Below are 71,079 nucleotides of genomic sequence, written 5' to 3'. Positions count from 1 at the left end.
AGAGAAACAGGAGGAGCCCAGGGAATCAGCCCTTTCCTCTGATCTGCTCTGAAATTCCTGGGGGGATTGTGCTCTCAGTCACTCCCTACATCACCCCAAGGATTTGCGTAGCAGGGAAGGGCCGAGGGTTCAGTCTTCTTTCTGGTGAACTGTTCAGGAATCAGGAGTTCTGGGAGGATGGGACCAGCCCTGACCCCGAACATTGTCCCAATCTAGAGAGACGCTGAGAAGTTGTGACCTGAAGAGTACAAGCTGCGTCCTGGGGGAAAGAATCCCCTTCTAAAGCTCTGCCATCAATGACTCAGCTATTCCCCCACGCGCAGAATGTCTCAGGCCCCTGGGGCTGGGGGCATGGGGCTCATTTGCAAAGCAGGTGCAGCTGGCCACTGAGTCTGACCTGCCTCCTTTCCCCACAGCATGTCAACCTCTGGGTCGTGTCCAGGGTGTCCCAGGAGCGAGCCAGGCCTATCAGGAGCAGCACAGCCCTGCTGAGATACACAGTCACCCTCCCTGAGTTTGACGTAAGTGAGCTCCGAGCCCAGCTTGCTGGCTCCAGGGGGAGGTGGGCTGGCTCCAGTGGGCTGCAGGATCTGCTGCTGCTGCTGCCGGGGCTGTGGCTTAGGAGGGTTCTTCATGGGGAGGCAGAGTCAGAGCAGGACTGAGCTAGGCTTGAGTCAAGTTCTTCTTGTCCTGGTTCAGTGTTGTCCCTGGGCCTTTAAGGGGACCATGCTCCAGCCCCTGCTTGGCATCCCAAAGCAGGTGCGGGCTCCCTTGGCAGCAGAGCAAATGAAGGGTTGATCTCAAGCTCCTCTCCCCCAGCATCTCCTGCAGAGGGGCTAAGAGGAAGGAGCCCTCTGGCCCAGGGGGGACAGGGAGCTGAGAAGAAAATGCTGATGGAGTCCCCTCTGCTCTCCCTTCCATTAGATCTCAGCCGAGTTCCCTCGGATGGGTCACCATGTGGCCCAGCTGGCTCTATTTGTCAGCGATCCAGACAAGGACATCAGCCGGCAGGCCAGGGAGGGGACTTACCGGCTCTACCAGCTGCTGCTCCAACAGAGGGGTAAGGAACCCAGCTGGGAGACGGAACCCAATAGGGGACTAAGAGTGACCACAGGTTGATAATGGGACCCCAGACCATTTCTCTCAGACTGACCCCAGCCGGAGGACAAGTCTCTCTCTGCCTCTGTTCTTCTCCACTCCACTGTGCAGCCACCAATGGGATTGGAAGGACACAGAAACTGCAACCAGAATGAGGAGAAAAGTCTCTCTCTCTCTCTCTCTCTTCCAGGCCTGACCATACATGAGGCGGAAGATCTCTGGTGCTATGACTGGCACCAGGACAGGAGGCTCTTGGGCTACAAGAACACAGCCAGAGTGGGGGAGGTAAGGGCACTGTGCCAGGGCATGACACAGCTCAGGGAGTGTGGCTGGCTGGGTTCCCTGTAGTGGATGCCTCCTGGAGACAGGAAAAGAGCCCACTCCTTATTTCCAGCTCAGAGTTCCTCATCCAGCAACCAGTGGGACAGGCTGGTGCTAAAGGTCCCACATTGGAACCTCGCTAGTTGCCGTGAGTTGAGGAGAATCCCCCGTGGGTGAGTTAAGATAGGATTATGGCTTTGGGTGTCTCTCTGCTCCTTGTCCCCCTGGCTGATCCCCAAGTGTCTGAGAGGAGAGCACTGGGTCAGCCAGTCACGATTGCTTGATCAGACCCTTGTTGAATTCCCTGCACCCTGTAGAAGCAGAGAAAGGAGGTGGGGTTTGCCCAATTCCATTGCCGGTCAGGAAGCAGAATGCCCCAACCTGGGAACTGGGTAGGGGACATAGTGAGCTCCAGAGCCAATATGGACCACATGGGCCCCCCTCATGTCTCCAGACCTGGCCAGGGAATGGCAGAGTATCTGGACCTCAGCCACTGTTCCAAAGAAGCACATTGTCACTGAGCCAAGTTGCGGCTCCTTGCTGCACAAGTAGAAAATCAAAGACACCCACCCACCCCCGTCTCACAACTGCGGTGAGAATATCCAAACCTTCGAACACACCGGAACACAGTGCCCCCAGCCTGGAGTCAAAGGTGAAATGGGTGATTTCCACAACATCACAGAGGAGGCCTTGGAATGGCTCCTGGATCGACAAGGGCATCTACAGAACGCTCCTCCACAAACGCCCCGTGAGAGAGACTGTGTGAGCTTGTCCCGCCTCCCACAAGCTGAATTGCTGCCGCGGAAGAAAAGTCTCCAAGGAGCATCTGGGAGGGGGACTGGGCCATGAGTCTCCTTGTCCTTGTCAGGCTGCAGGTTGGATTCCCCTTGAAGAAACCAGGGAGCTGCAGAGGCCATAGCCAGCAACTAGAGAAATTACTTTGCTGGGGGAAGAGACCTCTGGTCTGTCAGCTCCAACCCCCTCCCCCCCACAACAGCACACACAAACTCCTCTAGCCGCTGAGGTGCAGGAGATCTCTCTGCTGGAAGCAAGACAGGGTCCCCTGTCGTCTCTGTGCCCTGCACAGCAGAGTGGGCCTGCTCACACACATTAGAGATCCATTTCCAGCCCATCCTGCCCCCTGCCAGAAATTGCCTTCCCGAAAGAGCCACTGGAGGCTTTGGTCCCTCAGCATCTGCGACCTTTTAATAAAGTGGCTTCCCTGAGCCCTGGGACCCTGAAAGCCTCCTGGGGAATGAAGTGCCTTGGCCACAGCAGCTCTCTTCCCCGCCCTTTGGGGCACGAGACACCATTGTACTACCAGGACTTGGAGGCTGGCTCTGGGCAATGTGCTTGATCCTCGTGTCCTCTTGGTTTTAGGTCTTTGGAAAATTTTTCTCCGTCGAGCAGAAAAGATCCTTCCTGCGGACAGCAGTGCTGGCCATCCACGACCCTCTGCTGCGTGTCAGCCAGGCTGGGCTGGTGCTTGTCTACTCCCTCCTGGGGGAAGCCCAGCAACTGATGGGGGACACAGTAAGCAGCTGCAATCGACTGAGGAGCTTGGGGTGGGGCCCAGGGCCCCATTCCCATCCTATCGGCATTCGCTGGCCTGGTAGCAAGGAGCCTAGTGGGGACTTCTGGACTTCATGGACTTCTCTTCTTAGGATGTGGTGCTCTGCTATCACTCCTGGGAAGGACAGGAGAGTCCCCTAAGTGCCCTCTGTGAACCTTTCCTGCCCCACAGAGCTGCACCCATTTCCCCATGGCCTAGTGTCCATGTCACCCAAGCCACCATTGAGAGTTGCTCCCTTCCCTGGCAGCCTGGGAGGCCAAGGACTGACTGGTGATGGCGACTGAGCAGGAAGGGCTGAGGCACATGGGCGTGGGAAGCTGGTCTTGCTGCTGGTAGGGCTGGACCCGCTCTCAAGAGATTGGGAGGATTCAGTCAGCAGGGGTTGCTGACCTGCCCCGTTCACCAGGGCTGCCATCAGCTTTTGTCACTGGGGTGACTTGGGGAAAGGTCTCAAGCTCTCCCCATCCCACTTCACTGCTGCCAGAATCCCTCCCGCCCCCCGCCACCCTTCTAGAGCCCCCTCTCTGCCCTACCTGGGTGGGGATGGAGGTGGGGGTGGAGGAGAGGGTACTCCGAATTTGAGCGGTGTCCCCAAGTGGGTTGGAGGTGGAACAGCTGTCAGGGGCACTGATGGGGAGGTGGCAGGAGCTCACCCAACAAGGACGGGGGTTGGCACTGGAGGTCACTAGAGAGGACAGCAAGCCTCCATCCTGGGAGTCAGGAGGGTGAATCCACCACTCAGACATGAGCAGCTGCTGGGTGGAAATGATGGGGCTGGTTCCAGGTGCCCTTCATCCTCCCTGATTCCTGGGGAGTGTCTCAGTCTCTGACATGTTCTCGTTCCCCTGCAGCACGAGGATGTCACAGCCAAGGTCATGGGCCAGCTTCACATCATCCGGCACTTGCACCAGATGCCCGAGGCGCTGCAAGGGCTGTGGCTCATCTGATGCTCTTAAAGGTTCCTCTCCCTGTTCAGCAAGTCCCGCTCCCTGCTGCAGGTACTGCTGTGTCTCACTATAAATGGGGGCTAGTGGAAGCAGAAATGGAGGCCCCTGGCACTCACAGAAACTCTCTCCTCTCTGTGGAGCTGGGTCCTTCCCTCGGCCCCCCAAATTCCTTCATCTGGGGCAGGAGCTCTTTCCCTCACACCCACATCCCTCCCCTCTTTCCTTGATCTCACCCCCATCCCATTCCCCGTGCTCCCAGGCAGAGATCTTCCTGCCCCATATGGCGCAGAATGACCTTTGTGTCAGGGCGACAGACTGTCTGCCAAACTGAAGCTCAGGAAGCTCAACATTTGAGGAGGTGAGGATGGGACAGAGGCTCCGGGCTAGCTTCATCTCCTGCCCTTTATTCTTCCTTTGGCCCTTCTCTGGGCTCTCAGAGTCTGACATGAAGAGGAGCCTCCTCCCCCCGTATCTTCTAGGCCCCGGGGTGTGTGACAGCCTCCCAGATGGCTGCAGTCAGAAGCTGAACCACCTCAGGGAGCAGTGGGGACAGGTCCCTTGTCCTAGGAAACCAAGCAGTGGAAGTTCTCAAAGAGGCTGAGAGGGAAGAGCCCGCTCCCTCATGGAGGTAAGAGCCATTGACTTCTTTGGGCCTATGGGTTTCTTGGGGGAGAAATGGGATCCCTGCTGCATAGCCTGGCTGGGAGCTTCCCCCATCCCTGGGACAGAGACATCTCCATCAGTGTGCCACCCTTGTTTTTTTCCTAGCAAGAGGCTCCTCAGAGAGCTCCTCAAACCTGTTCTCCTGGGAGCGTTTCTGGGAGGAGGCTCCCGTCCCTCAGTCTTCAACTCCATCATGCAGTCTCTTTCACCTAACATCTCCGCTCTCCAGCTCCACTTCCCGCAGCGGGAGAAACGGACCTTCAGCTCCCAAAGAACAGACTCTGACCTCCTTCTGATCAGCAATGGGGTTTCACCATCCCTTCAGCCAACCTGTCAGCTGGGCTGGACCGGATTTGAAGGAGGAGGGTATCTAACAGGGTGGCTTGGCCTATGGCTGCCTAGCCTGGGGCTAGGCCAAATTGATGACCAAGTGAGCCCCACCTGAGGGGACACAAGTGAAAACATCAGCAAAAGTACAGAAGCAAAGCGAGCTGTTCAGTAGACGGCCTTGGTCCAAACCCTGGAGTCCAGGGTAGGACTGGCTTCTCTCACCGTCCCTAAGGAAGGGGACATAGAAGACCCTAGAAACCCAAGAAGGGCAGGCCGAAGCAAAATCAGGCTGAGGAAGAACTCCCCACGAGGGTGGAAGGCCTTGTTTCTGTTCAAGATATTTTTGGACTTTGTTTGCAAGAAGCACGACCCAGGAAGGAGTGGAGTAAAGGACAGTCACCTGGTTGGAGGGCTGAGTTCCCAGCCAACAAACTGCAAGAGTGAGTATCAACGGGGTTGCTAGCCCAGCGAGAGAGCAGTGACACGAGGCCTGGTCAGCATCTAGCGGTGAGTGAACTCTGGTACACACCCAAAGTGGCTGTGTCTGGAGCCCTGGTAGCCTCTTCTGTGGGAAGTTCCCATGGGTCAGTGGGGCCGGAATCTCTCCTGCCTCTTTGGTCTCTTTGGGCTTCACACGAGATGTCTGGTGAACTGCCCTTGGACTCTGGGCCCAGCACCGCTCAGAAATTATTCGCTACCTTCAGAGAGACAGGGCACAGCTCAGCTTGTTGGGTAGGCTGGAGACTCACACTTCACTGGAACACACAACACTGAGGTGGTTTGGGAAGCATAGTGACAAAAAGAGATTTAAGTGATACTAAGCAAGAGAAAGAGACAAATTTCAAAGAGAGAAACAAAACACAACACACTTTGTAGTGACTAAAACTGAATCTTAACAAGTCACAACCTTTGCCTTAGCAGTTTCCAGACTAACATCTCAGCTTTCCTAACAGACCTTCTTTGATGTCCCTGTAGGGTAGAAAACTTCTCTGTCGAATCCGCGGATCTGATTGCTTCGTCTTCTGGTTTCAGACCCTCTGTTCTCCTTCTGGGGTGCCTGGACCCTGATTGTAACATCTCTCTGGCCCAGCCTCTTACACAGATGTGTGCTGCAGCCAGCCCAGTGCAGGGAGCAGTGGGGACAGATGATCTCCTCCTGTCAGACGAAGCAACATGAGTCCCATTGAGGCTTAGATGGAAGATCCCAGGCATGTCCTGGAGGTAAGAACCGTCCACTCTTCTGGGCACTTGGGGCTGTTGCAAGAAAGAGGGGGCTCCTGTTCCATAGCCTATTTGTCCTCATGTCTGTGTTTTTTTCTTCTCAGAGGATGCATCCGGGACCCTGGAGACTGTTTCGTGCAGGAGGTTTGAGCTGGGAGAGATCACTCACTGTCCTGACCCATGGGTCATTAACCCGGGTCTGCAGGGTTCCTGGGAGCAGCCACCCTCCAGCATGCCACCTGGAAGCCTACGAAAAACTGCTTAAGCTCGGACTGACGAAGTCCAGACCCAGTTTGAGGCTCCTATTGGCAGAGTCCCAGGGCAGCTAAATGGCCCCCGGGACCTCATTAAACCAGCAGCAGGAACAAGAAGCTGTCTGAACAGCCGCGCTCCTCCCCAGCTCTGGACCGTTTGTTGGCTGTTCCTGCTCCCACTCCCCAGGCTTGATTTCCTGGCATCCGGACTCGGGTTGACTCATCTGATTTGAGGTTCTGAACACAATTTGGTTTTTTGCTTCTGCTCTTCCCGTGTCCTGACCCAGCTGACTCTCGACTCCTGTCTTGGGAGTGTGGACTCTGCCTCTGACCACTAGGTCTGGGTGCCCATGACCCAGCCATGACACTGACTTTTCTTCAATTCCTCCAATGCCCTTTTCTGCTCTCCAGCTCTGCTCTCCCAGCAAGACACACCGATCCCTTGGCTCCCAGAGTCCTGCTTGCCTGCTAGTCAAGGGCTCAGGGGGAGTGTTTGTCTTGCTTCCTCCCCCACCACAGCTTCTCTTCCTCGGGGACTCTCCCTAGCGCAGAGGAGAATCCGTCCTGGCAGCAATTCAGGAAGTCACAGAAGGGATGGTCTGCTCAGCTCCCTCTGCAATGCCACTGCCCGAGACCATTACGAGTGAGTGCCCAGTGACTGAGCCGGCAGCTCCTTGAGAGACTCCTGGGGGCAGCGTAGTCCTGTTTCACGGTGATGGCGTGGCATTGAAGAGACTCTCCTGCTGTCCCAAAGGGTTTCTGTTCTCCTGCACGGTCAGACCGTGGGGCCAGGTTGCAGAATGGGGAAGAGCTGTTTGGCGATGAGTCGGAGGATTCACCATACAGGTGGCTGCAGCTGCCGAACCTGGAGTCCCTGTGGTAGGGTTACCATGCATCCAGATTTTCCCGGACATATCCAGGCTTTTGGGGTTTTAAATTGCCCTCCGGGAGGAATTTGTCAAACTCTCCAAAGGTCCAGGATTTCCCTCCCAATGCAGCACTCTGGAGGCCGGGGGGGTAGCTGCACGCTCTGCGGGGGAGCGCTGAACTGTGTCTGGCTCCGCACCCCAGACACAGTGCTCTGAGCCGCAGGGTACGGGGGCTGGGGGGGCTGGAGAAGGGGCATGGGGTCCCAAGGGACAGCCAGGGAGCAGGGAGGGGTTGGATGGGTCAGGGGTTCTGGGGGGAGCCTGTCAGGGGGCGGGCATATGGAGAGGGGATGGGGGAGTCAAGGGACAGGGAGCAGGGGGGGTTGGATGGGGCGGAGGTTTGGGGGGAAGTCAGGGGCAGGGAGCATGGGGGATTAGATGGGTCAGGGGTTCTGCGGGGGCAGTCGGGGGACAGGGAGTGTTTGGATAGGTGTGGGAGAGCCGGGGGTCTGTCAGGGGGCGGGGGTGTGGATAGGGGGCAGGGCAGTCAGGGGACATGTAGGGGGTGGAGTTCTAGGGGGGCAGTTAGGGTGGAGGGGTCTCAGGAGGGGGCAGTTGGAGACAGGGAGAAGGAAGGCTTAGATAGAGGGCAGAGTCCTGGGAGGGGGTGATCAGGGGACAAGGAGCAGGCGGGGTTGGATGGGTTGGCGGTCCTGTGGTGGGCAGTCAGGGGGCAGGAAGTGGTAGGGAGGAGATAGGGGGCAGGGCTACCACTCCCTCCCCCCCCCGCCACCGGAGTGTCCTCTGTTTTGAAAGTTCAAATATGGTAACCCTACCCTATGGGCCCAGCCTCCACTCCTGAGAGTTCAGGCGAACCTCCCCCTGTTCTCAGGGAGTCTTTGGCTTTGGCGGCTGGGCCTGCCTGCCGAGACAGAGGACTCAGTGTTTCCATCGGGCTGCTCAGTTGCAAATGCAGCCATCCAAAGACGTGAAGAATGGAAGCGAAAGAGCAAAGCTGGACCATCCGCTGACCTCCTGCAATCAAGTGAGCCCAGCCTGGGACAGACCAGGGAAAGCTCCAAGGTGGCTGATGGGTGCAGGAATCCAGGGGAGGAGAAATAAATAGTTCATGATGAATCCTATGGGCTTTTTCTTGTGTGGTGAAGGGTTTAAAATGGGTCTAGTTACGATCACATTCAACTTTACAATCGCTATGTCTGATTGAAGGGCAGGTCTAGAAAGGTCAGAGGTCACTCGAGGAGCTTCAAGTCTCAGATTCTGTCCCTATTGTCTGCTTTGACCAGCTGACCTCAACCCAACACATCCCTCAGGTGGTAGCAGTGGTGAGCTCTTTCCCTCTTTTTCTGGATTAGCCACCAGCATGGGGACAGGATACATGTGGCTAAGGAAATGGAGAGGCGTGGGGGTCACGTGCAGAGGCATGCAGATAACTTGCAGAGTTGCCTGTTAATGCAGCTCCTACAGGGGAGCACGGTAGGGTACTGTGCACTCAGGGGCACCATTTCAAATTTTGGTGGTGACGGGGAGAATGTGATTTCACCATGATTCAAAGGGCTAGTTAGGCACCTGAAAACTCTAGTGTTTTGGCAGATAACCTAGCAATGAGCTGACAGGAACACTTGTCAGACTGCTTTCCGGGGAAGACAGCTATAAGAATGGATCCAGGGAATGGTTCTGTATCTCTGAGCTGTTTGGACACTTTCAGGGAACATTCCCGATGCAAGACAGAGATTCCCAAAGTTATCCTGGGGAACCCTGAGAGACTTATGGAAAACTAGCAGATCCCACATCTCTGCTGTCACTTTGCACGGACAAACTTGGACTGTCCCAACCTGTTCATGTATTTTACCTACTTTAACCTCTCAAGAACTTTCACATATGAAAGAAAGAAAATTAAATAAATGACGTAGTTACACTGATATAGGGCTGTAGCGTAAACCCGGCCTCAGAGTTGTCCCATTGAAATGGAAGTATTCACAGCAGTAATTAAAGTGAAACATGCACGTAAGTGTTTCCAGGGCCAAGATTAAGGCCACAGCTTATGAGAGGTGCAGACGCAAGAAGAGAAGAGCTGTGCAAAAACTGAAATGCCACTCGGAACTTGGCCCAAACAATGCATCACGAAAAATAAACTCATCCTGTTATACAGTAATAGAGCTGGTTCAAAAGGGTTTTACACTGACAATGCAACCTTTGAACTAAAAATGCCACTTTGGATTACATTGACCATTTGAACAAAGTTCCCTTTTTAAAAAAAACATTTTGGATTTCTCTGCCCACTTGAGAGAGAACGTGGAGTTTTTCCCACCAAAACTAAACAAAACTTTGATCATTAAAAACATTTGCAAATAAGTTTGAAGACTATGTGGGGGGGGGGGGGGCAGGGGGGCGAGTGGTTTCTTCTTCAATTTTCATGAACCTCTCCACCCTTGCTATTTTTGACCAGTTCTAATTATGAATAAATGTCTGTATGTACATGAATAATAAATATGTCTGCTACTGAAACATTTACAAACAACGGCTCTGTCAAGGTTCCTCCCCCACTCTGAACTCTAGGGTACAGATGTGGGGACCTGCATGAAAAAAACCTCCTAAGCTTATCTTTACCAGCTTAGGTCAAAACTTCCCCAAAGTACAAAATATTCCCCCCGTTGTCCTTGGACTGGCCGCTACCACCACCAAACTAATACTGGTTACTGGGGAAGAGCTGTTTGGACGCGTCTTTCCCCCCAAAATACTTCCCAAAACCCTGCACCCCACTTCCTGGACAAGGTTTGGTAAAAAGCCTCACCAATTTGCCTAGGTGACTACAGACCCAGACCCTTGGATCTTAAGAACAATGAACAATCCTCCCAACACTTGCACCCCCCCTTTCCTGGGAAATGTTGGATAAAAAGCCTCACCAATTTGCATAGGTGACCACAGACCCAAACCCTTGGATCTGAGAACAATGAAAAAGCATTCAGTTTTTTACAAGAAGACTTTTAATAAAAAATAGAAGTAAATAGAAATAAAGAAATCCCCCCTGTAAAATCAGGATGGTAGATATCTTACAGGGTAATTAGATTCAAAAACATAGAGAACCCCTCTAGGCAAAACCTTAAGTTACAAAAAAGATACACAGGCAGAAATAGTTATTCTATTCAGCACAATGCTTTTCTCAGCCATTTAAAGAAATCATAATCTAACACATACCTAGCTAGATTACTTACTAAAAGTTCTAAGACTCCATTCCTGGTCTATCCCCGGCCAAGACGACTACAGACAGACACAGACCCTTTGTTTCTCTCCCTCCTCCCAGCTTTTGAAAGTATCTTGTCTCCTCATTGGTCATTTTGGTCAGGTGCCAGCGAGGTTACCTTTAGCTTCTTAACCCTTTACAGGTGAGAGGAGCTTTCCCCTGGCCAGGAGGGATTTCAAAGGGGTTTACCCTTCCCTTTATTTTTATGACAGGCTCTCATCAGGAGCACTGAGGTCACATTACGCAGAGAAACACCCAGGCCTGCAGGGTTCATATTCTCAAAGACATAAACTGCCCCAGGACGGGAATGTAACACACAACACAGCCTGACTGGCACGGGTTGGTTAGGTGCATGTTTTGCTGTTGCTGGCAAATTGTGCTTTTTTGAGGTGGGGGGAGTTATATTTGAAAGGAGTTCTTCATCCTCTCCCACTCACATCCAGGTGTGCCACTCTCATCCACTCTCATCCAGAGGGGAGACCAGGGCCCACCACTTTTTACTGGCCATAAGTGTGAGCGACTGGATGAGTGGGGAGAGAAGGGAACGGGGGGACGGGGGGTTGTTTGGGGGCAAGGGACGGTGTGAAGTGGGAGCTCAGAGAGAAAGGCTGCGTGAGGGGGGGCCCCAGGGAAAGGGGCAGTTTGAGGGGGCAGGACCTCGAGGAGAAGGGGTGGCAGAGGGGCTGGGCCACAGTTTGGGTGCCAGCAACCCCCCACACTTTTAAGAAGCTTTTGCCCATCCTGCCCTCATCCCAAATTAATTTATTACAGTAAGAAAACTTTGAGCAACAAGGAGACTCAGAGACCCACAATATAACTGCCAAAATCCTCACCCGCCCCTGGAGCTGGGCAAACAGAATTTTTTGGTCGCTGGCAATTCCAAAAAAAGAGATGGAAAAAAACTGGTTTCAGGCTGAACAAAACTAACATTTTTCCAAATTTTTGATGAACCAAAAAGTTTAAAAAAAAAAACAACACCCAGGAACATTTCAAGGGTTGTAACTTTTTGAATTTTTAAAATAAAACTGAAAGACATTTTTAAACAAAAAATTATTTCAAGCTGAAAAATCAAAATGGTTTGTTTGGAAAGTGTCTAAACGGAATGCTTTGACGTGTGAAGAACGGGGGGGAGGGTCTGGATGTGAACAATTCAGCAGACGGGATACGAATTCGCAAACTGCTGAATCTGCATTTTTCACCTCAAATAGGTTTAGATGAAAAGTTTCACCCAGTCTAGTCCCCACCATTGAGGGGCATTGTAGGAGGGATCAGCTCTTCTCGCTGGTTCCCGAGCCCAAGTCTGTCTCCATTTAATGGGTCCCTCCCCCCACTCCGGTTTAGGGTTGCCAATTTTAATTGGACGTATTCCTGAAGATTTTATCACATGACATAATCTTTCATTCAAAATTAATCTTTAATTCCTGCAGACTCCCGGTCACCCTGGAGGATTGGCAACGCTGCTCCAGTTTCCTGGGCCACACCCATGTCCCCACCTAATGGATCCCTTCCTCTGGGTTCCTGGGGGAAGCGTCTGTCCTCCATTAGCAGGTCTCCTTCCCCATTCTCCAGGGCTGGGTCTTGATTCCTGTTTCTGGTTCCCTGGGCCTGGTCCCCGTCCCTGTCACACACTGCGGGGAGCTCAGATTCCTGGGAATCGTGCCGACTTCCAGGCTGCGGGGAGGGATGAGTCAGCAGCTTCCTGAAGACGAGTTGCGAGTAGGCAAACACTTTTCCTCTACCTTTCCAAAACCCACATCGGTACAGTAAGACTAGCACCCTCACCACTGCCACCAGTCCACGCACCAGGAGACGATTCCAGGATGCTGGCTCCGAAACAAAAGCGAGAGAGAGGCCCCATGACTAAGGGACTCCGTTAAACCATCCCACTGCTCCCATGAGGATCCCAGAAGATGAAGACGTTCCTGGGATACAGGAAGAGCTGAGCTGGGTCGTGTGCACATGGGCAGCACTCAGAGCAGTGGGAATGAGATCTCCAGGCTCATTATCCCCATCGGCCAACCTGACGGAGGGAGAAAGGTGAGCCCGGCAAAGCAGCCATTACCATCTACCAATGTGATATATGCCATCATGTGCCAGCAATGCCCCTCTGCCATGTACATTGGTCAAACTGGACAGTCTCTACGTAAAAGAAAAAATGGACACAAATCAGATGTCAAGAATTATAACATTCATAAACCAGTCGGAGAACACTTCAATCTCTCTGGTCACTCGATCTCAGACCCAAAGGTCGCAATATTCAAACAAAAAGACTTCAAAAACAGACTCCAACGAGAGACTGCTGAATTGGAATTAATTTGCAAACTGGATACAATTAACTGAGGCTTGAATGGAGACTGGGAATGGATGGGTCATTACACAAAATAAAACTATTTCCCCATGTTTATTTCCTCCCCTCCACCCCCCACTGCTCCTCGGACGTTTCTGTTAACTGCTGGAAATGGCCCACCTTGATTATCACTTCAAAAGGTTTTCTCCTCCCCCGCCCCGACCCCCGCTCTCCTGCTGGTATTAGCTCATCTTAAGTGATCACTCTCCTTACAGTAAAAAGAAAAGGAGTACTTGTGGCACCGAATAGAAACACAAGTAAGGTGCTTTGCATGTTCTTGTCTTTGTTTAATTGTTGTTTCTTTTGCTTTTTTGGTTGCTTTTTTTTTGCTCGCGAGTAAGTCTGCTGCTGTGAAAAGTGATGTTTGTACGTTTGTTAATATCACGCCTCACAGCAGGAGACTTGCTAGCGAGCTGGGAGGCAGCGAAAAGTGATTCACAAACATACAAATATCACTTTGCACAGCAGCCTTCCTCAGACCCAGCAAGCTGGGGGACAAATTAAGCCCTGGATGGGAGGTGGTCAGGGTCCAGGGCTGGCCTGACCATGAGGCGAACTGAGGCGGCCGCCTCAGGTGCCAGACTGTGGGGAGGCACCACTAGGACCCAGAGCGTAGAAAACTGTGTCTGCTGCTGGGGCATCTGTATTCTCTGCTCGAGATGCCCAGAGATGGGGGAGTGCTGTGCTGGAGGAAGGAGGGCACAAGAGACCTAACAGGCAGGCAGGAGAAAAGGTGAGAGGGAATAGCAGAAAGCAGCAGGAGCTGCAGGGAGAAAGAGGAGGAGGAGCCTCTTATGTACCTCTCTAGCACCCCCAGGAGCCTGGACTGATTAACCCCAGCTTCTCAGGCAGCTTCCTGTTTCCTGCTGCTTCCCTGAACCCACCTGGGGAGAACAGGCAGTCAACTGAAACAGTAGGAGCCAGTTAGGCCCTTAAGACGCTGATATCTTCCCTCACTCAGGCCCTGTTACCAGCCTGCTTATTTGTCCCCTTCAACTGAGTGTTGAAGGCCACTATAGCTTGCACAGAACAGCAGTCATGAGTGAAAGAAGAAAACGCCCCTCTGGGGCAGCACTCAGAAAAAGAAAGAAAGTGAAGGAAGCTTTTCTATCTAAGCAGGAAGGAGCTCTCCTGAGATACACAGACACAAATGTTCACAGTGAGCCTTCCGGCCCCAGTGAGGAGGTGAGTGGTGAGGAGATGTCTGATCTTCCAGTTAGTCGGAGTGCAGGTGACCTGGCAGCTACTGCAGCATCCCTATCTCCATCTCAAATGGATGTAACCATGCACATTCCTGAAGAAAAGTGTAGATCAGAGAAGAGTGTGGTGGAGGCACAAGAAACAGCTGCTCCTGAGTTTAGTTCCTTAAGTCTAGATGATCCAGGATTGTGGACCCCCTTGAGCAGTAACCCGAGGGACTTCCTTGTACTGCATTGGCCTCAACAAGTGAAAAACTTCATGTTCCCCAAAGACAATGAAAAGAGAAGTTTCCATCCAACACTTTACTGGTGTGAAATCCCCAATGGTGACAAAGTGGAGAGGCCATGGCTTATGTACTCAAAAACCCAGAATGCTGCATACTGGTTTTGTTGCAAACTCTTCCCGTCTAATGTTCCAGCCACATTGGGTTCTGCAGAAACAAAGGACTGGAAAAATCTGGCTAGAAATCTGGCATGCCATGAGAAGGCAGCAAATCACCAGAGAGCATTCCATAGGTGGAAAGAGCATGAGATGAGACTAAGGTTAAAGGCCACCATAGATGATCAGCATCAAGAGAAGATTGCATCAGAGTCTCTTTACTGGCAAAATGTTGTGAAAAGGCTCATTGCCATTGTGAGAATGCTTGCTACCCAAAACCTAGCACTGCGTGGCACTTCAGATCAGCTGCATGTGCCAAACAATGGAAATTAACCTTAACTGATCTTAAAATTGTGGAGCTGATGGCTGAGTTTGATGCTGTATTCCAGGAGCAGCTAAGAAGTGTCACCACCCAAGAAACATGTACACACCACTACCTTTGAAAAACAATTCAACATGAGATCATACAGTTACTGGCAACAAAAGTCAAACAGAAGATGGTGGCAGATCTGAAGTCAGCAAGATATTACCCTGTTATTCTGGACTGCACACCTGACATCAGCCATACAGAACAAATGACTTTAATGGTGCGTTTTGTAACAACAACAGAACCTAGTGAAAATGTCCCTGCAATGGTGACTGTCAGAGAGCATTTTCTAGAATTTATTGACATTGATGATACCACAGGAGCTGGTATGACAGATGTGCTTCTTAAAAAGCTGGAAGATACGGGAATTGCGATAGCTGACATGAGAGGTCAGGGCTACGATAATGGTGCCAACATGAGAGGAAAGAACAGAGGAGTACAGACACGGATCTGAGAGTTAAACCCTCGAGCTTTTTTTGTCCCATGCAGTTCTTACTCATTGAACTTGGTGGTCAGTGATGCAGCATCAGCTTCTAGTGAGGCTGCTGAATTTTTTAATGTAATTCAAAGCATCTATGTATTTTTCTCAGCATCAACTCATCGATGGCAAATTTTGAAGCAACATCTGGCAACATCCTCTCTGATACTGAAACCACTGTGTGCCACTGTGACAAAGCGGGACGGTTCGTACTGTTCCCTCTGAATATTGTGGGGGTGCCTCAGTTTCCCCTAGTCAGTTCTTAAGTATCTAGGTGGTGGGATAAGGGCATATGATCGTTGCAGAGCCCTAGAGGGCAGGTATGTGCAGGGGTCTGGACACAGAGAATGGCCAACACCCTGTTTCCTGGCAACTGATGGCCTGGGCCCTTCCCCCCTGCAAGGTGAGAACTAAAGGATTGGAGAACAAAGGAATCAGGAGACCTCCTGGCCCGGAAAATGGACAAAGCCCAGAAGAGGAGGGGCTGGAGGGAGTTTCAGTTTTGAGGCTGGCTGGGGACATGGAGTGAAGTACAGACATGGTTGTCTGGCTCACTGCCCCCCAAAATGGACCCAGCTGAGGGGTCCTGCTCTCTGCACCTACAAGCTCTGTGTTAGACCGTGTTCCTGTCGTCTAATAAACCTCTGTTTTACTGGTGGGCTGAGAGTCACATCTGACTGCGGAGTTGGAGTGCAGGACCCTCTGGCTTCCCCAGGAGCCTGCCTGGGCGGACTCGCTGTGGGAAGCGCACGGAGTGGCAGAGGATGCTGAATGCTCTGAGGTCAGATCCAGGAAGGTGGAAGCTGTGTGAGCTGTGTGTCCTGCAGACAGTCTGTTCCCAGAAAGGAGACTTCCCCAGAGTCCTGACTGGCTTCGTAGGGAGCAGTTCCAGAGCATCACCCAGGGACTCCGTGACAGCCACACAATAGGAAAGTCGAGTGGAGGCGATAAAGCCTATCAAACACCAAATTGGGAAGATAGATAATGCCATAGTTGCTATTATGGAGGATAATGCTATGACAGGAACTGTTTGTGGGAGATCAGTGGCAGAGGGAAATGGAATCACCAGAAACATACATAACTTCAAATTTCTGTGTAGCTTAGTGTTGTGGCATGACATAATGTTTGAAATAAATGTTGTAAGCAAGAGACTCCAAGGTGTTGACCTTGACATATCTGGAGCAATGGAACAACTGGACAAAGCAAAGTCATACCTACAGTTTTACCGCTCAGATGAGGGATTTCAAAATGTTTGAAAAGTGCAGAGAAGTTGTTAGAGGAACTTGACACTGAAGCTATTTTCCCACCCATTCAAGGATACAAGAGTCACCGCAGAAGAAGACATTTTGATGACGAGGCATGGGATAATCCCATCAGAGACCCCAAACAACAATTCAAAGTTGAATTCTTTAACCAGGTGCTAGATTGTGCAATACAGTCAGCTGAAGAACATTTCATGCAGCTCAAGGAACACAGCAGTATGTTTGGGATGTTGTATGATATTCCAAAACTCCTCACTGTACCTGAAGAAGACCTACTCCAGCAATGCAGGGCACTAGAGACAGTGTTGACACATGATGACATGCGCGATATTGATGCGAGTGATTTAGGTGATTAACTGAAAGCCCTTTCAAGATACATTTCAGCAGGATCAACTCCAAAGGCTGTCCTGGAATATATGTGCACAAAGAAGATGACCCACCTCTTTCCAAATGCTTTTGTTGCTCCGCGCATACTTCTAACACTTCCTGTAGCAGTTTCCAGTGGAGAACGCACCTTCTCCAAGCTGCAGTTAATAAAAACACATCTGTGCTCCACAATGACACAGGAGAGGCTGGTCGGCCTTGCAACCATCTCAACAGAGCATGAGCTGGCCCAGACGGTGGACCTCCAGCAGGAAGCAGTTCAAATCTTTGCAGCCAAGAAGGCACGGAAAGCACCACTTTGATTATTCAAACAGACAAAAATGCCAGTGTTTACCCTGCAGACAAGAAAAGTTACATTTGCTGTTCAGGCATTTAAAAGTTAAATGTTACTTAAAATTTTGGAACAAGGCATTTGAAGTTGTTAGTTCAACACTACGAACTGCTGCCTGCACAATTTGCGACCTGTAGTTGCTACTGACATCTCTATTCTCCCTTTTACTGCCATGAAACAATTTGCTGCCTTTGCCTTTCCCCATCCTGCCGTCCAGAGGGAGCATTCCCATCGCAACTTGCTACCTGTCACCTTTCCCCATCCTCTACCTTTCCCCATCTCCTGGCCCAGGGGTAACAGAGCGCGATGATGGGGGTTCCGCTATCACAGTAGTGCTACCTCTCCCTTTCCTCATGCTCTGGTCCAGGGGCAGCGCGTTATGACAGACGGGGGCATTCCTGTCACCATTTGCTAGGAGTGTGACATTTGTATTTTAAATTTGGACACAAATAAAGTACCTCTGTGATTGGGAAATGTGTTCTACAGCATTAAACCTCAGGGCGAGTGTTTGTAAAGCCCAGAACGAAGGCGGTGTTATTTCTTTATTAGTCTCAGTCCATTACAGATTAGAACACAGAGTTTAATCTGATCAGGGTTTAAATTCTTGTAGTGTATTTCGCGCAGCCCCCCATGCCCTCCTCCAATATGCGATAAAAACTCCATCGGGGTTGAAAATATTTACCAGAGCTCCACTCCGGACAGCTCCAGCTGAATTTAAGCCCTGAATCTGAAAATCAACCCCCTGTTCGCCTGTCTCCCATTCTCATCCTCAGGGTTGGCTGCGGTGGCCCATGACTCCAACTCCTCCGGTAGCCATGTTGCTCGGGGGTGGCACGGCATCACCGCAGAGGACAGCGTGCAGCTCCTTGTCAAAGCAGCATGTCTGTGTAGCCGCATCAGAGCTACTGCTTCCCTCCCTCGCCTCCTGGTACGCCTGGCGCAGCTCCGTGGCTGTCACATGGCAGTGCTGCGGGACCCTCTTCTAGCCCTTCTCCCCCACGCTCCGAGCAATCTGCTCATAGACATCCACATTTCTACGCTGGATCGGAGCCGGGCCTGCACAGCCTCTTCTCCCCACAGACCCAGGAGCTCCACCACCCCCTGAGCGGTGCCGGCAGCAGAGCATTGGGAGCCTGGAGCCTGCTCAGCTGGGCAGTTGCTAGGTGAGCTCTCCATGCAGAGCAAAGAGGAAATGGAATTTCAAAAACTCCCAGTCCTTAAACAGGAGGGGCTTGATCCTGTGACCCTGGCTGATGGGCAGCGGAGTTCAAAACAGTGACCAGAGTGGGTCACAAGGGGGCATTGTGGGACACCTCCTGGAGGCCACTTAAGCTGATGTAGGCAACGCAGCGTATACACTGCCACTGCGTTGACCTAACTATGTCTACGTAAGCGCTGCACCTCTCTTGGAGGTGGAGCTATTCAGCCGATGTAGCAGGCGAGTTAGGTCAGTGGGAGGTACACTGTAGTATGGACGCTGACATTATTAGGTCGGCGTAAGCTGCCAGACTTCGACCTAACTCTGTAGTGTAGACCAGGCCTTAGTTGCTTAAGTCCCTTTGTGAATCTGAGTCTTTCTTTTAATGTTGCTCAAATCCTTTCTCTTTCCAGTTTAGTAACTTGGAGACTTGTGTAAACAGTAGGGAAAAAATGACACCCAATGAAATCCATTTATTGGCTTTCAGGGGCACAGTTTTAAGATATGATCTCGGAGGCTGAAGAAAAAAGAAAGGGAAGATTTTCTCAGTGAAAGAATAATTGAACATGAAGATTGGGGTCTTGTTTTCAGCATCGTAAAGTGCCACTCTCCCCGATAAACCCTGATCTTTGTGAGTCTTATGCTCAGAGTCACAGAGGTCCATGGGGGAGGTGAGAGCCTGGAATTGGTTCCAGCAGAACCTCAGAGCTCAGATGCCCTCTTCAGGTTTTACACAGAACCATCTCTTTCTCTTCACTGATGTTCTGGCCACATCAATGGTCCAGTTCTCCCCATTCCCCACCTCCCCCTCCCAGTGATAGAATCATAGAATCTCAGGGTTGGAAGAGACCTCAGGAGGTCATCTAGTCCAACCCCCTGCTCAAAGCAGGACCAATCCCCAATTTTTGCCCCAGATCCCTAAATGGCCCCCTCAAGGATTGAACTCACAACCCTGGGTTTAGCAGGCCAATGCTCAAACCACTGAGCTATCCCCCCCACAACTATCCCTGCTGGGAATCCTTCAGAGCCCAGTGCACACAGCAGAATTAAATCTCTCAGAATTGTTGGGCAGGTCCTGTCATGTGTGTTCATGTCTGACACTTTTCTGATCTGCAGACAGGTTAAGGTGCGGGTGAGCTGTTCCTGGATCCCATGCAACCTCTGCTGGGGACACAAACTCCGTATATAGTAAACACTGGGCTTTCCCCACACCCTGGAAGAGACTCACATTTGCTGAGCTGGAATCAGGCCATAGTTAAAGTTACAGCCCCTGCAGGCTAACTCTGTAGTGTAGACCAGGCCTTAGTTGCTTAAGTCCCTTTGTGAATCTGAGCCTTTCTTTTAATGTTGCTCATGGGGGGAGGGATAGCTCAGTGGTTTGAGCATTGGCCTGCTCAACCCAGGGTTGTGAGTTCAATCCTTGTGGGGGCCATTTGGGATCTGGGGCAAAAATTGGGGATTGGTCCTGCTTTGAGCAGGAGGTTGGACTAGATGACCTTCTGAGGTTCCTTCCAACCCTGATATTCTATGATTCTATGATAAATCCTTTCTCTTTCCAGTTTCGTAACTTGGAGACTTGTGTAAACAGTAGGGAAAAAATGACACCCAATGAAATCCATTTATTGGCTTTCCGGGACACAGTTTTAAGTTATGATCTCGGAGGCTGAAGAGAAAAGAAAGGGAAGATTTTCTCAGTGAAAGAATAATTGAACATGAAGATGGGGGTCTTGTTATCGGCATCGTAAAGTGCCACTTGCTCTGATAAACCCTGATCTTTGTGAGTCTTATGCTCAGAGTCACAGAAGTCTGTGGGTAGGTGAGAGCCTGGAATTGGTTCCAGCAGAATCTCAGAGCCCAGATGCCCTCTTCAGGTTTTACACAGAACCATCTCTTTCTCTTCACTGATGTTCTGGCCACATCAATGGTCCAGCTTTCCCTATTCCCCACCTCCACCTCCCAGTGATGTTTCCCTGCCAGGAATCCTTCAGAGCCCAGTGCACACAACAGAATTAAATCTCTCAGAATTGTTGGGCAGGTCCTGTCATGTGTGTTCATGTCTGACACTTTTCTGATCCGCAGACAGGTTAAGGTGAGGGTGAGCAGTTCCTGGATCCCATGCAACCTCTGCTGGGGACGCAAACTCCGTATGCAGTAGACACTGGGCTTTCCCTACACCCTGGAAGAGACTCACATTTGCTGAGCTGGAATCAGGCCATAGTTAAAGTTACAGCCCCTGCAGGCTATGGTAAGAATTGTAACCCAGCATGCCCTAGGAGTGCTGTGAAATTCACAGGGACAAGCTTGACTAAATGCTGGAGCTAATGTTGTCAATCTCTAGTGTCAGCTACAGCTCAGAAAATCCCCATTAGGATGCTAGCATTTTTAAAAGACAAACTCATTAGAAAGCTAGGGGAAAAGAGAGAACAGTTACACCAGTGAGGCCCTAGTGAGCACTGTGTGGGCAGATGCAAAATCATTAGTCCATCCATCTGCAGGGCAGCCTTAGAAAGACTAGGCAATAGTGAACAGCCATGGGGCAGCAAGACATAGCTCTGCAGGCCCAAACAAACATCTTAAGGCCAATCTGTAAACAGGAGTTTCCTGGGCTCATCTTCTTGGCCCCACTGCCCACCTCCCCTCTTTTCCCCTGCTCGACTTACATCTGACCTAGTTCTCTCTGGATTCCCTTCAGAGAGGCACCTGAGAAAGATTCAGCCATCCCCCAACCCCTTGTTCTGGGGAGAAACAAAGTGAGTGACAAAGCCTTGGGGTTGGGACCAAGTAAAGATGCTTCTTTCTGGCTGGTCTGTTTCAGTTTAATAACCCAAATCCTGCCCATGTGGCCAGTGGCTGAAAGTCCATTGGGGAGCTGTTCAGGGGGCTGCATGAAATGCGCTGGGATCTCAGCCTGGTTCCCGGGGTGTAGACGTCTCCATCACACGCCGAGGTAACCAGCAAACTCTCCACTGATCGTGCCCCTCTGTGCGAGGCTCAGCGGAGAGGTCAGGGACTCAATGGACTGTGCAAACAGAGCTCCTCTTTCCCCTTTAGAGAGAGATTCACCCCAGGTCAAGGCAGAGGACCAATGGCCCAGGAAAGTGTATGTGAGGGGAACTGGTACTGGGACCCCTGCATTGTACACGTAAGGGGTTACACAGAGTCTCCCAGCTCCCTTGTCTATTCCAGCTGCAGGAGGGGGCATCCTGGGACAGACTGAGGGGGCCTCGGAGAAGCAGCCACCTGGGCCTAGAACATGTAATGTAACCATGGTGGGAAACGGGCAGTGACTGGAGCACCGCTGGGGACCCGTCTGGTTCCAAGGATGGCTCTGCAGAGGGATACAATGTTGCAACAAGATGCAATTTCCCTTCCTCGCTACTCTGAGTGAAGGCCACAGGAAGATCATCCAAAATTCGTCTCGCCAAGCACAACCCTGCAGTGTCCTCCTTTCTGATGCACCCCACCGCGCCCTCCCCTCACTTCCCAACAGGGGGCGATTGTGAACGTGGAACCCCCGCCAGAGCCCTGTACAACACAAACTTATTTCTTGTCCTCCAAGCAAGCCAAACGAGGTTGCCCTGCCCTGGAAGAGCCCAGCTAGCTTACAGATGGGGAAACTGAGGTACAGAGTCTGTGTCATTCACTGAGCCTGCCCATTCTCATCAGCCACCCCAGTCTCAGCTGATTCTGTGTTATCAGCGCTGCATGTCTGCACCATGCACAGAGCGTGGCTGCTCCCACCCCACTTCCAGCACCGCGTGTCTCTGCCATGCACTAGGCATGACTGTTTGCAGCTCCCCCCGCCCCAGTCCGTGCTATGTCCATGTCATGCCCCAACTCTGCAGGTTCTCAGCGCTGTGTGTCTGCCATGCCCCAAGTTGGCCGGCTGTCGGCTCTCCCAGCCTGCTCGCACTGCTGTGTGCCTGGGACATGCACAGAGCCGACCTATTCTCAGCTACCTCCCCTGCCCCCAGCCCCCGGGCTGGGTGTCTAGGCCATGCTCCAAGCCTGAATCAACTGCACCCTTGTTTCAGTGTTGTGCAGCTGGGCCATGCACCACTGGCCTGTGGGGCTACTTGAGCTGGTAGGTTCATTTCCAAAGGCCGCGGGGTTCAGTGATTGAGGTGTGGGTCTGCTGTATTTGACGGAGACCTGGCACGAAGGTGTACGTTTCTAATGGTGAGAGTAATTAAGCACTGGAGCAATTTGCCAAGGGGCGTGGCAGAGTCTCTGTCACTAATAAGTTTTAAATCAAATTCAGAAAAAAAAAATCAAAACGATGCTCTAGGAATTATTTGGGGTAAGTGCCGTGGCCTGTGTGACACAGGAGACGAGAAAATTGGTCTAGAAGATCACAGTGGCCCCTTCCGGCCTCGGAATCCATGAAACATCGTCCCAGCTTTGTCTGAGTTCACCTTCTGCAGCCTCTTACCACATCTGCAAAGCACAGGTACCTCCCCCAAGGTGCGATGCCTCAGCCAAGACAAACTGCTGAGAAACCGCCGCAGAAGAGATTGAGTTCTTCTGCCTTCCAGCCCCGGGCCGGCTCCAGGGTGTGCTGGGAGTCTCCCTCACCCAGCCCTGGCCAGGATTCTGCTGGTATTCCAGCCTAGCTCAGTTTTGGAAACAGCTCGTGTTGGGAGGGGCTGCATCTCATGCACCCCTTAACCAAATGACTCCAGATTTGTACCCCTGACCCTTCCCTCTGCCCTCAGGTGGTGGATCAGGTTTCTAGCCCCTCAGACTGTGAATGTGAACTTAAAGAAAAAGGGATAATTTGGTTTGGGAAAGAAATGCTGCTGCAGCACCATGGTGCGGCCAGGTGCCAGCCCATAATATTACTGCAGTTGATAACGTGAGCTGGCTACTTTATTGCCAGTTTCCTTCTGTTCCTCGGCAGCTGGAAGTTGCCAACAGATTTCTTTCACAGCAAGGATGTTGTTGCTTCTTTTCTTGCCTGAGGAAAGCATCGCTTGATGCTTTGATTTTATTTACTCTTTCCTCAAGCTTTGCTTTTAGAGCTTTCGCTTAAAGTTACCCAGCTGCTTTTCTTCAAGCCCCTTCAAGGCATTTGCTGGTGGGTCTGTCTAGCCTTTCAGGGCAGAGCCGTACAGATCTAGTACCCTTGTGACAAAGTCCAAGACCAGAAGATTGAAATAAACTTTATTCTGTGAATTTACTCATCTGAATCTACAGCATCCAAATAACGAAACAGAGCAAAATAGGAGCATTGAGCTGGGGAATTGGAGGGAGAGGGAAACCCCACTATGATTTTTATATTCAGAAGTAAAGAGCAGAGGACTTTGATGGATGACCTGAAATGAGTCAGAACTTAGGCCAGGTCTACACTATAAACTTCCATGGGTAGAACCATATCGCTCAGGGCTGTGAAAAATCCACACCCCTCAGTGAACGCAGTCGTACCGACTGAACTCCTGGGGTAGACAGCGGTACGTTGATGGGAGAGCTTCTCCCCTGGACATAGCTACTGCCTCTCAGAGGTGGATTAACTACACTGATGGGAGAAGCTCTCCTGTTGGCATAGGAGCGTCTTCACTTAAGCATTACAGCGGCGGAGCAGCACCGGTGCATTTGTTCTGCTGCAGTATTTTAAGTGTAGACCTGCTCTACCAGAGGCAGGCTCTGCTGTGACCCTGAGAGTGGCTCCTGGTTGGCCAGTTTTTGTGTGCCTGGAGGATCACAGAGTTACAGAGACAGGCATGTAAGAGGGTCGGGAAACTCCTGTCACCAGTATAATGCTAAACAAGTAAGTCTTGTCCTCTCTCATCATTTTATTGTGAGTCTCGCAGCACTTGGTGTTTTTCTTAAAGTCCCAGCAGCTGGAGTAGGTAGATTGCAAGGCAACCTCAGATTATACTACAGATACATTTCCTGCCTTCACATTTGTGTAGCAAAGATTGAAAATCGGAAACAAGAACACCCCAAAAGCTGGGAAACCAGAAGGCAAAGAAAATGACACAATATTTAAAAAGATGTTTCTGCCAATCTCATGATTCTGGGGGGCCTGACACACTTTTTGAATGCTTCAGGCTGGCAAGACTGTGATTAGAATGGCAAAGTGTGATAGCTGTAATTTATATATTACCTATGTCTTTGCTCTACTTTAAATATCTCATATTGAGTGATCCCTACTCCTCTGTCACAGGGATTAACAATATGTCGGCCAGTGAACACATAACGGTATGCTTACCAGTGAACTCAAATTCTACACGCCGGCTCCCAAAGAAGGGGATGATCTTCCCAGGGAAAGAGGATGTGAAAGTAAAGATCGTCTCTCTGCCAGAAGATGTAACGTCATAAAATGTAACTTCCTCCCCTTCATAATCCAGATAAACCCCAATGTTACTGGGGCTATGAGGTAGGGCCAGAGCAGCCTCAGGGGAGGTGAGGGCCAAGTACTCATTCTCTGTACTCTGCAAAGCCCAGATCCTGTCCTCTGGTGTACGGCTTTTCGCTCCCTCATGTATCACAGACTCTTTGGCAATGCCCAAAACCCAATTACGTTTGTTCCCCACCTCCACTTGCCAGTAACACCTCCCTGAGGTGAAGCCCTTATAGCCCAGCACACAGGCAGCAGGGTAAAACCTGTTCTGTGTCACTAAATTTCCCGTGTCTTGGTATTTCTGTATCACACTCTCATCTGTGGACACGACGGAACAGGGAATCCCCAGGTCTGGATCCGGAGTGGCCTGCACTGCACGAGGGGAGAGAGAGGCAGGAGGAGAGTGTTAAGTACCCAAAGCACCTCCCACCCGCCGATCAGCTCCTCCCCCTCCCTCCCAGTGCCTTCCTCCTGCCACGGATCCATTGTTCAGCGGTGGGCAGGAGGTTCGGGGGGGGGGGGGAAGAGGGAGGAGTGGGGGCAGAAAGAGGCAGGGGAAGGGGGCAGAATGGAGCCGGGCAGGAAGAGATGGGGCAGGGGTGGGTGCTTGGCGGAAGGGGTGGAGTGGGGGTGGGGCCCGGGGCAGAGCAAGGGTCAAGCACCCCCTTGGGAACTGGGGAAGTCGGCACCTCTGTGCAGGCTAAACCACTCCAGTGCTGAGAGTGAGAGAGTCTGAGGCCAGAAGGGACCATCAGGTCATCTAATCTGACCCCCGTATATCACAGGCCACCAACTCCACCCAGCACCCACCTAACCCAACAACCAATATTAGCCCAAAGCCTGACAGCCTACAGCCGACCATGCTATGATGTGCCACAGGCAGAGAAGAGGAGGCACCGAGGGTCACCAGTGCCCGAGGCCCCCGCAATGCAGGGAAATGATTTGGTGAGATACCCCCAGATAATCCTGACACATCACCCGCAGCCACATGCTGCGGAGGAAGGTGAAAAGCCTCCCCCCGAATGCCACTGCCAGCTTGACCTGAGGGAAAATAGCCCTCCAGTGCCTTCCCCAATTCCCCCGTGAAAGACAGACCGGGTACCCCACGAATCACTGGGAAAGAAACTCAGAATAGCTGGTCAGCCAGGGGATGTGCTCCCAGAGTCCTAGAGCCACAGCAGCACCCGTGAGGACCCAGTAAGTGAGGTCAGGCTCAGCAGCATGGCTCCTTGCACCCAGCCCAGGCTAACTTGGGTGCTGAGCCCCAGGGTTCACTCTGCAGTGCAGACAGACCCTTACGGGCAGAGCTCAGCCCTGGGGGAGGCTAGGACCATTTCTCAGGCTCCCCAGTAGCCATGGGCTGGCTGGGGTGGGCCCTGAGTGTCAGTCCTGGGGAGCTGCCTGTTGGCTGAAGCTGAGCAGGAAATTCCCCATGGTCCCCGCCAGGCATCAAGGAGGTATTGTCAGGAGGGTGTGAGAAACTGGGATTTTTTGCAATTTTTTAATGAAGCCTGTATGTGCCTCAGTTTCCCAATATGCAGCATTGTTACCCAGTGGGTGATATGGGAGTGTTTGCTCTCAGGGCAGGCTAAGCTGCCCATGTCACTGTCTGGGGCCTGAGGTCCTCAGCAGACAATGGCAAATCCAATTGCCCGGACATGGAAACATAACGATCAGCAACCCGGAGAGCTACGGCCTTCCCCGCCTCTGTGGCTGAGCTGCATCGCCCCGGCTTGGGAACAAAGGACTAGAGGTGCGGGAGGGGTGAAGCGGAAGTTACATGCTGGCTGCAGGAAGCAGTAGGGGGGCAAAGAAGCGGACTTCCTGGGGGTTTTTGACCCTCGCTCTGCCCCAGGCCCCACCCTCACTCCACCCCTTCTCCCAAGTCTCCACCCTACCCCACCTCTTCCTGCCCCTGCTCCTCCCCCACCTCTTCCTGCCCCTGCTCCTCCCCCTGCCCGAACAGTTGATCATGGTGGGTAGGAGGCACTGGGAGGGAGGGGAAGGAGCTGATTGGCAGGGCCACCAGCGGGTGGGAGGGGAGGAGGGGGAGGATCTGATCCACAGGGCTGCCGGTGGGTGCTGAGCACCCACTATTTTTTTTCCATGGGTGCTCCAGCCCCGGAGCACCTACAGAATCAGCACCTATGGTGGGGGGCACACCTGGGAGTCTGAGAAAGCAGATCAGATGGACAGGGAGACAGAGCTTGAACCACGGGGTTTGCACTGCAGGGCTGGGCACCGGCTCCCCAGGATGGACTATACTGTAACCTTCATTTCTCTGAGCTAACCAAGGTCTTCCTGTGCTGTGGTGCAGAGCAGGGGACTAATAACCGCAGGGGCTTGACAGTGACGGCGGTGGCTGAGTGTCATTGCAGGTGCTTGCAGAGCTGTGCTGCTCCCTGAGATCACAGAGGGCTCCCGCAGGGGTCGGTCTCAGGTGGACGCACTGAACACAGCTCATGTTGTGAGGCAGGAGAGCTGAAGGCCCAGAGGTCCAGCCTAAGGAGTCGGTGAAGCCACGTGGCTTACCCTGGAGGAAGAGGGGGCTGATGTTGGGGGTCTGGCCCATCGAAGGGGCTCCTCCCAGAGACTGTTCCCAAGCGGGGGCTGCAGCACGAATCCTGTGGATCCGTGGCAGAGGGGATCTCGGTCTCCTCCCCCGATCCCTCGCCCTTGCTGGGGGTGCTCCACATCCAGCAACAGAACAGAGCAGGGGAGGCAGCAGACAGAGGACGTTAACAGGGACACCAGCTTCAGCTTTTCATGCATTTCCATGCTGCCCTATTCATCCCTCATCTCCTGGTGGAAAGTCCCCAGCCCCAGAGTACAGCACATGGGGTGAGAACCCCTCCACCCACTTGGACCAGGAGAAAGTAGCGAGCAGCCCTGCTAGAGAGACACTGGGCTCTCTGGTGCACTGGGAATTCAACTTCTCGGTGGCACTGAATGTCCACACCCGAGGGATGTGTAACAGTCATCCAATGCACTACACACATTTTGGGGAGGGAGCATTGTGTAGAGGTTAGAAGCCAGGACTTCTGGGCTCTCTTCCTCACTCTGCTACTGACACGCCGTGTGACCTCAGGCATGTCCCTTCCTCTCTCTGCAGTCCAGCTTCCCTTTTTGTCAAATGGGCATAAAAGATGCCAGGTATTCAGATGCTGTTGTGGGGGGCCAGATAGGTAACTGTGAGATCCGAAGAGAGCCCCTTCCCCAGCTTCCAGTGGTGCTCATGGGACAAGGATGGGGACACAACACGGTTGCAAGTGTGGTGTTCAGTAATCGTGCTCGGTGCATGATGTTTGAATGAAGCCTTCTTTATCCAGGGTTCTGTATCACAGAGCTTCTGCTATGCTCCTCCTTCCTGTCTGGGAAGTCAAACCACTTAAAGAGACAGTTCCCAGTACCACAGGGAGCACCAACCTCCAGGGAGAGACAATACTCCTTGAACTGATGGATAAATTCATGGAAGATAGGATACTAATAACCACTGATGGACCTGTCTTCTGACAGTGGCCAATGCCAGGTGCTTCAGAGGGAACGAACAGAACAGGCGATCATCTTGTGATCCAGCCCCTGTTGCCCATTCCCAGCTTCTGGCAAACAGAGGCTAGGGACACCATCCCGGCCTATCCTGGCTAACAGCCATTCCTGGACCTATCCTCCATGAATTTATCTTGTTCTTTTTTGAACCCTGTTAGTCTTGGCCTTCACAACATCCTCTGGCAAGGAGTTCCACAGGTTGACTGTGCGTTGCGTGAAGAAATACTTCCTTTTGTTTGTTTTAAACCTATCGCCTATTAATTTGAAAAATATGAAAAAAGAAAAGGAGTACTTGTGGCACCTTAGAGACTAACAAATTTATTTGAGCATAAGCTTTCGTGATCTACAGCTCAAAGTGAGCTGTAGCTTATGCTCAAATAAATTTGTTAGTCTCTAAGGTGCCACAAGTACTCCTTTTCTTTTTGCGGATACAGACTAACATGGCTGCTACTCTGAAATTTCATTTGGTGACCCCTAGTTTTTATGTTATGAGAAGAAGTGAACAACACTTCTTTATTTACTTTCTCCACACTCGTCATGATTTTATAGACCTCTATCATATCCCTGCTTAGTCGTCCCTTTTCCAAGCTGAAAAGTCCCAATCTCATTAATCTGTCCTCATATGGCAGCTGTTCCATACCCCTAATAGTTTTTGTTGCCCTTTTCTGAACCTTTTCCAATATATCTTTTTTGAGATGGGGCAACCACATCTGCACGCAGTATTCAAGATGTGGGCGTACCAGGGATTTATATACAGGCAATATGATATTTTCTGTCTTATTATCCATCCCTTTCCTAACGATTCCCAACATTCTGTTTGCTTTTTTGACTGCCGCTGCAGTCCTGATTCTCTGCCTGGTTCAGTACTGGCCTTAGCGTGGTCTCCCCGCAAGGGACCTTCCACCAGCTGGAGATGGTTAGAGCCCAGCACGAGTCCATGCTCCTGACGCTAGGGTGAGAGGGAAGTATAGCACAGGAACTGGTGGGAGACACTTCCTTAACTCTTTATTTCCCAGTTTTCAGAGGTTGAAATATGGGTTCCTTTCATGTTCTGGGAGAGTACAAGGCACTGATGGTCAACCTGCACTCTGTGTTAATGATGTTTTCCAGTAGTGAAGCTTGTCTTTCCTATAAAAAATAAAAATAGAGCAAATTTCTAGTCCTTATAATTGCCGAGAGAAGCAGAAAAATGTGACCTGAATGTGCCCTAAAGGCTGATTATTGGACCTAAAAAATGTACCCTACTTTCCAATTGTAAATAGTATGTGCACGTTCATATATCACAAAATGGGAATGGGCGATGGGCTGGATGATTCCCTGTTCTGTTCATTCCCTCTGGGGCACCTGGCATTGGCCACTGTCGGAAGACAGGATACTAGGCTAGATGGACCTTTGGTCTGACCCAGTCTGGCCATTATGATATAATGGTTCCTTCTAACCTTGGAATCCATAGCTCTGTATTGGTGGAAACCTCTCTTGTTTGAATTCAGAAGTGTCTTCTAAAAAATTAATCCGGAGATTTTAATTAATAATTGTCGTAGGAAAATATCCTTATGAAAACTTACCCTCTTTCTCTGCCTTGGAGATCAGAAAGTTCAGTTGATAGGGCAGGGTCTCTAGAGCAAGAAAAGATCAGAGGAGAGGTGATTTGCCCCTTTCTTGTAGGAAAATAGCCTCATGAAAATGGGGCTGGATTCACAAAGAAACTTAGGCAAGCTGACGCTTAGCATCACAACACCCAACGCTTAGGCACCTAGAAAGTCACTGTGATTCACAAAGCCAGATCAGGCTCCCAGGCAATCTGCACCATAAATGGGGAGAGAGATGCGCCTTGGAATGAGCTTCATAAAAGCCAGCATGCTAGGCGACTCCCTGCTTACGCCAGCCAGTGGGAAATGCCAAGGTGCGGGGGTGTGCTAAGCCCTGGCCCCCTCAGGGAGTTCGGCGACCGAATCTGGGCAGCACCGTAGGCGCCTCCCTCGGCGTGGGATTCTCAGCTGCGAGCCCTCTCTTGATGACCGGCACCTGTGCCATTTTTTTTGACAAGAAGGCTGGCGGGGGAAGGAAACCCACCTCGCTCGTAACTTTTAGCCCTGTGGTTAGAGCACTCAGCTGGCCTTTGGGAGACCCCTGGTTCAAGTCAAGCCTGTGCCGCAGAGGGAGCAGGGATTTGAAATGGGATCTACCACCTCTCAAGTGCCCTAATCTCTGGGCTGCAGGATTGTCTGATACTGGGTGCCCACATGCTCTCCTGTGGGAGAGGTTCCACTGGGGATAATCAATAATTCATTGGGCCAGAGGCAGAGAGAAATCATGAGAACGTCCCAGGTGGTTAGAGCACGCTCTTGGGAGGGATGCCCAGAAGCCTGTCCTGCTGCTCAATTATTTATACACAGTGGATCAGATTCAAAAGGGGCAACAGAGAGGCCTATATCAGACCCCTGTTGGAATCCCTTCTTCCCCTCAGGGGGACAGAGGATTGGAACTGGGGATCTCCCACATCCCAGGTCAGTACCCTAATCACAGAGCTATACATTATAAGTGAGATCCTCTTTCCCTAGAGCCTGCTTCTTTTGGGTAAGTTCACATATAGGGCCCGAGTCAGTAAGCGTGCTCAGAGCAGGCATTTGAGATTGTGGCCCTGTAGGTGAGTTAGGAGGAGGAGCCCCTTTCTTTCCCCAGTGCGTGTAGCTCTCTGGGGCTTAGCTGTCTTGGTAGCTGGACTGGAACTGCAGTGCACATGCACAGAGGCAGAAACATAGGTGCCTAGGGGACTTTTACCGCAAAAAAAGAGGTGATGAGTAATTTTAGGCACCTACAAGGTTTGGTTGCAGCTGAGTGGGGGTCTTTGTGAATCCCAGTGTGGTCTGATTCTGGGACTGAGGTGCCTAAAATGGCAAGTAGACCCCCTCACCCCAAGTCCTTTTGTGAATCTAGCCCATACCCTTTCTCTCTGCATTTGAGCTCAGTTCATAGGGCCGGGTCTCAAGAGAAAGGAAGGATTGGAAGAGAGGTGATTTCATGTTGTCTTGACTCTGGTGACATTTCTACCGTTAATTAATGTAACCGTGATTGAGAGAGACAAGCTTTGGAGCTTACTCAGAGCTCTTCTTCAGGTCTGTGTAGCTCAAAAGCTTGTCTCTGTCACCAACAGGAGTTGGTCCAATAAAAGCTATGACCTCCCCCACCCTGTCTAATATCCTGGGGCTGACATGGCTGTCGCAGCACGGCATGGAACCGTGCTGTAATTCTGAGAGACAGCCCAAAGGAAAAGACCACAGAACGAGAGGCAGATTGGAATGGGGAGACCTTTCCAGTGAGACCAAACTAAAGTGAAATCATCGTCCAAAATATATCGTCCATCTCCTGCCTTACTCCAACGATCTCAAAGCACTCGGTGGCATTCACTAATTAGCACAACAAGGTAGGTTGGCCATTATTTCCTCCTTTTTCAAGATGGAGGAACTTGAGGTACAGAGTCTGGGATTTTCAAAAGGGCTGAGGCCACGTGGTGGCCAACTCCCATTGACAGTCAGAGAGAGATGGGGCCTAAATCCCTTAGGTCCCTTGGAAAATCCCAGCCATGGAGGTGAAATTCAACATTTTCTAAAACATCTGGCAATTGTGTGTCTCTGAAATGCTGAGTGGCCAATTTTGACACCCATGGTTGGGTCTGAGACAATCCAAGTGGAGGCCTGGCAAACTGGCATCAGCCCTGAGCCCTCCCCATCCCACCCACAGACGTCTAGCTGTGACGAGCTGAGAACTAATAGGCCAGAGTCCATCTCCTTCCACAGTCAGAGGCACATCTCGATGTGCCATCGCCATATCATGAGCCCAAATAACTGTTAAGTTACCTCTGAATTTCTTCAGAGCCTCCTGTAGACAAACATTTCTTTGGGAAGAGACGCCAACTCTCTCGCTCACATCCTGTGACACAGCCATTGGTTTCTCGAACTTCACCTTCTCACACCTGGGGGGAGGGGAAGGGGGAAACACCCTAAATCTTTTCTTTCTTGAGAATGAGCTACCTGAGGCTGCTCTCTTGTGGGCTCAATGAGAGCCTCTAACTCCCACTGGTGAGACAATTCATCTCCTCACTGGCGTTTTTAAATGCCTAGCTCCTCCAATGGGAGTTAAAGAGAGTAAGGGGTCCACAGGCTGCCCCTCAGAGAGAAGGGCCTAATCTCATGGGAAAGGATGCTCCAGTGGTTAAGGGGTTGCTGTAGGACTCTGGAAACCTATGTTCCACTCCCTGCTCTGCCACAGCCTCCCTGCATGACCTTGGGCAAGTCACTTAAGGCTTGATTTTTAAAGGTGCCTCCTGGGATTTTCAAAAGCACCTAACCAAGTCAGGCTCCCAACTGCCACTGATCACAATGGGAGGTGCCTAACTCGCTTAGCTGCTTTGGAAAACCCCACCAAGTGCCTAGCTACGTCTCAGGTGACTAAATGCCCTGCAAAATCTGACCCTGGGGGGAAAGTCCCCTTCTAGCACCACGACGCGTGAGGGGGAGTGGGAAGGAGTCACGTACCTGCTCCAGGTGCTTTTGATGTCCTAGAAAAGAGAAAGAGTTCAGTCCCAAGTGCCACAAGATGCGGATCGCTTCTGCTCTGCAGGGGACTTGCTTTGCCATCCCTAGTTGAGCTCGAGATGCAGTTCTCTGCAGTTAGCAACTTCAAAAGTCCATTCACAGATTTCGATGGAATGGGACCCCTAAGCACACACCATGACTGTGGGTTTTCTCCTTCTAAATTCTGTGGCATTTGCTCGAACAGACTGATCAGACGCATGAATCCTTGACTGCCACATGCAACTGCTGTGTCCAGAGCGTTTGCCTTTCTCCATGTATGCAATTCTGCTCAGCAGTTCTGGAAGCTGGATTCATTCTCATTTCTTAATAGGCCCTGCAAAGAACTTTGTTTTCCTAATCTCTCACTTCCTAGAAAGTGGAGTTGTGCCTTTTATTGCTTTCATATCGTTAGGGACCTTCATTTTCAGTTTTTATTTTAGTTAATTTTTCCTGGGATTTTACCAGTGTTTATTACCACAATAAAAACAGGTGCAAATCAGTGCAGAAAACTATTAAGTTTTCTGGTTAAATATCGGGGTTTGTTTTGGTGGATGGAAAGACAGGGAGAAAAAGTATTCAGTAGATGAATGCTTTGAATTCTGTTCATCCCTGTGGTTTGCTGCAGAACTAAAACAGAACTCAAAGCACAAGGGCCCCCCTGAGTTTAAGAAAACAATATATCTGAAATCCCCAAATAAAACGTTTCATTTGAACAAACAGGTTACTGGTGTAGAATCATAGAATATCAGGGTTGGAAGGGACCTCAGGAGGTCATCTAGTCCAAGCCCCTGCTCAAAGCAGGGCCACTCCCCAGCTAAATCATCGCAGCCAGGGCTTTGTCAAGCCTGACCCTAAAAGCCTCTAAGGAAGAAGATTCCACCACCTCCCTAGGTAACCCATTCCAGTGCTTCACCACCCTTCTACTGAAAAAGTTTTTCCTAATATCCAACCTAAACTTCCCCCACTGCAACTTCAGACCATTACTCCTTGTTCTGGCATCTGGTTACCACTGAGAACAGTCTAGATCCATCCTCTTTGGAACCCCCTTTCAGGTAATTGAAAGCAGCTATCAAAAAATCCTCCCCCATTCTGCTCTTCTGCAGACTAAGCAATCCCAGTTCCCTCAGCCTCTTCTCATAAGTCATGTGCTCCAGCCCCCTAATCATTTTTGTAGCCCTCCGCTGGACTCTTTCCAATTTTTCCACATCCTTCTTGTAGCGGGGGGCCCAAAACTGGACACGGTACTCCAAGTGAGGTCTCACCAATGCCGAATAGATGGGAATGATCACGTCCCTCAATCTGCTGGCAATGCCCCTACTTATATAGCCCAAAATGCTGTTGGACTTCTTCACAACAAGGGCAGATTGTTGACTCATATCCAGCTTCTCGTCCACTGTCACCCCTAGGTCCTTTTCTGCAGAGCTGCTGCCTAGCCATTCGGTCCCTAGTTTGTAGCAGTGCATGGGATTCTTCTGTCCTAAGTGCACTTGTCCTTGTTGAACCTCATCAGATTTCTTTTGGCCCAATCCTCCAATTTGTCTAGGTCCCTCTGTATCCTATCCCTACCCTCCAGCATATCTACCCCTCCTCCCAGTTTAGTGTCATCTGCAGGTGCAATTGCTGAGGGTGCAATCCACACCATCCTCCAGATCATTAATGAAGATATTGAACAAAACCGGCCCCAGGACTGACCCTTGGGGCACTCTGCTTGACACTGGCTGCCAACTAGATATGGAGCCATCGATCACTACCTGTTGAGCCCGACAATCTAGTCAGCTTTCTATCCACCTTATAGTCCATTCATCCAGCCCATACTTCTTTAACTTGCTGGCAAAAATGCTGTGGGAGACCATATCAAAAGCTTTGCTTAGAACGATTAATCTATAAATATTCACCTTCGATAACTGGGCCGCACCATTTGCAGCGCATATGCTCAACTTCATCCTTTTCTCCTGTTGTTGTTTCTTTAACCCTTTTGAATACTTCCTTGTGTTCTGAAATGTATTCTGATGTAGATTTTCATTTTCTTCCCATTTTAGTGCGTCAAATCTTTAACCCATTGTCTACTAACAGTTTGAAATGTGTACTTGGTGGGTGTGTGATTTATCAGTAGGTTCAGACGCACACGCACTTCAGAGCTTGCGTGCGTGCCTGTTGGTTTATTGTGTGCATCTGCTAGAACAATACGCTCTTTCTTCAGCAGGCAGCTTTGCATATACACACAGACTAATGTATTATCGGAATACAGAGATCTCATGCAATGTATTGTATTTTCTTAATAAAACAAGTTTTTTGTATATATTTGAATGATAAAAAAGTAGGATGAAAATCAGAAAAACCTCAATAATACTTTTTTGTAAAACCCAGAAATTTTTTGGTAAAAATTGGTTTAAACTGAAAATGAAGGGGCTTACACAGGATGTCTCAAAAAGGCCTGAACCATCTGCCTTTAAAACAGCAAAACTGTTTCCACATTGGAAATATTAGAAATGTCACATTTTGTTTTCCCTCACTTCGCTAAAGGACACACTGACAGTCTCCATTGTGGAGTAGGACCTCTCCAAGAACTTAATAAACTCCAAAGCTAATCAATCAGAATCTCTCCCTTCCCTGGGCAGGGATCTGGGTGTCTCTAACTGTCTCACCTGCAGGAATTCACTTGTTGGCTGCTGACACTTCTCTTCTATCTCACTGATCAAGTCACCGAGACGGGAAATCTTTTCAGACAGTTTGGTGACATTTTCATCCTGTATCTTCACAATTTCCTTGTCCAGCTCTTCCAGTTGGGCCAGCAGGAGTCGCTCTTGCTCATCCAGGAACTGCCGCAGTTGCTCAAATTCAGACATGATCTTCTGCCTCTCAGCTTCTATCTTTCCCTATAATGAAGGGACACAAACAGGAAAGGACAGATCAAGGACAAGGGTTGCCAGATGTCCAGTTTTCAACTGGGAAGTCCAGTCAAAAGGGAAACCTGGCAGTGTCCGGTCAGCACTGCTGACTGGACATGAGAAGTCCGGTTACCCACAGTAACTGGCTTCCACCACCAGAGGGCGAGAAGAGCAGCAGCTGCTGCTGGAGCCTGGAGGAGCACTCAGGGATGGCTCCATGGGGGGGAGAAAAGTACCGGCATCTCCCCCATCCTGCTCCAATCACCCCTCCACCCCTGGAGCGTGGCTCTCCCCCTCCCACCCTGCCCCAGTCACCTCCACCACACCCCTAGAGCTCTGCTCAGCTGGCAGGGGGAGGGAGGTGGAGAGAGCAGCAAGCGACAGTGGGAGAGGGACAGAGGAGTGGGGGGCGGGGCCTCGAGGGAAAGTGGCGGCAGGGCACAGGGCAGGTTCCAGTGCTCAGCATCCGGTTTTCACAAATGAGAAAGTTGGACATCCCAGACTCTCCCCATGTCCCTGATAGGAACAGTTCTTAGAGCCCTCTTTTCATATCAACCTACTACAAACACATGGTTGAGATTTCAGGAGAATATGCCTGACAGTCTCTCAGCTGGCCTGAATGAACAGCATGTTCTGAAGTGCCTTCGGGACGTATGCCTCCAGTTCCCATTTTCAAAAGGTCACTTTGGATGCTAAGGAGCCTAAGTTTCTTTGAAAGTGACTTTTGAAAATAGGACAGCTCTCCCTGCGTTTTAAGCCCCTAAATATCTTTGAGAATCTGGCCCTTAACCACTTGCAAAATTGTTAACCCTAGGCTCCGAAATCACTTAGGCACTTCTGAAAATGGCACCCAATCTCTCTAAAATGATGAGTTTTCAGGTCTGAGTGGCTTAGTATATTCTGTTGATCATCTAGAATCTTCCAATAGCAGAAAGGTTGGAAGGGGGGAGGTCTGACTCAGAATCAGAAATACATTGGCAGAGAGTTGTGGAGAAGACTGAAGAAGGAAAGGGTTCTGCTGGTTATCCACATAAAACACCAGTTACAAAACACACCATGCAAAATGCTTCTTCTCCAGCTTTTGCATGTTTCATCTGGCATTCTGTTAATTACACTGTCCCAGAGGAAACCAGTTGTGCCTGGTGGAGATTCAGGAGGAAGATTTCTGAGATACAAAACAGCTACTGGGTGCCTAAGTCCTACTGACAGTCCATGTGAATTAGGCCCCTAATCACCATACGTGCCTTTGAAAATCTCCCCTGAGATCAGTGTTTGTAGCTGGATGTGTGGGGAATAAGATCAGTGCTTTGAGTTGAAACTGGAAGCCAGTGGAGGAATCAGCCCAGAGGGATGATAAACAAAGATAAACATGATCACACCCTGCAAGGGTGTCTCAACAAGAGACAAAGTGCTTGAGGTTATCAAGATGATGTTTAAAAAAAAACGTGAACGATACAGAGCAGAACAGTGGTTCTCAAACTTTTTTACTGGCAACCCCTTTCACATAGCAAGCCTCTGAGTGTGACCCCCCCTAATAAATTAAAAACACTTTTGAATATTTTTAACACCATTATTAATGCTGGAGGAAAAGCGGGGTTTGGGGTGGAGGTTGACAGCTCACGACCCCCCATGTAATAACCATGCGACCCCCTGAGGGGTCCCGACCCCCAGTTTGAGAACCCCTGGAGTAGACGTTTCTGGATACCAGGGAATAATGTACGGATTATCAAGAGGAGCGAAGTTAGGTTTCAGATCGAGAGGCGTAAGGAATCCATACTCTGCAATATCCCCGATTGGGGGTAAGAGGTTAAGGGGTCAAAGTACAGACACTGAGACATGAGGGTACGTTGTTCATAGAATAGCTATGTTCAGGTGTGGTGTATAATGGGTGGACACAATCATGAGGATGGATTGACCCTCATTTTGTGAGATTTAACGTTCAGTGAGTTTATGGTTCCAGTTCATATGGTCCAACGGACAAAGTCTCTCGGTCCCCAATACATCACAGCTAACCCTGATCTGAGCTTGACCTTGCTCCCAGTTAGCACATTTTATCTCAGTTTAACTGGACAAGGTGAACCCTACACACCACACTAGGGTCAAATTAAACTAGGTTCAAAATGTTTGCCTGTGAGGGCCTTGCACCAGAACAAAGACATTACATTCAAAAGTGATTTGAGGTACATCTGTACTACACAAATGTTGTGGTGGTGTGTAGAGGACGTACACTATATGCACCCACTAACATGGGCATAAATAGCAGTGTAAATGGCGAGGCATGGCTTAAGCAAGTAGAGTCGCAATATGCCTGAACCCTCTGGGTATAAACCCTACACACAGGGCTCTATACACCCCCAAGCAGGGCCTCCCCCATCTACACTGAGTGTCCCGCTGCGTCCCCAGTGCCAGAGCCTTTCCCCACCACAGGAAAAGGCTCCAGGGAGTGGAGGAAGGCTCCGGCCGCTCCGCTGCCTCCCCCTGCTGGAGTCTTTTATTCACACATGTAGCTACACATGACAGTGTGGACACAGCCTGTTTCTCACTGTGCTGTGTAGCTACACATACCCTACAGGATGCCCCCAGCGGTGTGCCGTGTAGGTGTAGCCATAGCTAAATCAAAGCAGTGCTGTGTGTAGACAAGGGCTGACACTCTCCCCACAGAGAGAAATATCACCCCTGACTGATGTAACTTCTGGACCATAACAATGGGGACCTACCAGATATTCCTGGCTTTGCGTCTCTGCATCCTGTTTCCACTCCAGAAGTTCTCCTCTCTCTTGCTTCAGTGTGTTCAACTGGGTTTGAATTTGTTCCTGAGGCAAGAAAAACAATGTTGGGGGTGGAGGGGAAGGTCAACCTGCTAAGGAGTCTGTCCTCTGTGCAATTTATATACATTGCAGTGCTGATTTCATTATCTGAAGCTGGGATTTTCAAAGAAGTCTCATGAAGTTGGGTTCTCAACTACCATTGATTTTCCATCTCCCTCTCAAGTTGCTCTAGGACGGTGCTCATGGCAATGTCACAATTGACTCTTGAGAGGTGGGAGACTCAAATCTCTTCTCCTCACCAGGCAGAGGGAGAACTTGAACTGGAGTCTTCCACATACAAGGTGAGTGCCCTACCCCCAGGCTAATGGTTATGAAGAAAGTCTTCAACCTAGGGGTGACAGTGGACGAGAAGCTGGATATGAGTCAGCAGTGTGCCCTTGTTGCCAAGAAGGCCAATGGCATTTTGGGATGTATAAGTAGGGGCATAGCGAGCAGATCGAGGGACGTGATCGTTCCCCTCTATTCGACATTGGTGAGGCCTCATCTGGAGAAGTGTGTCCAGTTTTGGGCCCCACACTACAAGAAGGATGTGGATAAATTGGAGAGAGTCCAGCGAAGGGCAACAAAAATGATTAGGGGTCTGGAACACGTGACTTATGAGGAGAGGCTGAGGGAACTGGGACTGTTTAGTCTGCAGAAGAGAAGAATGAGGGGGGATTTGATAGCTGCTTTCAACTACCTGAGAGGTGGTTCCAGAGAGGAAGGTTCTAGACTATTCTCAGTGGTAGAAGAGGATAGGACAAGGAGTAATGGTCTCAATTGCAGTGGGAGAGGTTTAGGTTGGATATTAAGAAAAACTTTTTCACTAGGAGGGTGGTCAAACACTGGAATGCGTTACCTAGGGAGGTGGTAGAATCTCCTTCCTTAGAAGTTTTTAAGGTCAGGCTTGACAAAGCCCTGGCTGGGATGATTTAATTGGGGATTGGTCCTGCTTTGAGCAGGGGGTTGGACTAGATGACCTCCTGAGGTCCCTTCCAACCCTGATATTCTAGGATTCTATGATTCTTCCCCGGCCACGTTGTGCGGAGCAACACAGGTGCAGAACTCCATCTTGCATGAAACAGCTTCGGTAGCTAAGCCACTCGACTCCAGGAGAGGGGTTCCCAGGTGTGGATCAGAGACAGGCCCATTCCTACACCAAACTCTGGGGGAGTTGGGGCTTAGGACACACCCCTCTCGTCAGTATCTCCGGAGGGCTAGTCTCCCCAGCTAGCATGCTGGCTTTTGTGGATGCCTCTCTCCCCCCAAATGCCTAATTCAGGATTTGTTGTTCCAAACTGTACCAGATGACTGGAGGATAGCTGATGGAAAGCCAACTTTTTTAAAAAGGCTCCAGAGGAAATCCTGGCAATTACAGGCTGGCAACCGTAAGGGCTTGTCTGATTGTCAGATGCTGGGACTGGGCAACAGGGAATTAATCCTTTGGTAACTGCCGGGTTCTGTTCATTCCCTCTGGGGCACCTGGCATTGGCCACTGTTGGAAGACAAGATACTGGGCTACATGGACCACTGGTCTGACTCAGTGCAGCCATTCTTATGTCCTTAGTGGTTTTCTAGGTGTCTAAAAGTTAGGCATTGCAGTGCTGAGCATCACAACACCCAAGTGCATTTGGGGATTCGGGCCTAAATCTCCTTTGCAAATGGGACTTCGGCTCTAAAGTCAGTTGGTGCTCTTGAAAATGTGCTCGAAGGATCTTATTCTGTAATTCCCGGGGGGTGAGGTGTTGCAGAGCCACAGAGAGGATTTAAAAGCACAGCTCCCGTTCATTTCATGGCAGCTGGGCATCTCAGGCCCCATTCTCAGCCCTGCTTACTTTCCTTCTATGCTGTATATGTCATGCTGCCAGGGAAGAGAGAGGCCTTTGGGGGCACCAGACCTAATATAGAGACCTAGGGACTCTGTCTAGAACAGCCCTTTGCATCCAGTGAATCCTCCAAGTGCTGCAGGGCAAAGGGTTGAAGTCGTATCCATTTTGCAGCAGTGTAGGGTAGGGTGCCCTGCTCCCATGCAATGACAGAGAAAACTATATGAAGAAAGCTGGACATCAGAGAGTTAAAGCTGAGCAACTTAAAGGGAAGGGAGTTTTGGTAAGAATGTTTAACGCACTTTTAAAAAAAATAGTACATTAAACTCCGGTGCCTAATGAACTCTTGGGAGAAAGAGACTCCTGGTTAAAAATCCAACACACTCACAAGGTGCATAAATATTGTGCTCGATTGTTCGGCATGGGGGAAAGGGCTTGTTCAACATGGTCCTGGGAATCAGCCATTTTCTTCCTTTAATCTTATTGTGGCACTACTAGAGCCCACTTCGTCCTTACAGCTAGCGTGGCGTACAGCACAGCGGATTCTGCCCCGAGGGGATTGCTCTGTCCAACAGGCTTTTTAAGGTTCCAATCCACTTGGGCTTCATGGGCCCTAGAATGTTGCAAAACTTCAAAGGTTGTATGGGCAGGACATGAGCCACTGGTTCAGGGAGGCTAACCCCCAGTCCAGCCCCTTCTGCCAGAGGCCCCCCCAGACCAGCCATGGGGGAAGAGCTGCAGATCCCCGGCAGGAAGCAAGAGGGAGTCTGGGGGTGGATGGGGCCACGCAGGGCTGTGCCTCCCCTGGCCCGTCATACCCGTCGCCCATGATTTCTGCTTCAGGAGCAGCGAAGTGACCATCCTTCAGCAAACCCGGGAAAACGGGAATTCATCATCCTGGTTTTTCCTTGAGGAAAAAGTTACGCAGATTAACCTTTGTTTCTTAAACAGAAATCTTTCAGGGCACCTTCTGCGACAGAAAGTAGCAGAGAACAAACTCCTTGAGAACACTGCTGACCATGTGTTATTTTCCTGTGGCTCGCCTGAAAGCAGCGGTCATCAGCTGTGAAATGCTCAAGCTGGGGCGCTACGCCTCCAGTCTGCAGCTGTGCTGAGATGTTGGTAATGTGACGGTAGAGAACTGCATGACAGGAGTGATGAGAGGCAGTGTGGTCTAGTGGCTAGGGTACTAGGATGGGCATGGGGAGGCCAGGGTTTAATTCCTGGCTCTCCTACTGAGCTGCTTTGTGAGCTTGGTTAAGTCACTGCTGCTTCTGTGCCTCTGTTTCCCTCCCACTCCTTTGATTTGTCTCCGAGCATGCCCACCAGATCAGGCCCCGTAGAGGAGAGAAGCAGAATGCCTGGTTTTCCCCAGCTCATGGATTGCTCTGGGTGTGGCCAGGACACAGGCAGCCAGATGCCATGGGGGGCAGCTGTGCACATGCCCAGAGACAGAAACACAGGCACTGAAAGAAGCTGTACCCTGAATACACAGGCACTGAGTGAGTCTGGGCTCCTCCATAATGACAGGTTTCAGAGTAGCAGCCGTGTTAGTCTGTATTCGCAAAAAGAAAAGGAGTACTTGTGGCACCTTAGAGACTAACCAATTTATTTGAGCATAAGCTTTCGTGAGCTGCAGCTCACTTCATCGGATGCATAAAAGTGGATTATCATACACATTGTAAGGAGAGTGATCACTTTAGATAAGCTATTACCAGCAGGAGAGTGGGGTGGGGAGAGAAAACCTTTTGAAGTGATAAACACCCATTTTTTCATGCTCTGTGTGTATAAAAACATCCTCACTGCATTTTCCACTTTTATGCATCCGATGAAGTGAGCTGTAGCTCACGAAAGCTTATGCTCAAATAAATTGGTTAGTCTCTAAGGTGCCACAAGTACTCCTTTTCTTTTTGGGCTCCTACAGGAATTCTGGGGATTGCAGTGGAGCCGAAAACTGGCATTTAGGTGCCTAAACTCCAGATTTATCCACTTAAATCTGGGGTATAGACATCTTAAGTACCTTTCAGAATCCCCAGCCTTTGTCTATCTTGACTGTTTACATCAGTGGTCCCCAAACTGGAGCATGGAGGAACATTTGAGGGAGCATGGCAGGGCCAAGACCAGCCCCCACAAGGGGCAGGAAGGGAGTGCCACTCAGATCTGCTATGGCCCCCTTGGCCCTGGCTCCTACCCCAGCTCCACTCCCAGCCCCAGTCTTGACCCTGGCTCTGCTCCCAAACCCAGTTTGAGCCCCCGACTCCCAGCAGCCCCACTTCCAACCCCAAGACACCCCCACAGCTGTGGCCCCAGCCTCTGACTGTGGCCCCACTCACAGCTCCTAACCGCAGCTGCGGGTGGGGAGCCATAGCCAGGGTAAGGGAGAGCCTGAGGGGAAAAATTTGGGGACCACTGGTTTAGACTGTCTGTGTGTTTGTACAGAGCCTCGCACAACAAGGGCCCTGATCTTGGTGCCTTTAGAAGCTATTGTAATAAAAATTGCAAACATGCCCAAACCGAAGTAATTACCCTGCACAGCAGATTCCTACCTTGTAGGCCTGGGCAGCCTCCTCTGTGGGGACCACCCTGTGAATACGGTGAGCCTGGGACTCTCTGCAGATTACACAGATGAGCATTTGGTGCTGGTTACAGAAGAGTTTGAAAGGCTCCTGGTGCACCTTGCACCAACTTCTCCTGCTGCTGTTTGGAAACTCAGCTGCTTGGCTATTTCTACAAAGTTCCCCAGTTGTCTGTTCGGCCTGAGGGTCCTCTGGGGAAAGGTCTCTCTGCACTGAGGACAGGAGACAGCTGTATCCGATCCCTCCCAGCACTGGGCGATGCAGGCTTGGCAGAAACTGTGCCCGCAATCTAAAAACACGGGATCCTTATAAAAACTCAGACAGATGGAGCAAGTTGCTTCATCTCGGAAGCTTTTCAGAGGATTCACTGCAGCCATGGCTCCCTGCAGACAGTGTCACAGGGATCTGAGATGTGGCTTAACCCCAACTGGGCGTTTTTCACGTGGCTTCTTTGGGGGCTTTTTTGGCTGCTTTTTTTTTTTTTTTAAATGTCCTGCCGGAGAACATGATTGGCTCCCTGTTGCCCAATCCCTCTCCCAACACCCAAAGCAAGGAGAGGGGAAGAAACCAGGACTCTGAGACTGACAGTGCCCAGGGCCAATGGGGGAGAGGCCAGTGCGACAGGTCAGCCCGATAGGGCATTACAGATGAAGGAGGGAACCTGGAATCCAGCTCAGTCAGCTGTGGGTTGGGTTCGTCTTCCCTAAGTGAGGTCCTCGGGGTGAGAGTGTTGCATGCATGCGTGTGTGTGTGTCCATGCCCTGCAGTGCCTACTCTCTCCCCACCGCCTGCCTCCTGCCTGGACTGCTCGGGGGGTTGGGTGAGCTGATAACAGTGGGCTGTGGTCAGTGATCTTTCTGTTGGTGCATTTCTGGTGGTGGTGTTGCACCTGCACGGGGGAGGGAGGACGCAGGCAGTGGGTGACAGGGGGTTGCAAAGCTGGGGGGGGCTGCAGCATAGCTTGGGCCAAGTTGGGGCCGGGGAGGACTGGGGAGTGGCCAGGCTGGGTTTGGGGGTTGTGGGGGGAGGGAGTGGCGTGCACAGCACCACCGCTGTTGGCCAGTGATGCTTGGGGCATTTCTGGTGGGGTGGTGCGCTGTTGAGGGGGGTCTTTTGGGGGTCCGGTGGTATTACGGCTGTACTAGCGGTCGGCCACTGGCATGACGGACATGGAGCGGTGCCGACCCAAAGCAGATTGGCATGTTTTGGGTGATTTGGAGGGGTGGGGGACGTAGGCAGAAATTAAACCTTGTCTGTCTGAGGAGAGAAATGAAACTGATGTGTAAAAAGTTGCTTAAATCCGCTTCCGATTTTGCTTTGGTTTAGTGTCTATAATGGGGCTACTCAGTCTGCTGTCTCAATTTTGTCACTGCAACATAGTGACGCTGATCCAGGCTGGATCAAATCCAGGGCCCAACTACACCAGAATCCTGTCTCCAGCAGCAGTCGGCACCAGGTGTCTCTGAGGAAGATGGAAGAACCACACAGTCGACAGATTCTACACACATAGTAAACCCAGGCTCAGATTCAGGTTTAAGGCCAGACCCCTCTCTGGACCTCAGTTTCCACACCTCTAAAATGGGGTCAATGATAGTGACAATGATAGGCTCAGCTCCCAACCCTAGCAGCTTGGCTGTTCCATGCCCTACTGTGTACCGAAACTGACTTGAAAGGACTATCCAAGCCCCTCCCAGGCCTGTTCCCATTGTGGGTCTCTCTCCTGGCCGAGCACAGGCTGTTCTTATATCGTCCAACAGGCTTGGATCCTAGTTACATGCTGCTCCTTCTCATGTGACCCCTGCACTTATTCCCTTCACCTGGGGATAGGTTCAGTTGAGCTACTACCCCTTTCATGGCCATCTCACCCTGGGACAGCCTGAAACTGGAAACCTGTACTCCAACAGTAACTGTTTGCTAGGAAAGGTGCTGAAGACACAATGGAAGAGGAAATCCTTTGGACTGGATTGAAATTATTCCAAAGGAAAGTGAATGAGAGAAAATGTCCAGCGTTATCCTCCTAGCGAAAGAAATAATTGAAGGTCAGAAAGGACCATTCTGTCCATCTTCTTTGTAACACAAGCCCTAGAACGTCACCGAGTGCTTCCTCCAGAAAACCTGCTACGTGGGACTGAGCCAGAGCACGACTTCTTGAAAGACATCTCCATGCATTAGAGCCAGCTGGTCAGAAACAATCTTTCTTCTCCAGTGACGTGAAGTTAAAGGACACAGAGAAGCAGAAAACCTCGACTCGGGTTGTTACTGGAGCTGAAGCAGAGAGGCCAGGACAAACACGGCTAGGGCCCAGGACTGACTATCAGCAGATCTGCCGTTTTCTCTTCCTGGCTTTTTGACCATGAGCGAATCTCTTTGCTTCTGTGTGCCTCAGTTTCCACAACTATAAAATAAAACTACTCAAGGTTCTGTTTTTTTCTCTCCTGTTTTGCAAGGCGGGACACTTAGATACATTTGGGGCCTGTCTACGCTACCGGTCTAGAGTGTATTTGTAAGCTGATGACCCCCACATGTTGTTCAGAAGCTGTGGATGACACAAGCTCCCTACGTTTGTTCTGTGCTTAGTTCCTAGGGCACAGCTGGGCTGGGCGGCCTTTTCTCGCTGTGCTGTGCGGAGCAGGTTCTGAGCACGAGGGATACGAAGGACTACTTCTTGAAAATAATTCAAGGACTAATTCTTGAAAATAAATATCAAAGAATCATAGAATATCAGGGTTGGAAGGGACCTCAGGAGGTCATCTAGTCCAACCCCCTGCTCAAAGCAGGACCAATCCCCAATTTTTGACCCAAATGGCCCCCTCAAGGATTGAACCCACAACCCTGGGTTTAGCAGGCCAATGCTCAAACCACTGAGCAATCCCTCCCCCCAAATAGAACTGCAACCCAAATAAAAAATCACTGTTGCTAACATTGGTGGGTGATAAAATAGAAGCAGAGTGGAATTAATGATGAGGAGAGGGCAGTGACACAGAGCAATCGGATCCCTTGATAAGCTGGAGTCATTCAAAGAAAACAAGTTGGAAAAGAACCAATTGAAGGGTCCTATAGCTAGCGACAAAGCATGCAGGCCACACCTACAGAAGGGGGAAGTGTATCCAGGAAAGCACTGACTGTGAAGAGGATTTAGGGGGCATGCTGGGCAAGCCATTCAACATGAGCACCCAGGGGGATACTGTGGTGAACAGGGCTAAAGCCATCATTAGATGTATGAAAAGAGCAGTGAGGAGCATAGGGAGGTGACACACCATGAGGAAGACGGATCATGGAGTCCTGCATTCAGTTTTGGCGTCCACCTTTGAAAAAAGATTTGGAAATATTGGAGTTGGGGCAGCAAAAAGCAATGAAACGTTTTGTGGGCTGGAGAAAAATGCCTGCTCATGAGCTATTGAAAGAGCTCAGCCTGTTTAGATGATAAAAAAAGATCGGGAGGTGACGTCGTTGAAGTGACTTCACGGAGAGAAAATATCGGGGATGAAAGGGCTCATTAATCTAGCCGAGAAAAGCATAACAGTGGCTGGAAACTCAAAAGAGACCAATTCGTATTCGAAAGAGGGCACACATATTCAACCGTGAGGATGAATCACCAAAGGAACAAACTAGAACGGGAAGTGGTGGGAATTCCCCACCTCTTGATGTCTTCTAATGAAGACGAGATGCCTTTCTGGAATGTGTGTAGTCAAAAACTAGCTACTATGCTCTCCAGAAAGCATGTGATATGCAGGGGGTGAGATGACATGCTCTAATTGTCTCTTCTGTCCATAAAGTCTGCTCATGTATGAAAAACTGAGCGTAGCATGGGGAGAAGCCTCTAATGTTTTACTGCGTTGGGCTTGAGCCCCGAACAATGAACGCTCATTGCGTGGGGTGATCCAGGGGAAGCAGCTGAAATATCCAATGTGGCTGGACAGGGGCAGGACATCAGCACTGCAAGGGAGGGGTGGGTGTGGCAGTGACATCACAAGGGCCTTTGGCAGGACCTCAGCCTATTGGACAAAGGTGGTGGGGAGGCGATGATCTCACAGAGAGATCTTGACATCAGCCAGGCAGGACAGGGGTGCAGGACAGGGGCAACCTCGGAGATCCCTGTGGCTTTGCTTCAGCACGTCTCCTTCTCGAGGTCTCTCCTGGAGGACTGAGAGAGCATTCACTTGCACGTTCGTGAGCGCAAGGAGGACCCTCTTCGGAGTTTTCTCCTTTTCTTGTAGTGGTTTTGCTCGAAAACAGACGTCCCTATAGAAAAGGTAAGAGCCTTGGAGAGGTTTGGAACCTGTTCAGTCTGATCTATCACGTGCCGGCTGATTTTTAGGAAAGGAAAAGACTCGATTGTGGGGGCAGTATTTTATTTCCGAGCCAGGACTTTGTCCCTTAGAATTACTGGGGACGTTGGGGTTTCTCCTTTTTGTTTTCCCTTTTCCTGTCTCTCCCTCTTTTCTCATCTTCTCTTGCATCTTTGTCCCTTTCCCCTGCTTTCCTTTCACCACTAGGACCTGTCTGTGCATGTGGAGTTGGGGATGGAGGGGGGGCGGGGGGGTTTCCATTCCAACTCTCATTGCGGGAGGCCCTCCCAAAGACATGTGGCTGGAATGGTGCTCTAAGAGTGACTCCCTCCGGTGGTGACCCGGGACATCTGGTGAGAACTCTCAGCTTTCTGCTTCTCAGAGTCTCAATGCTGATTGGGGGAGCTTGGGGCTATTGTGAGGGAGGAGACTCAGGTCTTTGTTACCCTCTTTTAAGACCAAGGAAATAGGCTGTAACCAAACATGTATTTGATTGCTCTTTCCGCTTTTCTCCATTCATTGTCTTTGAGTAATTCACGATTCTCTCTCTAATGGGCTAGTTCTTCTAAAACACTTACTAAAGAATTAGGTTTTAATAAAGCCAAATGCAACCCCATAGCTCCAGTAACAAAGGAGTCAGGTGGCACCCTACAGAATGGGGGACAATCCGATGGAAAGCATTGACCCTGAAAAGGATTTCGGGGCCATAGTGGACGAGCTACTCAACATGATCTGTCAGTGTGAAACTGTGTTAAAAAAGGTTAAAGCCATTCTTGGCTGGATAGAGTAGTGAGGATGGAAAGGGAAGTGAAAGAGCATTGGTGAGACTGATGTTGGAATGTTGAATCCAGTTCTTGTGTCCACATTTTGAATATTACGTAAAAACAATTGGAGAGGGTACAGAAAAGATTTGTAAGTGAGTGATGGGGATGATGCCTTCTAATGAGACATTGAAAAAGCTCAATCTGTTTAGTATATACAAAAGAAGAAGGAGAGGTGAGTTGCTTGACTTCATGGAGAGAAAAGGTTGAGTGTAAATGGCTCTTTTTATGTAGCAGAGGCATGACAAGACCCCATGGATGGAAGCAGAAATCAGAAAAAGTATAATGACAATAAGACCCAGATTTGTAAGAGGGTGGTTCGTCATTGGCACAAAGAACCAAGAGAAATGATGGCTTCTCCATCTCTTGATCACTTTGAATAAAGACTAGATGCCTTTCTGGAAAACGCTGAGTAAAAGAAAAGCCCAGCTCTTCTGACATACAGGAGGCCTTAGCATACGCAGGGTATCAGATTAAATGCTCTAACGGTTCCTTCTGGCCATAAAGTCAACTAACTTGTGAAAACCTAATTGCGGCCTGGGGAAGAACCTCTGTGTTCGACTGTGTAGTCGGTGTCACCTCACAAGGAAGAGTCATTGAGTGGGATGATCCAGGGGAAGCAGCTGAAACATCCAGTGTGGCTGGACAGGGGCAGGACATCAGCACTGCAGGGGAGGGGTGGGTGTGGCATTGACATCACAAGGGCCTTTGGCAGGACCTCAGCCTATTGGACAAAGGTGGTGGGGAGGCGATGATCTCACAGAGAGATCTTGACATCAGCCAGGCAGGACAGGGGTGCAGGACAGGGGCAACCTTGGAGATCCCTGTGGCTTTGCTTCAGCACGTCTCCTTCTCGAGGTCTCTCCTGGAGGACTGAGAGAGCATTCACTTTCACATTCGTGAGAGCAAGGAGGACCCTCTTCGGAGTTTTCTCCTTTTCTTTTAGTGGTTTTACTCGAAAGCAGACGTCCCTATATAGAAGGTAAGAGCCTCGGAGAGGTTTGGAACCTGTTCAGTCTGATCCATCAGGTGCCGGCTGATTTTTGGGAAAGGAAAACATTAGATTGTGGGGGCAGTATTTTATTTCCGACCTAGGACTTTGTCCCTTAGAATCACTGGGGACATTGGGGTTTCTCCTTTTTGTTTTCCCTTTTTCTCTGTCCCTCCTACTTTTCTCTTCTTGCTTCCTTTTTCCTTTTCCTCTGCTCTCCTCCCACCACCAGGAGCTCTGTGTGTGGAGCGGGGGCCGGACGGGGGTGGGGGGGGGGGTTGTGGGAGGCCCACACAGAGAGGTGAGACTGGAATAGTGCTCTGAGAGTGATCCCCTCGGTGGTAACCAGGGCCATTCTTTGGGCTATTTGTTGAGAACCCTTAGCCTCCCGCCCCTCAAAGTCTCAACCTTGATTGGCTGAGGAGGGGGCTATTGACAGGGAGGAAACTCTAGTCTTTGTTGTTCTCTTTTATGACCAAGCAAATAAGTCACAACCAGTTAAATGTTTGACCAATGTGGATGCTGCTCTCCATTCATTGTCTCGGAGCAGTTCGTGATCCTCTCCAACATTCCAATTCTTCTCAAATACTTGCTGAATAATTACTATGAACAATTGTTGGTCTGTAGCTCATTTGAGAGCAACTCTGCTACTGACTGGCTGCATCAGCTAAGACAAGTCCCTGCTCCTTTCTCAGCCTTCGTTTCTCCTTCTGTCAAGAACGAATAACAATCCTCTCCCACCTACCTCGCCATGGGTGGATGCTGGGGATCCACTGAAGAGTGTCACTCGGAGCAGTGCAGACTAGGGGTGTCCTATCACACTGAGCCATATCCGATTATGACCTAATATTCCATTGGTTTTGTATTTTATTCTTTTGAAATTGTGAAGAGCAGCAACTACTTAGCTCAGACTGAAGCATCTTATCTAATTTTCTAGATCATAGTTGGTTTCAGAGTAGCAGCCGTGTTAGTCTGTATTCGCAAAAAGAACAGGAGGACTTGTGGCACCTTAGAGACTAACCAATTTATTTGAGCATAAGCTTTCGTGAGCTACAGATGCATCCGATGAAGTGAGCTGGAGCTCACGAAAGCTTATGCTCAAATAAATTCGTTAGTCTCTAAGGTGCCACAAGTACTCCTTTTTCTTTTTGCTCGATCATAGTGTCTCCCCTTTGTGTACGACGAGACAGTTGAATGCACTGTGACAAACAGGAGATGCTCTTGTTTTGCAAACAAATATTTTTGCAAAGAAATTTCATCCTACTTCTTATGATTTCAAGAAACAAAGTGGTTTCGTCTGAATGGATTTTCTGACAGAAAACGGTTTCCATGAAAATGTTCACTCCTGATTTCCTGGGCTTTATCCCTGCCTCCAGGGGGTTGTTGTCTGTTAGTTCGAACAGGAGTCAGGACTGTTGTCTTCTCTTTCTGGCTCTGTCACCGCTTTGCTGTGTGACACCTTGGGTAGGTCCAATGGGAACAGGGTCAATTCTCTAACTCCAGGCAGCAGGGAGCCTGGGTGAGATAAAGGATGTTAAGGCCGTCTGCGAAGGAGAAAGGGATGTTTCCAGGTGATGAATGTCAAGAATTCTAAACTTTGCTAAAATGGCTAGTCTCGAGAAACAAGAACTAGTTGGGGCCAAACTTTTAACCATTGTCTTTTTTAAAGCCCATTCAGGAATGTGAGTCCCAGAGAGCCATAGAGAGGGGGAGCAACTTGCCCAAAGTCCCACAGATCAATAGGCAGCAATGGAAGCAGGAGTGACCCTCCCTCTCAAAGGCAGGGGGACCAGCCATTAGGGCCTGGTTGCAATTGCCAGCTGTGGGAGGGAGTGTGCGGCAGTGGTTAGTGAAGGGGTCCATCCATGGCTCTGACACTCAGTGTGACCCTGAGCTAGTAGCTGAGGTCCGTTTGCCATCAGTAGGGTTGGGGTCCCATCGCTACAGCCCAGTGGGTTTGGGAGGCTCCAGGAAGGTGTGTAAAGTGCTGGGATGTCAGGATCCCGGAGGCGCTGTCAACTCCGCCCTAGGGCCGTGTTCTGCACCCCACTGCTGCTGGCTGAGTTTCTCCGTCCCTTGGCAATCAGACAGACTCTTGTTTTCACAGCCAGTCGATCGCCCTCGTGTCATCACCCTGCCTGCTGGCTGGGCAGGGTAACTCCTGAGGTCACCACCCTCTCCAGCCTGCCTTGGGCTTGGAGAGTGAGGAGGAGGGCGAGGGACGTCTGCTGACCCTGAACATCCGCCATCCATTATCCCATCACTGAGAGCAAGTGAGTGGCATTCGGGTTCCTCGGTGGCATCCCCTCTCTGTCTGGGGAGAGGCAGAAACGGGGAGAGACTATCTCCAAAGGGGGATTTCCTTTGCAAACAGCCCCCAAGAGCCCCTCACTCTTAGGCCAGGCAGGGGCTTCTCCAGAGCCATCTCCAGTGTGTTTGGAAAGGTTCCAGCAATGGGGCTCCCAGCCCTTCCCTTGTGGGACACTGTTCCCCAGGCTGAGAGTCTCCCTGTGAGCTGCTGAGCCTGGAAATCAATGGGGAATGAGGAGGGCCCTGGTCTTCCTGTGCCTAGGCTCTTTGTGACTTTGACGTGGGGAATGGTTTCCCAGGAGAAGTCCAGACTCCTGGGTTCTCTTCCTTCTCTAGCCTGGGTGGGAGAGTGGCCTGGGACGACAGGAGCGGGCTGCTTGTCCAGAGGAACCGGTGGTGTTTGGGACTGACCCCACTGCTCGAAAAGGATGAGAGTTCCTGGATATTGCAGCAGCAGGGATTATGAGGGGGAACGTTGGGAGCAGATCATGCAATGAACTCCTGCTAGTGTGTGTAGATGGCACTCCCTGCACTCCTGTAGGGGCAGAGGGGGCTGCTGTGGTTGGAACAGGGGGGAGGAGGGAGAGAAAAGGCCCATGAGTGAAAGGCTGCCTTGAGCCCAGACTCACCCCTGCTCCCCGCTCGGTTCCAGGATGGCCAGGCTCCTGCGGATGTTGCGGAGGAAGGCTCTGCAGGTGGCCCCAGAGCCTGAGGGAAGCAGCTGCCGTCTTCCCAAGGGGCAGAGCAAGCCCTGCATCCCCGCTGGCGGGGAAGCAGGTCCCGTCCAGGCCAGACGGCGGAAGTGCCCGGCCTTCTGGAAAAGGACCCCGGCTCCCGGCGCAGGCGCCGAGCTGGGGGAGGCCCCGACCAGGCCCCAGTGGAGCTGGCCCAGGCTGCGGTTTTGCAGACAGGACCCAGCCCAGGAGGGGCGCCGGGCAAGGTGGCTCTGGGGCTTGTTGTGTGGGCAGCAGCGGCCCCAGGAGCCCAGCCCTCCTTCCCATCAGGAGGCATCGCCCTGCCCGGTCTCTGAGGACCTTCCAGCCCCCGCCGGCCAGGAGGGGGAAGGTCCCTGTCCCAGCACCGGCAGCTCAGCAGGGGACAGCGGCAGCACCTCGGCCTCTGGCAGCAGCCAGGCCGATGGAGGCCACTGCTTTGTTCCAGGTGAGGAGCCAGGCTGGGCTCCAGGAGGGCTGAGGACGGGATGTGAACACCCTGGGCCCAGACACTCTCCCAGTGATATGGGGGGGGGGGTCCCCAGCCCAGATGTCTGGCCTGAGCCACGCGAACCCCACTGAGAGCAGCAGCCGTCACACAGCTGCCCCTTCCGCACGGGGACCTGGGGGTGGGGGTGTGAAGAGCTGCTGCCACGTTGGTCCTTGCTGCTCCGGGCGGGGGGAATCGGCACCTCCTCTGGAGTCCTGGGCAGGGGAGGGGGGCTCTGCTCTGGGCTTCTGAAGCTGTTGGGGGCTGAAGGCATCCCTGAGAGGGAGGTTTGGGGCCCCATCTTCCCTGGGTGCCTGAGGTGGGAAGGGGGGTCTTGAATCCTGCTCTGCCCACCACGCCCCTGTCCTTCCCTCCCTGGTGCAGGGACCCCCCTGGATTCGGAGCAGGAGGAAGGGGTGCACATGGCCAAAGATGAAGCTGCTCTCAAGCTCATCCGAGAGCAGCTCCAGTGCAGAGATAAGGTACAAATGTTCCCCACCTGGGCTGGAAACAAGATTGCCCTGTCCCTTCCCAGCATCCCCACCCCCTGCCGAGGGTCTTGTCCCTCCTGATCCACCACCCCTAATGGGGCCCTTTTACATCCATGATGTGGGACCCCCAAGATGGGGGTGTTTGTCCCACAACAGGCCAGGTCATCTCCCCCCACAGGCACTGTCCCAGTTCCTGATCCTGCTTGTGTAGGAGTGGTGGGGGATTTGGACAATAGGCGGGTCCCCACAATCCCCCATTGAGGCCTGAGCCCTGGAGCTGGTTTGGGTGGGGCAGGAAGGTCCCTAGCTAACAGGTTCTCTCTGACTATACCCCACTCCCGGTGGGTCCAGGACGAGGGGCAGCAGCTCCTATTCCTTCAGGCCATCTACCCCGCATGTCTGGCTGCACGGGAGAGAGGGGAGGACACGCTGGAGCCGCGCTGCTGCAAGGCGGCTGTGGTGAAGAGGATCGTGGTGAGTGAGACACGCCATACGGCAGCTGGAGGGAGGAGGGAGACATGGGATTGGCAGGGGTATGGCCGGGCTAATGGGTGGGGGCTGGGTGGTGTTGGAGGGGGCAACAGAGGACAAGGATTGCTGGGGCTGAGGACTTGGGAGAAGAGAAGGGAGAAATTGTGAGATTGGTCAGTAGTGGGCAGGGGGGGAATTGTGGGGCTGGAGGACAGCTGAGAGCTGGGGACAAGGAATCACATGGTTCAGGCTCGGTCGTCGGGATGGGGCTGAATGGGGGCAGTTTTGACACGGAGGAGGAGAGAAGGGGATTGGGAGTGAGCTGGGCAGGAATCCGGGAAGGGGGACAAGTTTGATTGGCAGGAAGGAATCGGAGGAGCGGGAGGTGGTGGGGGATCCTGCTGGCCATGTGGGGCACTGGCTGTGTCATCTCCTCAGTGGGAGGTGTCAGTCGGGCCTGAATCTCACATGCTCCTTTGTCTCTTTCGCGTCTCACAGGAGCTCATCGAGGAGCTTCCCGATGACTCGTCACCCAGCGCCGTCCTCGCTCACTCCCTGGCTGCAGTGGGCTACCTCTGGTACCGAGACAGCCCCACCCCCCCACCCCGCCAGCTCCCCTCACCCCAGTGCTGCTCAGGCCCAAGGCTGGGAGTCACCGTCACTGTCCCTCCCAGGTCACCTCCCAAGAGTGGCGCCTCTGGCAGAGATGGTGGGGTGGGAAGGTTCACTCTCTCCATGACAGGGACCTTGGGGAGGGTCTCACTCCCGGGCTCAGATACAGGAGGGGCAGCAGGCTCCAGGGAACAGGAGCTATTCCTGTCCTGCCACTGTCTGTCTGGGACGCCTTGGCCTTGTCATTCCCTAGCTAAGTGCCTCAGTTTCCATTCTCTCCAGCCTGTGCCTCTATCCCTGTGGCTTGGTGTCCGTGTTGGCGACAGTCCCACCCCTGTACTGCACAGTCTAATACCAGCTCCTCTCTCTTGCCAGCACCATGAAACCTTCCCTGGAGCCAGCCCTAGAGACCCACCTCTTGCGAGCTGCCCTTCACTCCGTCTTCACCCTGGGCACGGAGAAGGACGCCACCGGCATCCAGGTACCTCCTCGTCCTCCATCCTCCTCCTCTTCCAGAGAAGTCCTTGGTCCCTGCTCCCTTGATTCGCTGGAGCTCCAGCTTTAGGGATGGGGTAGCGGAAATGGAACAAGCTGCAGGGGTGGATCCTTCCCTCCAGCAGCGAAGAGATTACCCCTCCCTGGGGGATTTCTTTCTTTCTTTCTTTCTTTCTTTCTTTCTTTCTTTCTTTCTTTCATAAGCCGTGTTTTGCCCAGAAGCCCAGCTTCCATCCATAGCAACTTGGCTGTTTCATACTCTTCTGCCTACAAGGCCCTCTGCAGAGACCTGCTAAGCTCATGGATCAAAGGTCCAGAGGTCATCAATTCTTGCGAATTGCCTGCAGTGCGATGTGAAGGAGAGAGGCCGGGAGATGTTTTAGGGAGTCTCCCCAGTGCTTCCCAGAGAGCCGTCTTCCCATCCTGTGGCAGGTGTAGGCCCAGGTTCCCTAACTCTGACCCATGCTTTGCAGGCTCTGCACAAAGTCATCCCAGAGGTCCTGGATGCCATGCTGGGGAACCTGCTGGCAGAGTCCCCAGACACAGACAGGCTCCACTTCATCTTGGAGGTGAGCCCCATTTTACTGTAACTCTTTGGGGGACTGGTAAGGAGAGACTGGAAGATGCATTTTCTACTCTGTCTTCCTAGCTGGGTCCCCAGTGGGCTGTCCTTGGTTGGGGAGGTCAGTGCAATGTAGTGTCAGGTCCTTCCTTCTTGAGGGACAGAGGAAGGAGCTGGGACTTCAAGCCAGAGCTCTGCCTGGTTCTGCTGAGCACTAAGCACCGGGCTCCTGGCTGTCTTGGGGAGTGAGAGTCTGAAAACCCACCCTTCCCCCACCCCTCCAAAACACAGAGCCCATGAGATTCGGGAGATGGTTCTCAGAGCAGAGGCACATGCTCCTTCCTAGAGAAACAGGAGGAGCCCAGGGAATCAGCCCTTCCCTCTGATCTGCTCTGAAATTCCTGGAGGGATTGTGCTCTCAGTCACTCCCTACATCCCCCCAAGGATTTGCGTAGCAGGGAAGGGCCGAGGGTTCAGTCTCCTTTCTGGTGAACTGTTCAGGAATCAGGAGTTCTGGGAGGATGGGACCAGCCCTGACCCCGAACATTGTCCCAATCTAGAGAGACGCTGAGAAGTTGTGACCTGAAGGGTACAAGCTGCGTCCTGGGGGAAAGAATCCCCTTCTAAAGCTCTGCCATCAATGACTCAGCTATTCCCCCCTGCGCAGAATGTCTCAGGCCCCTGGGGCTGGGGGCATGGGGCTCATTTGCAAAGCAGGTGCAGCTGTCACTGAGTCTGACCTGCCTCCTTTCCCCACAGCATGTCAACCTCTGGGTCGTGTCCAGGGTGTCCCAGGAGCGAGCCAGGGCTATCAGGAGCAGCACAGCCCTGCTGAGATACACAGTCACCCTCCCTGAGTTTGACGTAAGTGAGCTCCGAGCCCAGCTTGCTGGCTCCAGGGGGAGGCGGGCTGGCTCCAGTGGGCTGCAGGATCTGCTGCTGCTGCTGCCGGGGCTGTGGCTTAGGAGGGTTCTTCATGGGGAGGCAGAGTCAGAGCAGGACTGAGCTAGGCTTGAGTCAAGTTCTTCTTGTCCTGGTTCAGTGTTGTCCCTGGGCCTTTAAGGGGACCATGCTCCAGCCCCTGCTTGGCATCCCAAAGCAGGTGCGGGCTCCCTTGGCAGCAGAGCAAATGAAGGGTCGATCTCAAGCTCCTCTCGACCAGCATCTCCTGCAGAGGGGCTAAGAGGAAGGAGCCCTCTGGCCCAGGGAGGACAGGGAGCTGGAGGAAAATGCTGATGGAGTCCCCTCTGCTCTCCCTTCCATTAGATCTCAGCCGAGTTCCCTCGGATGGGTCACCATGTGGCCCAGCTGGCTCTATTTGTCAGCGATCCAGACAAGGACATCAGCCGGCAGGCCAGGGAGGGGACTTACCGGCTCTACCAACTGCTGCTCCAACAGAGGGGTAAGGAACCCAGCTGGGAGAGGGAGCCCAATAGGGGACTGAGAGTGACCACAGGTTGATAATGGGACCCCAGACCATTTCTCTCAGACTGACCCCAGCCGGAGGACAAGTCTCTCTCTGCCTCTGTTCTTCTCCACTCCAATGTGCAGCCACCAATGGGATTGGAAGGACACAGAAATTGCAACCAGAATGAGGAGAAAAGTCTCTCTCGCTCTCTCTCTCTCTTCCAGGCCTGACCATACATGAGGCGGAAGATCTCTGGTGCTATGACTGGCACCAGGACAGCAGGCTGTTGGGCTACAAGAACACAGCCAGAGTGGGGGAGGTAAGGGCACTGTGCCAGGGCATGACACAGCTCAGGGAGTGTGGCTGGCTGGGTTCCCTGTAGTGGATGCCTCCTGGAGACAGGAAAAGAGCCCACTCCTTATTTCCAGCTCAGAGTTCCTCATCCAGCAACCAGTGGGACAGGCTGGTGCTAAAGGTCCCACATTGGAACCTCGCTAGTTGCCGTGATTTGAGGAGAATCCCCCGTGGGTGAGTTAAGATAGGATTATGGCTCTGGGTGTCTCTCTGCTCCTTGTCCCCCTGGCTGATCCCCAAGTGTCTGAGAGGAGAGCACTGGGTCAGGCAGTCACGATTGCTTGATCAGACCCTTCTTGAATTCCCTGCACCCTGTAGAAGCAGAGAAAGGAGGTGGGCTTTGCCCAATTCCATTGCCGATCAGGAAGCAGAATGCCCCAACCTGGGAACTGGGTAGGGGACATAGTGAGCTCCAGAGCCAATATGGACCACATGGGCCCCCCTCATGTCTCCAGACCTGGCCAGGGAATGGCAGAGTATCTGGACCTCAGCCACTGTTCCAAAGAAGCACATTGTCACTGAGCCAAGTTGCGGCTCCTTGCTGCACAAGTAGAAAATCAAAGCCACCCCCGTCTCACAACTGTGGTGAGAATATCCAAACCTTCGAACACACTGTAACACAGTGCCCCCAGACTGGAGTCAAAGGTGAAATGGGTGATTTCCACAACATCACAGAGGAGGCCTTGGAATGGCTCCTGGATGAACAAGAGCATCTACAGAATGCTCCTCCACAGACGCCCCGTGAGAGAGACTGTGTGAGCTTGTCCCGCCTCCCACAAGCTGAATTGCTGCAGCGGAAGAAAAGTCTCTGAGGAGCGTCTGGGATGGGGACTGGGCCATGAGTCTCCTTGTCCTTGTCAGGCTGCAGGTTGGATTCCCCTTGAAGAAACCAGGGAGCTGCAGAGGCCATAGCCAGCAACTAGAGAAATTACTTAGCTGGGGGAAGAGACCTCTGGTCTGTCAGCTCCAACCCCCTCCCCCCCACAACAGCACACACAAACTCCTCTAGCCGCTGAGGTGCAGGAGATCTCTCTGCTGGAAGCAAGACAGGGTCCCCTGTCGTCTCTGTGCCCTACACAGCAGAGTGGGCCTGCTCACACACATTAGAGATCCATTTCCAGCCCATCCTGGCCCCTGCCATAAATTGCCTTCCCGAAAGAGCCACTGGAGGCTTTGGTCCCTCAGCATCTGCGACCTTTCAATAAAGGGGCTTCCCTGAGCCCTGGGACCCTGAAAGCCTCCTGGGGAATGAAGTGCCTTGGCCACAGCAGCTCTCTTCCCCACCCTTTGGGGCACTAGACACCATTGTACTGCCAGGACTTGGAGGCTGGCTCTGGCCAATGTGCTTGATCCTCGTGTCCTCTTGGTTTTAGGTCTTTGGAAAATTTTTCTCCGTCGAGCAGAGAAGATCCTTCCTGCGGACAGCAGTGCTGGCCATCCACGACCCCATGCTGCGTATCAGCCAGGCTGGGCTGATGCTTGTCTACTCCCTCCTGGGGGAAGCCCAGCAACTGATGGGGGACACAGTAAGCAGCTGCAATCGACTGAGGAGCTTCGGGTGGGGCCCAGGGCCCCATTCCCATCCTATCGGCATTCGCTGGTCTGGTAGCAAGGAGCCTAGTGGGGACTTCTGGACTTCATGGACTTCTGTTCTTTGGATGTGGTGCTCTGCTATCACTCCTGGGAAGGACAGGAGAGTCCCCTAAGTGCCCTCTGTGAACCTTTCCTGCCCCACAGAGCTGCACCCATTTCCCCATGGCCTAGTGTCCATGTCACCCAAGCCACCATTGAGAGTTGCTCCCATCCCTGGCAGCCTGGGAGGCCAAGGACTGACTGGTGATGGTGACTGAGCAGGAAGGGCTGAGGCACATGGGCGTGGGAAGCTGGTCTTGCTGCTGGTAGGGCTGGACCCACTCTCAAGAGATTGGGAGGATTCAGTCAGCAGGGGCTGCTGACCTGCCCCATTCACCAGGGCTGCCATCAGCTTTTGTCACTGGGGTGACTTGGGGAAAGGTCTCAAGCTCTCCCCATCCCACTTCACTGCTGCCAGAATCCCTCCCGCCCCCCGCCACCCTTCTAGAGCCCCCTCTCTGCCCTACCTGGGTGGGGATGGAGGTGGGGGTGGAGGAGAGGGTTCTCCGAACTTGAGCGGTGTCCCCAAGTGGGTTGGAGGTGGAACAGCTGTCAGGGGCACTGGTGGGGAGGTGGCAGGAGCTCACCCGACAAGGAGGGGGGTTGGCACTGGAGGTCACTAGAGAGGACAGCAAGCCTCCATCCTGGGGGTCAGGAGGGTGAATCCACCACTCAGACATGAGCAGCTGCTGGGTGAAAATGATGGCGCTGGTTCCAGGTGCCCTTCATCCTCCCTGATTCCTGGGGAGTGTCTCAGTCTCTGACATGTTCTCGTTCCTCTGCAGCACGAGGATGTCACAGCCAAGGTCATGGGCCAGCTTCACATCATCCGGCACTTGCACCAGATGCCCGAGGCGCTGCAAGGGCTGTGGCTCATCTGATGCTCTTAAAGGTTCCCCTCCCTGTTCATCAAGTCCCGCTCCCTGCTGCAGGTACTGCTCTGTCTCACTGTAAATGGGGAGCTAGTGGAAGCGGAAATGGAGGCCCCGGCATTCACAGAAACTCTCTCCCCTCTCTGTAGAGCTGGGTCCTTCCCTCGGCCCCCCAGATACCTTCATCTGGGGCAGGAGCTCTTTCCCTCACACCCACATCCCTCCCCTCTTTCCTTGATCTCACCCCCATCCCATTCCCCGTGCTCCCAGGCAGAGATCTTCCTGCCCCATATGGCGCAGAAGGAACTTTGGGTCAGGGCTACAGTTCTGCCCAACTGAAGCTCAGGAAGCTCCACATTTGAGGAGGTGAGGATGGGACAGAGGCTCTGGGCTAGCTTCATCTCCTGCCCTTTATTCTTCCTTTGGCCCTTCTCTGGGCTCTCAGAGTCTGACATGAAGAGGAGCTTCCTCCCCCCATGTCTTCTAGGCCCCGGGGTGTGTGACAGCCTCCCAGATGGCTGCAGTCAGAAGCTGAGCCACCTCAGGGAGCAGTGGGGACAGGTCCCTTGTCCTAGGAAACCAAGCAGTGGTAGTTCTCAAAGAGGCTGAGAGGGAAGAGCCCGCTCCCTCATGGAGGTAAGAGCCATTGACTTCTTTGGGCCTATGGGTTTCTTGGGGGAGAAATGGGATCCCTGCTGCATAGCCTGGCTGGGAGCTTCCCCCATCCCTGGGACAGAAAAATCTCCATCAATGTGCCACCCTTGTTTTTTTCCTAGCAAGAGGCTCCCAGAGAACTCCTCCTCAAACCTGTTCTCCTGGGAGCGTTTCTGGGAGGAGGCTCCCGTCCTTCAGTCTCCAACTCCATCATGCAGTCTCTTTCACCTAACATCTCCGCTCTCCAGCTCCACTTTCTGCAGCAGGACAAACGGACCTTCAGCTCCTAGAGAACAGACTCTGACCTCCTTCTGATCAGCAATGGGGTTTCACCATCCCCTCAGCCAACCTGTCAGCTGGGCTGGACCGGATTTGAAGGAGGAGGGTATCTAACAGGGTGGCTTGGCCTATGGCTGCCTAGCTTGGGGCTAGGCCAAATTGATGACCACAAGTGAGCCCCACCTGAGAGGAAACAAGGGAAAACAGCAGCAAAAGTACAGAAGCAAAGCGAGCTGTTCAGTAGACGGCCTTGGGCCAAACCCTGGAGTCCAGGGTAGGACTGGCTTCTCTCACCGTCCCTAAGGAAGGGGACATGGAAGACCCTAGAAACCCAAGAAGGGCAGGCCGAAGCAAAATCAGGCTGAGGAAGAACTCCCCACGAGGGTGGAAGGCCTTGTTTCTGTTCAAGACATTTTTGGACTTTGTTTGCAAGAAGCACGACCCAGGAAGGAGTGGAGTAAAGGACAGTCACCTGGTTGGAGGGCTGAGTTCCCAGCCAACAAACTGCAAGAGTGAGTATCAGCGGGGTTGCTAGCCCAGCTAGAAAGCGGTGACACAAGGCCTGGCCAGCATCTAGCGGTGAGTGAACTCTTGTACACACCCAAAGTGGCTGTGTCTGGAGCCCTGTGTAGCCTCTTCTGTGGGAAGTTCCCATGGGTCAGTGGGGCCGGAATCTCTCCTGCTCCTTTGGTCTCTTTGTGCTTCACACGAGATGTCTGGTGAACTGCCCTTGAACTCTGGTCCCAGCACCGGTCATAAATTATTTGCTACCTTCAGAGAGACAGGGCACAGCTCAGCCTGTTGGGTAGGCTGGAGACTCACACTTCACTCGAACACACAACACTGAGGTGGTTTGGGAAGCATAGTGACAAAGAAGAGATTTAAGTGATACTAAGCAAGAGAAAGAGACAAATTTCAAACAGACAAACAAAACACAACACACTTTGTAGTGACTAAAACTGAATCTTAACAAGTCACAATCTTTGCCTTAGCAGTTTCCAGATGAACATCTCAGCTTTCCTAACAGACCTTCTTTGATGTCCCTGTAGGGTAGAAAACTTCTCTGTCGAATCCGCGGATTTGATTGCTTCGTCTTCTGGTTTCAGACCCTCTGTTCTCCTTCTGGGCTGCCTGGACCCTGACTGTAACATCTCTCTGGCCCAGCCTCTTACACAGATGTGTGCTGCAGCCAGCCCAGTGCAGGGAGCAGTGGGGACGGATGATCTCCTCCTGTCAGACCAAGCAACATGGGTCCCATTGAGGCTTAGATGGAAGATCCCAGGCATGTCCTGGAGGTAAGAACCGTCCACTCTTCTGGGCACTTGGGGCTGTTGCAAGAAAGAGGGGGCTCCTGTCCTATTTGTCCTCATGACTGTGTTTTTTTATTCTCAGAGGGTGTGTCCGGGACCCTGGAGACTGTTTCGTGCAGGAGGTTTGAGCGGGGAGAGATCACTCACTGTCATGACCCCTGGGTCATTAACCCGGGTCTGCAGGGTTCCTGGGAGCAGCCAGCCTCCAGCACGCCACCTGGAAGCCTACGAAAAACTGCTTACCTCGGACTTACGAAGTCCAGACCCAGTTTGAGGCTCCTATTGGCAGAGTCCCAGAGCAGCTTATCGGCCCCCCGGGACCTCCTTAAACCAGCAGCAGGAACAAGAAGCTGTCTGAACAGCCGCGCTCCTCCCCGGCTCTGGACCGTTTGTTGGTTGTTCCTGCTCCCACTCCCCAGGCTTGATTTCCTGGCATCCGGACTCGGGGTGACTCATCTGACTTGAGGTTCTGAACACAATTTGGTCTTTTGCTTCTGACCACTAGGTCTGGCTGCCCATTACCCAGCCGTGACACTGACTTTTCTTCAATTCCTCCAATGCCCTTTTCTGCTCTCCAGCTCTGCTCTCCCAGCAAGACACACCGATCCCTTGGCTCCCAGAGTCCTGCTTGCCTGCTAGTCAAGGGCTCAGGGGGAATGCTTGTCTTGCCCCCTCCCACACCACAGCTTCTTTTCCTCGGGGACTCTCCCTAGCGCAGAGGAGAATCCGTCCTGGCAGCAATTCAGGAAGTCACAGAAGGGACGGTCTGCTCAGCTCCCTCTGCAATGCCACTGCCCGAGACCATTAGGAGTGGGTGCCCAGTGACTGCGCCGGCAGCTCCTTGAGAGACTCCTGGGAGTAGGGTAGTCATGTTTCACGGTGACCGCGGGAAGCCAAACAAAGAGTGCGGCATTGAGGAGACTCTTCTGCTGTCCCAAATGGTTTCTGTTCTCCTGCACAGTCAGACCGTGGGGCTGGGTGGAAGAGCTGTTTGGTGATGAGTCGGAGGATTCACCATACAGGTGCAACAGCTGCAGATCCTGGAGTTCCTCTGGTCAGGTTACCATGTGTCCAGATTTTCCCGGACATGTCCGGCTTTTTGGGTTTTCAATCACCCTCAGGGAGGAATTTGTCAAACTCTCCAAAGGTCCAGGATTTCCCTCCCAATGCAGCACTCTGGAGGCCGGGGGCGGGGAGCTGCGTGCTCTGCAGGGGAGCGCGGCACTGTGTCTGGCTCCGCACCCCAGACACAGTGCTCTGAGCAGCAGGCTAAGGGGGCCGGAGGGCTGGAGAAGGGGCATGGGGTCCCAAGGGACAGTCAGGGGACAGGGAGCACAAGGGGTTGGATGGGTCAGGAGTTCTAGGGGGAGCCTGTCAGGGGCTGGGCATAGGGAGAGGGTTCGGGGGAGTCAAGGGACAGGGAGCAGGGGGGGTTGGATGAGGCGGAGGTTTGGGGAGGAAGTCAGGGGCAGGGAGCAGGGAGGGTTAGATGGGTCAGGGGTTCTGTGGAGGCAGTCAGGAAACAGGGAGTGGTTGGATAGATGTGGGAGACCTGGGGGTCTGTCAGGGGGCGGGGGTGCAGATAGGGGGCGGGGCAGTAAGGGGACAGGTAGGGGGTGGACTTCTGGGGGGGCAGTTAGGGTGGAGGGGTCTAAGGAGGGGGCAGTTGGAGACAGGGAGAAGGAAGGCTTAGATAGAGGGCAGAGTCCTGGGAGGGGGTGATCAGGGGACAAGGAGCAGGGGGGGTTGGATGGGTTGGCAGTTCTGTGGGGGCAGGAAGTGGTAGGGAGGAGATAGGGGGCAGGGCTACCACTCCCCCCCCCCCTCTTTGGAGTGTCCTTTTTTTTGAAAGTTCAAATATGGTAACCCTACCCTATTGGCCGAGCCTCCACTCCTGAGAGTTCAGGCGAACCTCCCCCTGTTCTCAGGGAGTCTTTGGCTTTGGCGGCTGGGCCTGCCTGCCGAGACAGAGGACTCAGTGTTTCCATCCAGCTGCTCAGTTGCAAATGCAGCTGTCCAAAGACGTGAAGAATGGAAGCGAAAGAGCAAAGCTGGACCATCCGCTGAGCTCCTGCAATCAAGTTAGCCCAGCCTGGGAGAGACGAGGGAAAATGACCAAGGTGGCTGGTGGCTGCAGGGAGCCAGGGGAGGAGAAATAAATAGTTCATGATGAATCCTAAGGGCTTTGTCTTTTGTGGTGAAGGGTTTAAAATGGGTCTAGTTACTGTCACATTCAACTTTACAATCGCTGTGTGTGATTGAAGGGCAGGTCTGGAAAGGTCAGAGGTCCCTCGAGGAGCTTCAATCTCAGATTCTGTCCCTATTGCCTGCTTTGACCAGCTGATCTCACCCCAACACATCCCTCAGTTGGTCGCAGTGGTGAGCTCTTTCCCTCTTTTTCTGGATTAGCCGCCAGCATGGGGACGGGATCCTTGTGGGCAAGGAAATGGAGAGGCATGGGGGTCACTTGCAGAGGCATGCAGAGAACTTGCAGAGTTGCCTGTTAATGCAGCTCCTATGGGGGAGCACGGTAAGGTACCGTGCACTCAGGGGCACCATTTCAAATTTTGGTGGTGGCGGGGAGGATAATTTTACCATGATTCAAAGGGCTACTTAGGCTCCTGAAAACTCTAGTGTTTTGGCAGATAACTTAGCAAAGAGCTGACAGGACCACTTGCCAGACTGCTTTCTGGGGAAGACAGCTTTAAGAATGGATCCAGGGAATGGTTCTGTATCTCTGAGCTGTTTGGACACTTTCAGGGAACACTCCAGGTGCAAGACAGAGATCCCCAAAGTTATCCTGGGGAACCCTGAGAGACTTATGGAAAACTAGCAGATACCACATCTCTGCTGACACTTTGCACTGACAAACTTGGACTGTCCGAACCTGTTCATGTATTTTACCTGCTTTAACCTCTCAATAATTTTCATCTATAAAAGAAAGAAAATTAAATAAATGACGTCGTTACACCGATATAGGGCCGTAGCCTAAACCCGACCTCAGAGTTGTCCCATTGAAATGGAATTATCACAGCAGTCATTAAAGTGAAACATGCATGTAAGGGTTTCCAGGGCCGAGATTAAGGCCACAGCACAGGAGAGGGGCAGACGCAAGAAGAGAAGAGCTGTGCAAAAACTGAAATACCACTTGGAACCTGGCCCAAACAATGCATCATGACAAATAAACTCCTCTTGTTATGCAGTAATAGAGCTGGTTCAAAATGGTTTTACACTCACAATGCAACCTTTTAATTAGAAATGCCACTTTGGATTACATTGATCATTTGGAAAAAGTTCCCTTTTTAAAAAAAACATTTTGGATTTCTCTGCCCACTTGAGAGAGAACGTGGAGTTTTTCCCACCAAAACTAAACAGAAATTTGATCATTAAAAACATTTGCAAATAAGTTAGAAGAATATCGGGGTGGGGCGGGAAGTGGTTTCTTCTTCAATTTTCATGACCGTCTCCACCCCCGCTATTTTTGACCAGTTCTAATTATGAATAAATGTCTGTCTGTCCATGAATGATAAATATGTCTGCTTCTGAAACATTTACAAACAACGGCTCTCATCAGGAGCCCTGAGGTCACATTACGCAGAGAAACACCCAGGCCTGCGGGGTTCACATTCACAAAGCCATAAACCGCCCCAGGATGGGAATGTCACACACAACACAGCGTGAGTGGCCCGGGTTGGTGAGGTGCATGTTTTGCTGTTGCTGGCAAATTGTGCTTTTGTGAGGTGGGGGGCGGGGGGGAGTTATATTTGAAAGGAGTTCTTCATCCTCTCCCACTCTCAGCCAGGGGTGCCGGAACAGGGGAGACCAGGGCCCAACACTTTTTACTGGCCATAAGTGTGAGCGACTGGATGAGGGGGGACAGATGGGAGCCGGGGGGGGGCAGTGTTTTGGGGGCAAAGGGGGGCATGAAGTGGCAGCTCAGAGAGAAAGGCGGCATGAGGGGTGGCCTCGGAAAGGGGCGGTTTGAGGGGGCTGGACCTCGAGGAGAAGGGGTGGCACAGGGGCTGGGCCACAGTTTGGGTGACAGCAGCCCCCCTCCCCCTTTTAGGAAGCTTTTGCCCATCTTGCCCTCATCTCAAATCAATTTGTTACAGTAGGAAAACTTTGAGCAACAAGGAGACTCAAAGACCCACAATATAACCGCTAAAATCCTCACCCACCCCTAGAGCTGGGCAAACAGAATTTTTTGGTCGCTGACAATTCCAAAAAAAAGAGATGGAAAAAAACTGGTTTCAGGTTGAACAAAAGTAACGTTTTTCCAAATTTTTGATGAACGAAAAAGCTTTAAAAAACAAAAACAAAAAGACCCAGGAACATTTCCAGGGTGGTAACTTTTTGAATTTTTTTAAAAAAACTAAAGAACATTTTTAAACAAAAAAATTGTTTCAAACTGAAAAATAAAAATGGTTTGTTTGGAAAGTGTCTAAACGAAATGCTTTGACTTTTTAACAACTGAGGGGAGGGGCTGGATGTGAACAATTCAGCAGAATGCATATGAATTCGCAAACTGCTGAACCTAAAATAGGTTTAGATGAAAGTTTCGCCCAGTTTAGTCCCCACCATTGAGGGGCATCGTAGGAGGGATCAGCTCTTCTAGCTGCTTTCCCAGACCAAGTCTGTCTCCATTTAATGGGTCCCTCCCCCCCACTCCGGTTAAGGGTTGCCAATTTTAATTGGACCTATTCCTGAAGATTTTATCACGACATAATCTTTAATTAAAAATTAATCTTTAATTCCTGCAGACTCCCGGTCATCCTGGAGGATTGGCAATGCTACTCCAGTTTCCTGGACCACACCCGTGTCCCCACCTAATGGATCCCTTCCTCTGGGTTCCTGGGTGAAGCGTCTGTCCGCCATTAGCAGGTCTCCTTCCCCATTCTCCAGGGCTGGGTCTCGATTCCTGTTTCTAATTCCCTGGGCCTAGTCCCCGTCCCTGTCAGACACTGCGGTGAGCTCAGATTCCTGTGAATCCTGCAGACTTCCAGGCTGCTGGGAGGGATGAGTCAGCAGCTTCCTGAAGACGAGTCGCGGGTAGGCAAACACTTTCCCTCTACCTTTCCAAAACCCACATAGGTACAGTGAGACCAGCACCCCTACCACCCCCACCACTCCACGCACCATGAGATGATTCCAGGACGCTGGCTCTGAAAAAAAAGAGAGAGAAAGGCCCCATGACTAAGGGAGTCCGTTAAATCATCCCACTGCTGCCATGAGGATCCCAGAAGATGAAGACATTCCTGGGATACAGTAAGAGCTGAGTTGGGTCGTGTGCACATGGTCACCACTCAGAGCAGCGGGAATGAGATCTCCAGGCTCATTATCCCCATCGGCCAACGTGACGGAGGGAGAAAGGTGAGCCCGGCAAAGCAGCCCCTGTTCCAGAGTCTGGGAACTGTGATTTTTAAGATGCTCCAGGATGGGGTCCCTCAGGTCTTAAGGTTAGAGGGGAAGGTTATGATCATGTACTCCATCGTCTCCTGAAGCGTGGGGAAGGGCTAGCCATGGTGGGAAGAGTGGGGTTTGAAGACGAGTACATGAAAATGGTGGGGTGGGGTCGCTAACACATTGCTGGTGGGTGAGGGGCACGATCGGTTTCTTTGCCTTGAGGAGGGGGCTCAGCTTTTAAAAGTTTTGGGAACAATAATTTAGTCTGGCCCCTGGCATAACCCAGGCCAGAGAACGTGGCCTACTGATTCCTGCACCCAGTCCAGTGATTTATGGCACTGACTTGGCATTGAGAGGGATTTTATCATACGCTGAAATCCAGCTGCAGAAGGGAAAGGGCATTAGAAGCTGTCACGGAGTCCCTGGGCGATGCTCTGGAACTGCTCCCCATGAAGCCAGTCAGGACTCTGGGGCAGTCGCCTTTCTGTGAGCAGCCTGTCTTCAGGACACACAGCTCACACAGCTTCCACCTTCCTGGGTCTGACCTCGGAGCATTCAGCATCCTCTGCCCCTCCGTGCGCTTCCCACAGCGAGTCCACCCAGGCGGGGTCCTGGGGAAGCCAGAGGGTCCTGCACCCCAACTTCGCAGTCAGACGTGACTCTCAGCCAGCCAGTAAAACAGAAGGTTTATTAGACGACAGGAACATGGTCTAAAACAGAGCTTGCAGGTGCAGAGAACGGGACCCCTCAGCTGGGTCCATTCTGGGGGGCAGTGAGCCAGACAACCACGTCTGCACTTCACTCCATGTCCCAGCCAGCCCCAAACTGAAAACCCCCTCCAGCCCCTCCTCCTCTGGGCTTTGTTCCTTTCCCGGGCCAGGTGGTCACCTGATTCCTTTGTTCTCCAACCCTTTAGCTCTCACCTTGCAGGGGGGGAAGGGCCCAGGCCATCAGTTGCCAGGAAACAGGGTGTCGGCCATTCTCTGTGTCCAGACTCCTGCACACACATGCCCTCTAGGGCTCTGCAATGATCATACACCCTTACTCCACCCCCTAGATACTTAAGAACTGCCTGGGGGAAACTGAGGCACCCCCACACTATTCAGAGGAAACATTAAGAACAGTCCCACTTCGTCACAGAAGCTGAAAGACCCCAGAAGTGGCTCTGGTTTTCTACTCAAAATAACCACCCAGGGCTGATTTTCCCCAGCCCAGCACCTTGCAGTCATGCACCCAGCGCCTAGTGACTTCGGTGTGCAGGCAGGCTCCCAAATCCAGACAGCGGCACTTCACATCCCCATTGCCCTGGCGTCAGGGACTGCCCTGAGCGCCCATCCTGCAAACACGTACGCACCTGAGCCCTCCCACTGCGATCCAAGGCTACTCCTACGGATGGAGTTAAACATGTGGCTAAAGCGTTTGCAGAGGTTCCAAAGAGCTGAGGCTCCGTGTAAAAGGAACATTACTCCAGTTATTCCAATTTTGGGTTGATGAGATGCTCCTGCCCGCCCCCCCCCCCTTCACAGCTGAGTCTCCCACCCAGTGGAATTCTCCAAGGAACTTCCCATTCCAAGAGACAGAGGTGCCTGAAGTGGCCATTAGCCTCTTAAGTCTCTTTGGGAATCCAGCCCTAACCGTTCATCGGGACAAGTCCTCAGCTCCCTGCAGCTGTCCCGTTACCCAGGTTGCACGGTGCAGGTTTCCTCTCACCCATCAGACTTGGTTTTTTAAGGAAAGCTGAGATGCAGGAGATCAAGGTGGCGCTTCCAATGAACAAGTACCAGGTCACCCACCCCATGGGATTCAGCCTCGTATGGTCCTTGCTCCAGACCCCCTAACTCTGTGGTTCTCAAGCAGGGGTACAGGTATCCCTGGGTACACAGAGCTCTTCCGAGGAGTAGGTCAACTCATCTAGATATTGGCCTCGTTTTACAACGGGCTACATAAAAAGCACTAGCGAAGTCAGTGCAAACTAAAATTTCAGACAGACACTGACTTGTTTATACTGTTCTATACGCCACACACGGACATGTAAGTACAATACTTATTTCCAAAGGGTTTATTTTATAATTGTATGGTACAAATGAGAGTCAGCAATTTTTCAGCAATAGTGGCTGTGGCAACATTTGTATTTTTAGGTCTGATTTTCGAAGCAAGTCGTTTTTAAGTCAGGAGAAACTTGGGGTACGCAAGAGAAATCAGACTCCTGAAAGGGGTGCAGTGGTCTGGAAAGGTTGAGAGCCACTTCCCTAACTCACCTCACAGCCTGGGACGTCTTCTCGACTGACGCTCCGCAGGGAAGTTAGAGATGAAGGAGAACACCAGAGCCCAGCTTCCCATTAGCGGGAGGGGGAGGAAAGACTCACCCATGGGCCTTTCCTTGTTACAGGGACCCACAGTGACACGGACTCTCTCTCACTCTGCAGCTTCTCAGGCTCTGCTGATGGGAACAGCTGCGGGTGGATAAAAGGCAGCCAGGTTCGGTCTGAGACGTGTGCCGCGGAGCTCAAATGGATCTGCCAGAAAGAAGCGGCCGTGATAGAAACAGTGCAACTGAGGATCCACATTTGTGTAGCTGTAATGTGAAGTACCCCCCTGTTCAGTCTCCTGGGTAGGGCCCTACCAAATTCACCCATCCAGTTTGGTAAATTTCATGGTCACGAGATTTTTAAAAGTCTTTCCCGGGCTGGAGGGGAGGGGCCCTCTGTCCCCCCTCTCCCTTCCCCCCCTTTCCTGGGCTGGGGGGGCCCTCTGTCCCCCCTCTCCCTTCCCCCCCTTTCCCAGGCTGGGGGGGGCCCTATGTCAACCCTCTCCCTTCCCCCGCTTTCTCGGGCTGGGTGGGGGGCCTGTGTCCCCCCTTCTCCCTTCCCCCCTTTAATGGGCTCGGGGGGGACCTGTGCCCCCCTCCCTTCCCCCCTTTCCCAGGCTGTGGAGGGCCCTGTGTCCCCCTTCCCCCCCTTTCCCAGGATGGGGGGGCCTCTGTCCCCCTTCCCCCATTTCCCGGGCTTCGGGGGGTCCCTCTGTCCCTCCTCTCCCTTCCCCCCCTTTCCCAGGCTGGGGGGGGGCCCTCTGTCAACCCTCTCCCTTCCCCGGCTTTCCTGGGCTGGGGGGTGGGCCCTCTGTCCCCCCTCTCCCTTCCCCCACTTTCCCGAGCTGGGGAGGGGCCCCGTGACCCCCTCTCCCTTTCCCAGCTTTCTCAGGCTGGTCGGGGGCCCTGTGTTCCCCCTTCTCCCTTCCCCCCCTTTAATGGGCTTGGGGGGGGCCTGAGTCCCCCCTCTCCCTTCCCCCCCTTTCCCAGGCTGTGGAGGGCCCTGTGTGCCCCTTCCCCCCCTTTCCCGGGATGGGGGGGCCCTGTTTCTCCCCCTCCCTTCCCCCCCTTTCCCGGGCTGGGGGGGGCCTCTGTAAACACTTTCCCTTTCCCCCCTTTCCCGGGCTGGGGGGGGCCTCTGTCCTCCATCTCCCTTCCCCCCCTTTCCCAGGCTGTGGAGGGCCCTGTGTGCCCCTTCCCACCCTTTCCCGGGATGGGGGGGCCCTGTTTCTCCCCCTCCCTTCCCCCCCTTTCCCGGGCTGGGGGGGGCCTCTGTAAACCCTTTCCCTTTCCCCCCTTTCCCGGGCTGGGGGGGGCCTCTGTCCTCCATCTCCCTTCCCCCCCTTTCCCAGGCTGTGGAGGGCCCTGTGTGCCCCTTCCCACCCTTTCCTGGGATGGGGGGGCCCTCTGTCTCCCCTTTACCTGCCCCCCTTTCCCGGGATGGGGGGGGCCCTGTGTCCCCCCTCCCTTCCCCCCCTTTCCCGGGCTGGGGGGGCCTCTGTCCCCCCTTTCCCTCCCCCCCCTTTCCCGGGCATGGGGGGGCCCTCTGTCCCCTTCCCCCATTTACCGGG

General features: G+C 52.0%; 1 pseudogene; it reads right to left on the bottom strand.

The window, feature by feature from the left end:
* Positions 1–24,519: 24,519 nt before the first annotated feature.
* Positions 24,520–43,430, bottom strand: LOC142069075 (zinc finger protein RFP-like; annotated as a pseudogene).
* Between the last annotated feature and the right edge of the window lie 27,649 nt (positions 43,431–71,079).

Source organism: Caretta caretta, chromosome 14, assembly GCF_965140235.1.
Source record: "Caretta caretta isolate rCarCar2 chromosome 14, rCarCar1.hap1, whole genome shotgun sequence".
Lineage (NCBI taxonomy): Eukaryota > Metazoa > Chordata > Testudines > Cheloniidae > Caretta > Caretta caretta.
This window is presented reverse-complemented; position numbering and strand designations above follow the sequence as displayed.